Source organism: Vicia villosa, linkage group LG1 (genome assembly GCF_029867415.1).
Source record: "Vicia villosa cultivar HV-30 ecotype Madison, WI linkage group LG1, Vvil1.0, whole genome shotgun sequence".
Lineage (NCBI taxonomy): Eukaryota > Viridiplantae > Streptophyta > Magnoliopsida > Fabales > Fabaceae > Vicia > Vicia villosa.
Genome location: NC_081180.1, coordinates 196513816 through 196585904, shown reverse-complemented (window position 1 = coordinate 196585904; position 72089 = coordinate 196513816). Strand labels below are relative to the sequence as shown.

At 37.9% G+C, this 72089-nt stretch overlaps 4 protein-coding genes and 1 long non-coding RNA gene across 6 annotated transcripts; 1 reads left to right on the top strand and 4 right to left on the bottom strand.

The window, feature by feature from the left end:
• Positions 1-21434: 21434 nt before the first annotated feature.
• Positions 21435-53714, bottom strand: LOC131644774 (uncharacterized). Of its 2 annotated transcripts, XM_058915364.1 has the most exons (13): positions 53384-53714; positions 53233-53267; positions 53069-53147; positions 52916-52991; positions 52706-52786; positions 52470-52612; positions 52181-52231; positions 51310-51469; positions 47718-47904; positions 33226-33333; positions 24419-24544; positions 24256-24307; positions 21435-22010 (listed from the first exon to the last, which is right to left on the bottom strand). In XM_058915364.1, exons 1-13 carry the CDS (start codon positions 53504-53506, stop codon positions 21858-21860), a joined length of 1374 nt encoding a protein of 457 aa, XP_058771347.1. In that variant the 5' UTR covers positions 53507-53714; the 3' UTR covers positions 21435-21857. The 2 variants fall into 2 exon arrangements, with proteins under 2 accessions (XP_058771347.1, XP_058771348.1); XM_058915365.1 differs by lacking the exon at positions 33226-33333.
• On the bottom strand, positions 38984-42381 carry LOC131644773 (uncharacterized). The gene has a single exon (XM_058915363.1). The coding sequence runs from the start codon at positions 42110-42112 to the stop codon at positions 38984-38986; it is 3129 nt and encodes a 1042-aa protein (XP_058771346.1). The 5' UTR covers positions 42113-42381.
• A 1129-nt stretch (positions 53715-54843) lies between the features above and the next one.
• Positions 54844-57991, top strand: LOC131662273 (uncharacterized). Its single transcript, XM_058932017.1, has 9 exons — positions 54844-54972; positions 55069-55336; positions 55426-55516; positions 55665-55792; positions 55902-55995; positions 56098-56236; positions 56694-56828; positions 56937-56996; positions 57941-57991. The coding sequence occupies exons 1-9, from the start codon at positions 54844-54846 to the stop codon at positions 57989-57991; spliced, it is 1095 nt and encodes a 364-aa protein (XP_058788000.1).
• Positions 57992-58409: 418 nt separating this feature from the next.
• LOC131662266 (secreted RxLR effector protein 161-like) lies at positions 58410-58739 on the bottom strand. The gene has a single exon (XM_058932007.1). The coding sequence runs from the start codon at positions 58737-58739 to the stop codon at positions 58410-58412; it is 330 nt and encodes a 109-aa protein (XP_058787990.1).
• A 5427-nt stretch (positions 58740-64166) lies between these two features.
• On the bottom strand, positions 64167-66215 carry LOC131621646 (uncharacterized). The gene is made up of 3 exons (XR_009289643.1): positions 65754-66215; positions 65179-65655; positions 64167-64646 (listed from the first exon to the last, which is right to left on the bottom strand). It is a non-coding gene; the product is annotated as an uncharacterized LOC131621646 (long non-coding RNA).
• Between the last annotated feature and the right edge of the window lie 5874 nt (positions 66216-72089).

Sequence of the window (72089 nt, the reverse complement as noted above, 5' to 3'; positions counted from 1 at the left end):
TAGAATATATCAGATCCAATAGACAATGTATCAGAGCAAATAGACAATGATTTGGATCATATTCTATTATCAGAATTTCTGATCATTCTTCCTTCTTGCTTCTGATTCTGAAGCTTCCTAGCACTCAGCTTGCTTCAAGAATCCAAGAGCTTGATTCATTTTGTTGCTTCTTATGTTGATCTTGAATCTTTGATTCCTGCAACAACACAACTTAAAAACATGGAACTTTGCAAGTTCTGTTAGTAAATGTGGAGCCTTTTTACTCGGTAGCTGATAATATTAATCAGATCATTTATCATATATTTTCTCCCCCTTTTTGTCATAACATCAAAAAGTATAATAGATTCAGATGTAAAGCAAGAGACAAAAGGAAAGAAACATAAATAACTTTTCATTGATTAACCAAGAAGGATTACAAAAGAGGAATGCAGGAAAACAGATGCAACAAGGAAAGAAAACTACAAAGACCAAAGGACTAAGACCCTAGCCTACGCAAAATCCGCGCCAGAACATCATGAATCCCTTCAGTGCTTCTAGCTTGCGTTGTCATGAAAGAGCGAAACTCAGCATTGGCTGCTTCTTGCGCGTCCAAACGAGAAGCCAGCATAGCTTGATTCTGATGAAGAGCTTCCAAGGTCTCCATCAGAGCTGAGGTTTCACCAGAAGAAGAGGCACCAGAATTTCTGCCAAAAGGGACAGCAATCTCAGCAGGGCGATCTTCTGGAAGGTCTTCAGCTTGTGCATCTTCCATCTCCACATCTGAGTCTGACTCAAAAGTAGCCTCAACATATTCTGGTTCAGGCAGCTCAGAAGTTCCAACCTCCAACGCTTGAAGAATAGCTGCTAGGTTTGTTGGAGGAGTAGGACCAGCAACTTCAGCAGGATAAACCACTACTGGAAAGACCATGTGAGGTGCTTTTCCAGAAGGGTTCATTCTGAACCAGTTAAACAGCCACTGAAAATCTCCAGTCAGCACAGGATACCATGGTCTCCACACCACGATGTCTCTGCAGGGATTTTCTTCTTCCAACTCATCTGCAGGTATCCTCTCGTCAAGAACTCTTCTGTTCCTGATGAGATGGTGATAGCTGCTTTCACCAACTTCCAACCTAAGACCACGAACACCAGGTGCTTCAGACATGATCCTTCTCTGAATGTTTGTAGCCCTAACCAGAAAATCCTGACGAAAGGTATCCCAAAGATTGCATGTAGCATACTCATCCAGATGGTTAAGGTGAGCAGCACCCAGAATCTCCAACCAGCCATTTACATCAGAATGTAAAAGCTCCAGAAATGATTGAGTGGTAGGGGTTGGAGGGTTGACAGTGAACCTGGAGTCGGGAAAAACAACACTGTAGGGGTTAGGTGTTCTGGTGGGAAACGGGTGTGAGAGAGATGAAGAAATATCTGAGGGATGGGTTGAAGGAGAAGAGATATCAGATGGTGAGGAAGGTGGTTCCGAAAGGATGAATGAGGAGGAAGAGGTGGTGGAAGTCTGTGAAGAGGGAGGTGATTGAGGGGTACCGTCGAGGGGTTGATACACACGTCTAGAGTAGTTTCCAGACATCATAGCTTCAAAGGGATTATTCACCTTGAGAGGGTCATAGATGATCTTAACTCTTTTTGGTTTGATTTCTGGTTCATCAGTTGCCTTTCTCTTTTGTTTTCGATCAGTTTCTTGATTTCCAGAGCTTGACGATGGATTCATGATGAAGTTGCAGATATTGAAAACTGCTAGGGTTTATGATATGAATGCAAAGAGAGAGAACGAAAAAGAAACTGAATGCAAAGTGAGAGAAATATAAGAGGGAAAAGAAACGTTTGAAGAGTATAAAAAGAAAACTGAAAAAGAGTAAATGATGGATAGCATTTAATGTTACGGGACGTGAGGAGAGATAATAATGACAAAAGAAGTGATTAGCACAGTTACCTAAGTAGACGTCCCCTCAACTGCACGCACGCTTGTCCAGAAATAGTGAACACGTGTTTACCATCTGGATAGCCAGTTACAGCTGTTTTGCTTTTAAAGATATTCTGAATCAACTTAGACAATGAAACGTTAGTAATAACTGAATCACAATTTCCAATTGATTTCAATCAGAACTTCTTATAAAAAAAATATCCAATTTCATTTCAGAAGATACTCATACATAAGATCTTCTCATCTTCTCATTCTGGGCATAAATCCATACTAATATTCTTCAGAATGAACTTAAACCTATCTTCAGCAAGGGGTTTTGTAAAGATATCAGCCCATTGATGGTCTGTATCCACAAAGTTTATAGATATAACACCTTTCTGAACATAGTCCCTTATGAAATGATGTTTAATCTCAATATGTTTAGCTTTTGAATGTAAAATAGGATTCTTAGATAAACATATAGCAGAAGTATTATCACAGAAAATAGGAATGTTACTCTCATATATCTGATAATCTTCCAGCTGACTTCTCATCCAGAGCATTTGTGTACTACAACCAGCAGCAGCAACATATTCTGCTTCTGTTGTTGAGAGGGCAATAGTAGCTTGCTTCTTGCTGTACCATGAGATCAGATGACTTCCAAGAAATTGACAACTTCCAGAAGTGCTCTTTCTTTCTATTCTATCTCCAGCATAGTCAGCATCACAGAATCCTACTAAGTTGTAGTCTTTAGATCTTCTGTAAACTAAACCAACATTAGTAGTACCTTTCAGATACCTTAGAATTCTTTTAACCGCTGTTAAATGAGATTCTCTTGGATCTGATTGGAATCGAGCACACAAACAAACGCTAAAGAGAATGTCAGGTCTAGAAGCAGTTAGATATAGAAGAGATCCAATCATACCTCTGTACAACTTCTGATCTACCTTCTTACTTACCTCATCCTTACCCAGTACACATGTTGGATGCATAGGAGTTTTGGCTTCTTTGCTTTCAGAAAGATTAAACTTCTTCAGAAGTTCTTTCACATACTTCGTTTGATGAACATAGGTTCCATCGGAAGTTTGGTTGATTTGAATCCCAAGGAAATACTTGAGTTCTCCCATCATGCTCATTTCAAATTCAGTCTGCATGGACTCAGCAAACTCCTTTCCAAGTGTAGCATTAGATGTTCCAAAGATAATATCATCAACATATATTTGACAAATTAAAATATCCTTTTTAAATGTTTTACAAAAGAGAGTAGTGTCCACTTTTCCTCTAGTGAAATCATTTTCCAGAAGGAAAGAACTCAAACGTTCATACCAAGCTCTGGGAGCTTGTTTCAATCCGTATAATGATTTCTTTAATTTAAAAACATGATTTGGAGACTTGGAGTCTTCAAAACCAGGAGGTTGGTGAACATAAACTTCTTCATCTATATAACCATTTAAGAAGGCACTCTTGACATCCATCTGATAAAGAGTGATGTTGTGTTGAGTGGCAAAGGAAATTAATAGACGAATAGATTCTAACCTGGCCACTGGTGCAAAGGTTTCTGTATAATCAATCCCTTCTTGCTGACTATAACCCTGAGCAACCAGTCTGGCTTTGTTTCTTACCACTTCACCTTTCTCACTTAGTTTGTTTCTGAAAACCCACTTAGTACCGATGATGTTGAATCCTTTTGGTCTAGGAACCAAGTCCCATACATCATTCCTTGTAAACTGATTTAGTTCTTCTTGCATGGCAATTATCCAGTGTGGATCTTCTAGAGCTTGATCAACAGAAGTTGGCTCGATCAAAGAAACAAGACCTAATTGACATTCTGCATTGTTCTTAAGGAATGCCCTTGTTCTGATGGGATCATCTTTCTTTCCAAGGATCACATCTTCTGAATGAGCTGAAGCAAGTCTAGGTGATCTTCTGATAGTTGGTTCTTCAGAAATCCTAAGATTCTCTAAAGATGCAGCAACTCGATCTTCTGATCCATTGCTTCTGAGACTGCCAGCTTCTGCAGCTTTGGTTCTTGGTTCTACTGCTTCTGATATATCAATATCAAAATCTGCAAAATTCTCAAACTGCTTTGGTTTTTCAAGACCAAGCTTATCATCAAACCTGATATTGATTGATTCTTCTACAATCAATGTTTCAGTATTGTATACTCTGTAGCGTTTAGAGCGTTCAGAATATCCAAGAAGGAAACATTTTTGTGCTTTGGAATCAAACTTACCAAGATGATCTTTAGTATTCAGAATAAAACATACACATCCAAAAGGATGGAAATATGAAATGTTGGGCTTTCTGTTCTTCCACAATTCATAAGGAGTCTTATTTAGAATAGGTTTGATAGAGATTCTATTCTGAATATAACACGCAGTGTTTATTGCTTCTGCCCAGAAATGCTTAGCCATATTGGTTTCATTGATCATGGTTCTGGCCATTTCTTGTAGAGTCCTATTCTTTCGCTCTACAACTCCATTTTGCTGTGGAGTTCTGGGGCAAGAGAAATCATGGGCAATACCATTTTCTTTGAAGAACTCCTCAAAGAATCTGTTCTCAAATTCGCCACCATGATCACTTCTGACCTTTATGATTTTGCACTCCTTCTCATATTGGATCTGAGTGCAGAATTCAAAGAACACTGAATGAGACTCATCCTTGTGTTTCAAGAACTTTACCCATGTCCAGCGGCTATAATCATCAACGATGACTAATCCATATTTCTTCCCTCTGACAGATGCTGTTTTGACTGGGCCAAATAGATCAATGTGCAAGAGTTCTAACGGCCTTGAGGTAGAAACAACATTCTTAGACTTGAATGCAGGTCTGGAGAACTTGCCCTTCTGACATGCTTCACAAAGAGCATCTGATTTGAATTTCAGATTTGGGAGTCCTCTGACCAGATTTAGTTTGTTAATCTGAGAAATCTTTCTCAAACTAGCATGACCTAATCTACTGTGCCAGACCCATTGCTCTTCAGAAACAGACATAAGACAAGTCACCTTCTGCTTCTCAAGATCAGAAAGATCAATCTTATAAATGTTGTTCTTCCTCTTGCCTGTAAATAGGATTGAGCCATCCTTCTGACTTACAGCCTTGCAAGACTTTTGATTGAAGATTATATCATAACCATTGTCACTTAATTGACTTATGGACAATAAGTTATGCTTTAATCCTTCTACAAGAAGTACATTAGTTATGGAAGGAGAGTTACCAAGACTTATGGTTCCAGAGCCAATGATTTTGCCCTTCTGATCTCCTCCAAACTTGACTTCTCCACCTGGTTTAAGCACCAGGTCTTGGAATGTAGACCTTCTTCCCGTCATGTGTCGCGAGCACCCAGAGTCCAGGTACCATGACATTTTGCTTTCTGTCCTCTTTGCCGCCAAGGATATCTGCAACAGAAATTATCTTCTCCTTAGGTACCCACAATTTCTTGGGTCCTTTCTTGTTAGTTCTCCTCAAGTTCTGATTGAACTTGGGTTTAGCAAAATATTTAGCAGGAGGAACAGTATGATACTTCTTATTCTGAATTCCATGATATTTCTTAGGTTGTGTCACATGCTTCTTGGTGTGTGTTATGTGAAAACTTTGTGCATGTGATGTGTGCTTAATATCATGGGAGTGGCCAAATTTAAATTGGTTATACAGAGGCTTGTATGATATTTTCATATCATCCACAGATTCAAGTTTGTATGGGATTTCACCCTCATAACCAATGCCAACTCTCTTGTTCCCAGACACAGCATATATCATAGAAGCTAGCTGACTTCTGCCAATACTTCTAGATAAGAACTTCCTGAAACTTAAATCATATTCTTTCAGAATATGATTCAGACTGGGAGTGGATTTTTCTGAATCAGAAGGAGATCCAACATTATTGGATAATTTTGAAACTTTTTCTTTTAATTCAGAATTTTCCAACTCAAGCTTCTTAGTTTCAAATTCAAATTGCTTTTTCAGCTTTTTGTATTTGATACTAAGATGAGCTTTTAATTCAAGAAGCTCTGTTAGACTGGAAACTAACTCTTCTCTAGATAGTTCAGAAAATACCTCTTCAGAATCTGATTCTGATGTAGATTCTGATCCATCATCTTCTGTCGCCATCAGCGCAAAGTTTGCCTGCTCTCCTTCAGAGTCTGATCCTGATTCTGATTCAGAATCATCCCATGTTGCCATAAGACCTTTCTTCTTATGAAACTTCCTCTTGGGATTCTCCTTCTGAATTTTCGGACACTCATTCTTGTAATGTCCAGGCTCATTGCACTCATAGCAGACAGCCTTCTTCTTGTCAGATCTTCGGTCACCAGAAGATTCTCCTCGTTCAAATTTCTTTGAACTTCTGAAGCCTCTGAACTTCCTTTGCTTGCTCTTCCAGAGTTGGTTTACCCTTCTGGAGATCATGGACAGTTCATCTTCTTCTTCAGATTCTGATTCTTCAGGATCTTCTTCTCTAGCCTGAAAAGCGTTAGTGCATTTTTTAACATTAGATTTTAATGCAATAGACTTACCTTTCTTCTGAGGCTCGTTTGCGTCCATCTCTATTTCATGACTCCTCAGGGCACTGATCAGCTCTTCCAAAGAAACTTCATTCAGATTCTTCGCAATCTTGAATGCAGTCACCATTGGGCCCCATCTTCTGGGCAAACATCTGATGATCTTCTTTACATGATCAGCCTTGGTGTAGCCTTTGTCGAGAACTCTTAATCCAGCAGTCAGAGTTTGAAATCTTGAAAACATCTTCTCAATGCCTTCATCATCCTCCATCTTGAAGGCTTCATACTTCTGGATTAGAGCAAGAGCTTTAGTCTCCTTGACTTGAGCATTTCCCTCATGGGTCATTTTCAATGACTCATATATGTCATGGGCAGTTTCCCTGTTAGATATCTTCTCATACTCAGCATGAGAGATAGCATTCAGCAAAACAGTCCTGCATTTGTGATGATTTTTGAAATCTTTCTTTTGATCATCAGTCATTTCGCTTCTCGTGAGCCTTACACCAGTAGCTTTAACAGGATGTTTGTAACCATCCAACAGAAGATCCCATAGATCAGCATCTAGACCAAGAAAGTAACTTTCCAGTTTATCTTTCCAGTATTCAAAGTTTTCACCATCAAATACTGGTGGTCTAGTATAACCATTGTTACCATTGTATTGCTCAGCAGAGCCAGATGTAGATGCAGCTGGATTTGTTGGAATTTCACCAGCCATCTTTTACTGAAGCGTTTTTCTCTTCCTGAATCTTTTCTAAACACGTTTAAGTGCTTGCACCTTAGAATCGGCGCTCTGATGCCAATTGAAGGATAGAAAAACACTTAGAAAGGGGGGTTTGAATAAGTGTAGTCTTAAAAACTTGAACGATAAAAATAAATTGCACAGTTATTTTTATCCTGGTTCGTTGTAAACTAAACTACTCCAGTCCACCCCCGCGGAGTGATTTACCTCACCTGAGGATTTAATCCACTAATCGCAACAGATTACAATGGTTTTCCACTTAGTCCGTGACTAAGTCTTCTAGAGTATCTTGATCACAACCTGATCACTCCAGGAACAAATGCTTAGACACAAGCTAAGACTTTCTTAGAGTATCTTGACCACCACGTGATCACTCTAATTGCAACTGCTTAGACACGAGCTAAGACTTCCTAGAGTATCCTGATCAACACTTGATCACTCTAGTTACTTACAAATTAATGTAATCAATTCTAAGAGTATTACAATGCTTCTGAAAAGCTATAATCACAACAGTGATATTTCTCTTAACGTTTAAGCTTAATCTCACTAATATATTACAACAGCAATGTAGTGAGCTTTGATGAAGATGAAGTTTCTGAGTTTTGAGTTTGAGCAGCATTTGAGCAAGTTAATTGTTAGCGAAATCGTCAACCTTGCTTCTCATCAGAACTTCATTTAAATAGGCATTTGAGAAGATGACCGTTGGGCGCATTTAATGCTTTGTGTATTCTGTACAGCATTGCATTTAATGTTTCACGCTTTTGTCAACTACCTCGAGCCTTGTTCACGCTGTGTCTACTGACGTTGCCTTTAATAGCTTCCAACGTTCCTTTTGTCAGTAAGCGTAGCCTGCCACTTGTACTTTCTTCTGATCTGATGTTTGTGAATAAAATATTTGAATATCATCAGAGTGAAACAGCTTGGTGCAAAGCATCTTCTTGTCTTCTGACCTTGAAGTGCTTCTGAGCGTAATACCATGAGAACTTCAGTGCTTCTGCTTCTGATCTCAAGTTCTTCTGATGCTTCCATAGACCCATGTTCTGATTCTGCCTTGACCATCTTCTGATGTCTTGCCAGGCCATGTTCTGATCTTGCATGCTGAACCTTCTGAGACAAAGCTTCTGAGCGCTGATTTGTGCATACTCTTTATATATTTCCTGAAAGGGAAATTGCAATGTATTAGAGTACCACATTATCTCACACAAAATTCATATCCTTGTTATCATCAAAACTAAGAATATTGATCAGAACAAATCTTGTTATAACACAGGTTACCGCTCAAACCAGAATGTCCGCCTGTAAAGCAGAAACCACGAAGAACTCGACCTGATATGGCCTTGAAAATCAAGGAGGAAGTTGAAAAACAGTTGAAGGCTGGTTTCTTATCTGTGTGTGAATATCCTCCTTGGATTGCAAACATCGTACCTATTCCTAAGAAGGACGGAAAGGTACGCATGTGTGTCGACTACCGAGATTTGAATAGGGCAAGTCCGAAGGATGATTTTCCTCTGCCTCATATTGATGTGTTAGTCGACAATACTGCTCAGTATTCGGTATTCTCATTCATGGATGGTTTTTCTAGCTATAATCAAATAAATATGGCTCCTGAAGATATGACCAAGACTACTTTTACCACTCCGTGGGGTACGTATTGTTATAAGGTGATGCCTTTTGGTCTTAAGAATGCTGGTGCAACATATCAACATGCGATGGTGACCCTTTTCCATGATATGATCCATAAGGAGATTGAAGTATACGTTGATGATATGATTGCAAAATCCCAAACTGAGGAGGAACACTTGGTATATCTTGAGAAATTGTTTGCTCGTCTGCGAAAATTCAAGTTGAGGCTTAATCCAAACAAGTGCACTTTTGGGGTGCGATCTGGAAAGTTACTTGGATTCATCGTGAGCCAACGAGGGATTGAGGTCGACCTTGATAAAGTGAGAGCAATACAGAATATGCCTGCACCAAAGAATGAAAAAGAAGTTCGAGGGTTCCTTGGGAGATTGAATTACATAGCCAGGTTCATTTCTCATCTCACTGACACTTGTGAACCCATCTTTAAACTGCTACGCAAGAATCAAGATATACGTTGGGATGATCATTGTCAAGAGGCCTTTGAAAGGATCAAGCAATACCTCCAAGAGCCACCAATCCTCATGCCTCCGGTTCCTGGGAGACCGCTTCTTATGTACTTAACTGTGCTTGAAGGATCTATGGGGTGTGTGTTGGGCCAGCATGACGAGTCTGGTCGAAAAGAGTGTGCCATTTATTACCTGAGAAAAAAGTTTACCGATTGTGAATCCCGTTACTCACTACTCGAGAAAACTTGCTGTGCTTTGGTATGGGCCGCTCGCCGACTGAGGCAGTATATGTTGACTCACACCACTCTATTGATCTCCAAAATGGACCCGATAAAGTACATCTTTGAAAAACCGGCCCTTACAGGAAGACTAGCCCGATGGCAAATGCTTTTATCAGAATACGACATCCAGTATGTCACACAGAAGGCCATCAAAGGAAGTGTCCTTGCAGATCATCTTGCTCATCAGCCATTAGAAGAATATCAGTGAATGAAGTTTGACTTTCCTGATGAAGATATCATGAAACTGGATGATAATGAAGGACCCGAACCAGGGGAGCGATGGACTCTCATGTTCGATGGTGCATCAAATGCTATGGGCCATGGTATTGGGAAAGTTTTGACTTCTCCTCGTCAAACTCACATCCCTTTCACAGCTAGAATATGTTTTGATTGCACAAACAATGTCGCAGAGTACGAAGCTTGCATAATGGGCCTCGAAGAAGCCATTGATATGAGGATCAAGATCCTTGAGGTTTATGGGGATTCTGCCTTGGTTATACATCAAGTGAGAGGTGATTGGGAGACAAGACACCCCAACTTAGTTCCTTATAAGGACTATATCTTGGAGTTGCTGCCCGCTTTCGAGGAAGTCACTTTCAATCATATCCCCCGAGAGGAGAATCAATTGGAAGATGCTTTGGCTACTTTGGCAGCTATGTTCAGAGTTATCTCCCCTAAAGAAGTGCCAGACATAAGGATCCTCCGTTACAAAGAGCCTACACATGTATTCCCTGCTCATTGTCTCACTACTAAAGATGTGTATGACGAAAAGCCATGGTATTATGATATCAAAAGGTATGTTGAGAAGCAAGAGTATCCCGAAGATGCTACAATTGGTGATAAGCGAACGCTTCGAAGATTAGCGTCCAAATTCTTCTTATCAGGAGACGTCCTGTACAAAAGAAACTATGATTCAATTTTGCTCAGATGCGTGGATAGACACGAAGCAGAACTGATCATGCGGGAAATTCATGAAGGATCTTTTGGAACTCATTCCAGTGGGCACTCTATGGCCAAAAATATCTTGCGAGCAGGATATTATTGGATGACGATTGAAAGTGATTGTTATGTGTATGTGAAGAAATGTCACAAATGCCAAGTATATGCTGATAGAATTCATGTTCCTCCCACTCCTCTGAATGTTCTAACATCGCCTTGGCCCTTTGCTATGTGGGGCATAGACATGATTGGACGAATTGAGCCACAAGCTTCAAATGGGCATAGATTTATTCTTGTTGCCATCGACTACTTCACCAAATGGGTTGAAGCTGCTTCTTACAAGAACGTAACCAAGCAAGTCGTCACTCGCTTTATCAAGAAAGAAATCATATGTCGATATGGGGTTCCAAACAAGATCATCGCTGATAATGGGTCCAATCTTAATAACAAGATGATGGCAGAGTTGTGCGAAGAGTTCAAGATTGAACATCACAATTCATCACCCTATCAGCCGAAGATGAATGGCGCAGTCGAAGCTGCTAACAAGAACATAAAGAAGATCGTCTAGAAAATGGTTAGAACGTACAAAGACTGGCATGAGATGTTACCGTTTGCTTTGCATGGCTATAGAACTTCAGTTCGTACTTCAACTGGGGCAACTCCCTTCTCTCTTGTCTATGGTATGGAGGCCATACTTCCTGTCGAAGTGGAAATTCCTTCGTTGAGAGTCTTGATGGATGCAAAACTTGATGAAACATAATGGGTTCAGACGAGGCTTGACCATCTCAATCTAATTGAGGAGAAACGCTTATCCGCCATTTGCCGTGGTCAGTTATACCAAAAGAGGATTAAGAAAGCATATGACAAGAAGATTCGGCCTCGAGAATTCCACACAGGTGACCTAGTCGTAAGGAAGATCTTGCCAATTCACACCGATCCAAGGGGCAAATGGACTCCCAACTATAAGGGACCATACATTGTGAAGAAAGCATTTTCAGGTGGTGCTTTGATTCTGACAAAGATGGATGGGGAAGACGTTCCGCTTCCAGTCAATTCAGACTCATTCAAAAAATACTACGCATAAAGGACCCTCTAGGTCGACGTACCTAGGCAAAAATAAGGGCATCCCGGCAAACCAAAAGGGTTTGGGCAAAAATTAGGGATAAAACAAAAGAGAATAACCCGCTAAGTCGAAAACCCGAAAGGGCGACTTAGGAAAAAAGGGGTATCCCGCTGGATTGAAAACCCGAAAGGGCGATCCAGGCAAAAGTTAGTGATCAAAAGCGAGAGGCTGCAGTCTGAATATCCTTCACAAAGACCACTATACGCCCTTGGCAAAACGAACAGATCGATCCAACCATTGCGCTTCTGAAGCAAAGCATTGAGAGGATCAAGGATATGGGAACTGTAGCAATACCAGTTTTAATGGAAATTCGAGCATTTCTCTTTGCCATTTTGCTCTTTGCATTTTATTTTCTTTTTCGCAACTACCTCATTTAGGAGTTGCTTCCTTATACAGAAGCCTATTCATAGGCATTCCATCAATAAAATGATCTTTTGATAAAAAGCTTTCCTTCCTACTTTTCATTTTTTGCATGCGAGGTGTGATTTAATTCGTTATTAAACATTGCATTGAAAGCATGGGGGATAATAATCACAAATCAAAACGAAACATGATGTTACATAAACACAAAAGTGCTCCAAGGGGCACCATTTGCATCCAAACGTTGTTTTTCTGTTCAGGTTGCAGGTTCTAGTCGTCATCTTGGCTTATGACATATCACAAAGGTCGTCATCATCCCGCGTGAAAGTTCAAGCGTATAATTCATCAGTACAGGTAAGCATGGGGCACCTGAAGAGGTCCATGTCCCTCTCCCATATGGCAGACAAAGAATGGTCCCTCAAAACTCATCATTCCCCAAGAAGTATAGGATGTAAGGAAAGTCGGGCGAAGTCACTTCCTCCCCAGCAGAGCTATGTTCTAATCCTCAACACAGTTGCCAATAATCTTTGGTACTGTAAGGTTTCCAACGCCCACTCACAATGGCGTCTCAAGAAAATAAGCAACGGACCCCAATGATCCTGCTCCACTGTCTCATCAATGCCTTTATTTGGCATCCTGCATATAGTGTTCACTGCATATAACATTGCATCCTCAAAAGCGTAGCATATCCGTCAAAGCGGATCATTACGCCATAGAAAAATTCAAACATGCATACAGGGCATAAGCCAGATAATACAAACCAACACTCAATCAAGACAACGATACTCCCCCACATAAAAAAAATTTGATATCTGCTACTACATTACAAATCTCCTCCAGCCGCGGTGCCGATACTTGGTGTCCTCAATCCCTAGAAGAAGTCTCGTTTTTCTCTCCAGTATAGATCGGACACAATGTCTTTCTTCGTCAGAATCGTTGTCTCCGAGGTTAGAGCGTGAATGAGGGTGGGCATTCAACCCATCTCATTTTTCAATCGTTTGAATAACCATACTTGGTGTGTGGCAATTCGAATAATTGTCGCTCCGAAGAGTTACACCCCGCCTTTTGGCCTGAGGGATTAATGTAGTTCTTATGCTTTGTAAGCATCGATATTCTCGTAATCCCCAGTGGTTACTATCATCTTCTTGTCGAGTCTAGTCGTCTCTAGTCTTGTCATGGTTATTTCCCGTATGTTGCGTGCAAATTAGAGTGCGAATGAGGGTGAGCATTCAACCCATCTCATTTTTCAATCGTTTGGATAACCATACTTGGTGTGTGGCAATTCGAACGATTGCCACTCTTACAGGATTATACCCCGCCTTTTGGCCTGAGGGATTAATGTAGTTCTTATACTTCGCAAGCATCGATATCCCGTGATTCTTCAGTATGTACTACTCTTTTGGGTCGAGTCTAGTCGTCACTAGTCTCCGTGGTCCCTTTCCCTCGTACGGGCAAACTTTTAGATCCAACCCCCGTGTTGTGTATCCTTTGCCTTCCGTCCTGGCAAATCATTTCAAGACTAAATCCCAATCCCCAGTAAGTCCATCTACCAAGCTTCTCAAACACTCGTATGTGTCGTTCCTTTGGTACTCGTCTGTATCTTCTTTTGATGCTCGTGTGTGTCGTTCCTTCCGATACTCGTATGTATCTTCTTTCGATGCTCGTATGTGTCGTTCCTTTGGTACTCGTCTGTATCTTCTTGTGATGCTCGTCTGTGTCATTCCTTCGATACTCGTATGTATCTTCTTTCGATGCTCGTATGTGTCGTTCCTTTGGTACTCGTATGTATCTTCTTTCAATGCTCTTATGTGTCATCCCTTCGATACTCGTCTGTATCTTCTTTCAACACTCGTATGTGTCATTCCTTTGGTACTCGTCTGTATCTCCTTCCGATGCTCGTATGTGTCATTCTTTTGGTACTCGTCTGTATCTTCTTTCGATGCTCGTATGTGTCATTCTTTTGGTACTCGTCTGTATCTTCTTTCGATGCTCGTATGGGTCATTCTTTTGGTACTCGTCTGTATCTTCTTCTGATACTCGTATGTGTCGTTCCTCTGGTACTCGTTTGTATTTTCTTTCGGTACTCGTCTGTATCTCTCTTAAAACATTCGTCTATGTTACCTTTCTGTCAATCCTATTTCTCTTCCAATCACTTTCACATTAATCATTTCCATCGGGAACCTTGTATTGGCACTTTGGCTACGTTACACGTTATCACCATTCAGCTGCAATTATTCACTGTATATTTCTCCACCAAAAAACAAAATTTCTCTTTCCCCAGCAGACATCAAAACAAAAATAAGAATAACACTTCTACCATCATTTCAGGACAAATTTCAGGTCTTGATATTTAATCTTCTTCTACCTCGAATGTTCGAAAGGCTAGCGCCTATCTCACCCTCAGGTATAAGACGATTAAATAGGGGCAGCTGTCATACCCCAAATTTGTCCTGCCCGTATTTATCTGGCTTGCAACTCATAAACATACATCCATTTAGGTCATATCATTGCATACATCTGTATCATTGGTCCTTGGTCAGAAGGAGAGACTTGAAGCCTAATGTGGGGTGTCATCATCTTGCCCAAGACCTCTTGAAATCAGGGTTTTCATCCAGTTCATAGCATTGGCAAGAATGTACAAGCCTAGAAGTCATCTGATCCTCTTAATCAGGGTTTCCTTGACCAAAGTCAACCAGTTGACTTTCTGGTCAATATTTAATCAGGAATGGATATTATGAGTGAGAAGCTTTCATATTAAATATGTGGATGTTTTCATGTGACTGGATTTGACTGGAGGAGATTTGATCAAGAATTCCATCAATAATCAGGAAAATCAGAACAGTTGACTGTTGGGTCAAAATCAGAAGAATTATTCAAATATTGACTGTCGGTGGAAAATCAGTCAAAAAAAGGTCAAAGAATGGATAAAATCAGGAGTTTGACAAAAAATTGCCAAAAATAGAAAAATGACAAAAAGGGAAAGTTTTGATACTTAGAAAATATTTTGGCATTTTAAAGCTTGGTAAGCAGTCCACTTCACCATCAAGTTACACGTGGCAAATGACATTTTCTGGAGAAATTTCTAACATCAAAGTTGTTCCTCTCATGGAGGAGAACAACTTTGTAGTTGGACACTTTTTCATTTGAAGCTTGGTTAGAGAGTTATTATGGTTTGAAGTTGCTGAAAAGTCATTTGAGCCAAGTCACAATTCAGGTCATGGACCAGGTCATGACCTGGCATTTTATCAAACATGTGGCATGCCAAGTTTCAAGGTGATCTTAGAGATATACAAATGTGCTACAAATGCAAACTTGGTATGCATCTCTTCTCCTCCATACCCCCTATGCAATGAAATAAGAATTGAGTAAATTGGGTGGATGTTGAATCAATTGTGGATGTTCAAAGTCATGCCCTCACACTGACCAAGTCAAGCATCTGGCTGAACCAAGTTCTAGGCCACGCGCGTGTCATTCTCACAAACACATGGTGTGCCAACTTCAAGTCCATTTTTCTTCCTCCACAAGTCTCTATTTTGAACAAGATTGATGCTAAACCATTCTTTGCCATGTCCTCTATCTAATGAATCCAAGTTCTTTAATTTTGAACATGTGTGGACTAAGATGGAGACATCCAAAGTCATGCCCCGACCAAACCACACTTCTGCCAAGGGCATGAGACAAAACCAAGTTACGCGCGCCAGCCATATGCAGCAACCACACAACAAGTTCAGGTCCATTTTCCTCATACTTCCCAGTCTCATCTCAAGGATATTTAAACACCAAACTTGTTCTATCTTATCTCCTCTATAGGATGAGCTCAAATTTGAATCAAGGGGTAAGCCATGGCCGGAGGTATATTCGTGCAAAGTCAGTATCATGGGGTTTTTTTGTTCTTGACATGAAATAGAAGTATGCTACAAATTGCCATGCAAAAGCCTAAGTACATAAAGAGGAGAAAAGCTTTACTATAAATAAAACAACTTGCTCATTAAGACTGAAATAAAGTCCCACTACAACCATACACACCATGAGCCAAGTGTCCTCACCCTATATAAAGACACGCACACTCACTTTCAATCCTCTCACGCATTCATAGACACTCCATTCTTCAGATTTCTCACTCTCACTCTTCCACTCTCTCAACACTCTCTCATGGCTCTCCCCCTCTCTCTTCCCTTCTGCCTCTAATTGCCATCTTAACTGCCTCCGGTAGATAACTCCGGCCACCGTAACCGTCTCCTCCAAACTACTTCCAGCTTCCGTGGTGTCTTCTTCTTCTCCAGTGATCAAACGCAAGCTCCATTACTTGTTCATACACACTGCATCACTTTCATTGAAGCACCATGGCTTTCATCATCGTGTCATCACCTTCGGTGTTTGCGTCGGCTCACATCCATCTCTGTGCGTCGATTCTCGAGTAGCAGTTTCAAGATCCGGTGCAAAGCTCTCGCTATCAAGCTGCACGTACTCGAAGATACGGTGTGAGCTTCTAACTCCACTGAATCAAGAACTATTCAGGTATGCTTTTAGAGCCTTATGAGCATGCTTAGACGCTTTGTTAAGATCATGTGCATTTACGTGGATATGATATGCTATTGTGTGTTCGAATACTTGAATCGGTTTGGATTTCTTTGTGCATGTTTACCGGTTTAGATTACATGATTAGAGCTTGCGAGGCATAGGTTTTGATATGGCACCATTAGCGTTTGATTCGATGGAATTGAAGTTCTAGATCTGGTTTCGGTTAAGGCATCAGAGTGAATGGTAGAGACAACCGTTACTAGATCTGCGTTCAGGGAAGAAAACCAAGCCGAATGACGCCGGTCTTGTGAATTTCTGGAGAGTTGCAGAGCAGGTCCGCCGTGGAGGTCATCGGAGAAGATGACTGTGAGTCTCTCCGGCGCCGGCATCAGTTATTTCCGTCCTCACTCGTTTGCGAACGTGGCACGTGGTGATTCGCTGCGCATGATGGAATATTCTGTGTTTTGTTCTCTTGCCAATGATTAGTTTGTGACGTGGTGGATTCTGATTGGTTTGTGAGCTTTTTGTCATTTAGTGTTTTAATAAGTCCATGACCAATTAATTTCAATGTTAAGCATGCCTGTCACGTTCCTTATAAAAGAAAACTATACTATATGTATAATAAATAAATGAAAACAGAAATGATAACTAGATGGAGCTGAGTTGTGAGGCGTTGGGCCATAGCGCTATTGGGCCTAGACTCTTTCTGGAACTGTACCCCCTCACTTGCTATTGCACCTTCGCTACAGGATTGGGCCTTTAGTGCGCCCTTGCTATCCCCACCCCCTTGTTTTGAGCCCAGTTTCTGCTTTAATTGACTTCTAGTTCATTTTAAAACTATTTTTGCACCCCCTTGCTGTTTAATAAATAAATAATAAAAACTGATTTTGTTTTAATTCTTTTGCATATCAATTCATTTTTTTTTCTTAAATAAAAATGACAAAAAACATTTTTCACCCAATTAGCTTTTTCTTTTAATTGAATTTTAATTGATTGATTTCTTTGATTTGTGATTGGTTGATTAACCATAAATAAATAAATAGTTTTCTTTGTTAAATCAAAAATAGTTTCTAACATGAATAAAATGCAATTGTTTGTATATATTTTTCGTGAATAGTTTAGATTTTAATTCTTTTCCTCTTGTGAATACTTTCTTATATTGTGAAATACTTAAATAACTTTTTCCCCATTCTATTAGGAACTAGAATTAGAATAACAATTAGGTTTAGAAATTAGGCTAGTCCCCCACTTCTTCATACTTAGGCTAGTTTCTTTTCTTTTCACAACATTAAAACATCTAACAAATATCAAAATAAAAACCCCTTTAAACAATACAAAGAAAATGCTTAAAAAAACATTAATAAAAAGTGAAAATCATTAAAAAGGGAATGGAAGCTTGAATCTCCCTTGCTTTAGGGAATCATTCGAGTGCTTGAATCTCCCTTGCTTTAGGGAACCATTCGGGCGTAAGTTCCCAAATTCTAAAAAAACACAAACCAAAGAGTAACTCGAGTTTCCCTTGCCTTAGGGATTTCCTCGAAACACTCAAACTCTCTCTCTCTTCTCTCATTTCTTAAGGGCATTGTTATCTCCGCTCTATTGCATCCTAGGTTGTCCCCTTATGCAAGAGCGCGAGCGTTAACTCCGCCCAACTAAAAAACACAAAAACAAACAGAAACATGTGAGCCGAGCTACGGTAACTATGATTCCTGAAAAGGATACGTAGGCAGCGGGGTAGGGCCCGTGCGAGTACAATTCTTTCTTTTCCCTACATTTTGCATTCATTCGCATATAGACATAGACATAGTACACACCCTTTAGATAGAAACAAACATAGGTGGATACCATCGAGTATGATGGGCGCGAGGGGTGCTAATACCTTCCCCTTGCGTAACCGACTCCCGTACCTAGATTCTCTGGTCGTAAGACCCTGTTCCTTCCTTTGTTAGGTTTTCTGATATTCCTTTCCCTTATGGGATAAATATATTGGTGGCGACTCTGTTCATTTTTCGCGAGCGTGCGACAGTCGGGAGATACTGAGAGCAACTTGGACAGGATCAGGGGATCGGTCCTCCTCGGGGTTGTTTGTCTCTCGAGTTTCCCGACAGAGAAGCCTCTCCCCTTTTGGTGTACTTTGCGAGCCTTCCTTCTTTGATCAAAGTTTTGATTACATCTTTAAGGTGGATGCAGTCTTCGGTGACATTATTGTGGCTCTTGTGATATTTGCACCATTTAGATCGGTCGGCCCCAAGTCGGGCAGCACTGGGCTTGGGAGCATGTACGCTGAAGTTCTTGAAGTCAATGATATTGCATTCTGTTAGGATGCGCTCGCGAGAAGCGTTCAATGGTGTGTACTCGGTGAAGCGACCAAAGGGTCCTCTTTGATCTTTCGCTTCCCGAGACCCGTCGTCCTTTCTTTTTTCTCCTACCCGGCGAGGAGGAGGGTCATCGTACTTCGAGCCCCGGGGTATATCTTGACTCCTCAGCCCACGTTTGATTGCTGCTTCTTTCTCCTCATAAGCGGTGTAAGCTTGTGCCTTGAGGAGGAGGGCGTCCATAGAGTGGACCTTCTCGATCCCGATAGCCTTTTCGAAGTCGCTGTCGGGATTCAAACCGCGGTCGAGGAGGTATCTCTTCATCTGGTCGGTAGTATGGACTTGGATAGCTTCTCAGTTGAATCTCTCGAGGTATGCTAGAAGGGGTTCATCGGCTCCTTGGACGATGGCCTCTAGGGACGCTTCGGACTTGGGATGTCGTCGGGATGCAGTGAAATGGTTAGAGAATAGGGTTTTCATATCTCCCCACGAGTGTATGGAGTTGGGGGGAAGGTTCTGGTACCATGTCATGATGCCTTTCCTAAGGTTTATAGGAAAAAGGCGACACTTGATGGATCCTCGGACCACATGGTAGTCCATGGCAGCCTCGATGTTGAGGATGTGTTCGTCTGGGTCGGTTGTTCCATCATAGGGATCTAGCAGGGGCGGTTTCTCCATCTTTCTTGGTAGTCGGGCCCTTCTGATCTCTTCTGACAAAGAACTGCGAAAGTCATCCCCGTCACTGCGTACAGGCGAGAGGGGATATCCTCTCCGGGGGTTGTGGTGGCGACGCCAGGGAGGGCTGTGGTGGCCGTTTTTCTCATGAGCTTTTTTCTTCAAGGTTGAAGAGGGGTGCTTCTCCCCGGGGGAGTACGCCCTCGCTTCTTTTCTGGCATTTTTCTCTTCAGCACGGGGCCACGATTACGTGGTCGCGGTGGAGGACTTTCAGAATCTTGTTGTCCTCGTCCTCGTCTTGGAAGGAGTGTCCTTTCGTCGTGGAGATGGCGTATAGGACCTTTATTTATGAGTTCTTCTCCGAGGCGTCGGGGAGCGAGATCGATGACGTCTCTGCGGGGAAGAACGTGATCGGTGCTTCTTTTCCAGGGTGATGATTCTCTGATTCTGCTGGAACAAAAGGCGGTTGGTCCGGTTGATGGCGGCAAGCAGGAGTGCTGTGGCTGGATCACCATTCTCGGGCACAGGGATGTCCACGTGGGTGGAGTGATTGTCATCTTGTTGGTTGACCATCCACATGGAGGCTTGGGTCGAGGACGAAGCAGGTTCTCTGTCCCCTGGGTGAGCCTGATCATCTCTAGGCTGGCTCTGTACGTTAGCAGCAGGATTCTGGAGCAGATGGTCAAGGCCGAAAGGGTCACCATTTAGGTGAGTGTTGTTGTTGTTACTGACCATGATGATCGTATATTGGACTGAGTTGCTTTGATCTTATTGCTCAGAAGAGATGGGGAAGTAAGTTTCCCCCAGACGACGCCACTGATCGTACCTGAGCAGAATGGATCGTCAGGGCCTGCAATTGTGGTCTTCTGTGAACTGGGGGAGTGTATCTGCAAGGTACTCCGATGCTAAAGTAAGAGCAAGTACAGAGAAGGTGTGATAGAATGAATAATGAATACCTGACCCTCTGGTGAAAGAGGGTACTTATAGCCCCCGGCGCTGGGCCAAGATTTCCTAGTTGGGTCGGATCTATTGGAGACCCACATTCTAGGAAACTGCCAGAATCCTACATGGTAGGGTTGAGTCAACGAGTGACTCACATTCTAGGTGAACAGAGCGTAGGGTTCGGAGGGAGTTGCCCGAATCCTACGCTAGTGGGTTGGATCACATGCTCTTCAGTGGGCCCGTAGGCTTAACGCTCGTAACAACTTGTGCGCGTTATTAGGCATGGAGCGTGAATGAGCCTACTCGACCTCACCCCAATGAGTGGGCCTGTTCGGCCTTGGTATAAGTGTTGGGCCTGCTCAATCCAGACCAGAACAGTAATATAGTTAAAATACTAATATATATATATATATATATATATATATATATATATATATATATATATATATATATATATATATATATATATCAGTATTTTCTCAAGTTCCCTTTTATTTTCATTCCGCATCATATATTGCCATGAGAAGTAGGGAGGCATTCATATTGTAGCCTGGAAGTACTCTTTAGGAGGCCATGACTGTGCGTGTTTATATTCTGTGCTTTGCAGCAAAGAGTCACGGTGCAATAAGACCTCTTTATAGGCACATCGTTAAGTCCTCATTGAAGGCATACGAAAAGGGTTCACAATCAACCTCCGCACAGTCTCATCGAGTCTGTTCAGTTAGCGCACGCCACACGTTACTTGCTTTTGAACTAGCCCAAGATCCTGTTATCGAGTATGTCAAGTGAAAGGACCATGCAGTCGGATCCCCACACTATATAACCCAATTCATTAAAATGGGCTAATTTACTAACAGCTAATGAATGGAACAAAGTAGATGCTACAGTATCATGGAAGCAAAACATTTTCTAAAGATGTAAAATTAGGAACCGTGGAAATGCATCTCCAAAATAAATTAAGTCGTAAAATGTGTATGGTTTTGTTCTGGAAATGTATATCCGATTTTCAAGGCATTTTTAGAAATTTGCGTGGTGCGTAAAAGAAACATAGGGTGGGTTAAAAAATTCCTTATATTTCTTAAATAATAAATATGATTCACAGGAAAATCCAAAGATTAACAAAAAGAAAAGAGCATTGAAAATTCTGAAAGGTGCTTTCGTTCCCAATCTTGAGGTCCTCTTGAACTTTCAATTCATGAAAAATCATATGCTTCTCGGTCAGCTCGTGAATTACCAAGCTAAGTGCAAGTTTTATCATCACTTGCCTCAAAAGTTTATAAACACCAGTTATGTGGTACAGAGATATCTTCTGTCCAGTCACGCATCAAAATCGATACTTTCCCCCCAGTATTTCCCAGTAAAACCACAGAATATTATTGCACAACAGCAAAACTGGTTTTCACAACAAAATGCATCCTTAGCTAACTTACAAATAACATGACAAAGGTGAACATGTTTGTGTTGATAAAGATGGTATTAGTCTGCATCACCAAGCCCATCACTCCCATCGCCTCTCTTGGACATGGGAATAAAATTTGAATTTGGTTTCTTTTTCTGGGAGGCAATTTCAGCATTCTTTCGTAAAACAGCTCCGGGTGATGGATATGGTCGTTGTTGAAACAGAGGACCCTGAAATAGATCAAGAGAGCTTATTCATCATGTGGAGCTTTGAGAAAGATCAAACTGAAACCAAAAATATAACCATGAAGGGCATATTTCAGCATGCATTTCTTATGTTTCTGAAAAGCAGCAATAACTTCAAGAAACATCTTCGTTTTCATTTTTTAGGTTGGCGGCTAGATAACTTCTAAAAACATCTACATTTTTCATTTTTTAGGTTGGTGACTAGATAACTTCTAGAAACATCTTCATTTTCATTTTTTAGGTTGGTGGCTAGATAGTCGTCAATCCTAAGTGGGATGGCGTGAACCGGGATGACCGCTTTTTAATAATTTTTTGAACAAATTTACGCGAATAATATTATAAACATAAACATATATTTACTGTAAAATTAAATTCAACCCATAATACATTCCCATATCAAAACACAAGGCTGAATAAAAAAAAAGCTCAAATCCACAAGTCTTAATCAAAACACTCTATCAACATCAAGAATCAACCAGTCTTGATCAAAATGTTACATGAACAAAAAGTTGTAGATGAAAATAAACGGCGCGGTGGAAGGCGGCTAGGTTAAAACAGTTTACAATTGAAAGGAAAGCGAAAAGCCCAAATAACCCTTCAAATGTTGGCAATTTCTTTGTACATTCATAGGATGAAAAACATCCCTGAAAACCACAAAGTATCCTTCGGATATGCATATTCGAAGACACTCTCCTATCACATTTTCAATTATTACGTACTCCCTCCATTCCTGTTTATAAGCAAATTTTAATTTTTTAGATTCATTGAATAATTGATGTATCTAACATATATAGAGTCTAAATACATCATTTGTACAATGAATCAAAAAAGTCAAAATTTACTTATAAATAGGAATGGAGGGAGTATATGCATATCCGAAATCACCTTTCTTTGAACATTTCTCATTTAAACGTTAAATTAAAATGTCTTTTTTCGGATATGCATATCCAAAAAAAACCTTTCCGAAAAAAATTTGGAATATTGGTTAATTCGGATATGCATATCCGACGGATCCCAATATTCCAATTTTTTAATTTTATTTTGAAAAAATATTTATTTATAATATAATTAGACTAAATTATTATTAATAAAGAATAACTTAAATACAAATTGTTATAAATAAGGAATAAAAAAATTAAATAAAGTTTTAATTTTGTAATAATTTATTTGTCACAAATTTTTTTAAAATATAAAAGTAATTATTTTCTAAATGACTACAACATTATGCATTTGGTGTGTTACGATTAAATATTATAATTTTTAATTTATAGTAAAGTAATTATTCTTTAATAAACATTTTTAATTTTTAATTTATATTAACTTTTTTCTTTAATTAATTTTATGAGAAGAATGTGTTGATTTAATTTAAATATTTAATTAATTATATATCTTGATAAAAATGATATATATTTAATTATATATCTAAATTAAAATGGTATATATTTAATTATATATTTTGATTAATACAATTAATTATACTATTAATACAATTGATTCACCTTGATTTTAATTTGTTAACAAATATTGGCATATCTAAAAAAATCCAAGATCAAAAATTGAGTTATTTCGGATGTGCATCTTCAAAGTCATATTTTTTTTAAAAAGTGTCTTCGGAGATGCACATCTAAAATATAGCGGTATTTTAGGAATTTCACCGCAGGTTTGTAAAAAGATATATGGGTGTAAAAAGAAATTGCCAAAATATTTTAACTTTAAGGGATAATTTAGATTTTTCAAGTGAAAAACAGGAAAGCGGCCCATAATTTGCTCCAGGCCACACCCCACTCTCGCGTCCCACAAAAACCCTAGGAGCGGCCGCGACCCTATCCCACGCCTCACCACTTTGGACGGCCTCCGCCACGCACCTCCGCGATAGCGGCGCTCCAGGCTGCTATTGACTACCTAGGTTGGTTTTGGTGGCAGGAATGAAAATTGGTTACGAATTTTTCTTTTTAATTGTGATAGAGATAAGATGAAATGAAAGCTAATTAGAAATAATGCATTTGAAGAAGCAATGAAAACAATATTGACATATTTTTTAATGAACTCTAATATCCACCAATTCAACTCCATAAATTCATTCACACAGTTGGTCGCCAACTTTGTGATTATAACAAGAAAACTATAAAACTCCTTTGAGAATATTGAAAAATCTAGGTATATAAGGTTGGATGAACACTTAGTTGAAAATGCATGAGTTTCTGAAAAGAAAAGGAAAGAAGGTACATACGGTTGCTGTTGTGTCAGCTGCTCTTGGCTGCACACCTTTCAGACCCACCACCCTGAAATAAATCATAAAGGATTTTGGACAGAACACGAGCTATCACTACAATAAGCAATAAACAATTCAGTATCATAAATTAATGTACGTGAGTAGGCAAATATATCCATACCAGCCACCACGAGGAGCATCTGAATAGGAGCTGGGGTCCATAGGATCCAACTCGTCATCCTCTTCAAGAGCGCGCTTCTTGCTCATTTTTTTATTTCCTTTATCAAATGGAGGTTTCCAACTGGACCTGGAAAGACAAATGATAATCAGTATGCTCTCTATGCCTATGCTTTGAAAGAATAATGTTAGGCTTATCATTATTACTTATATCGAGTGGGAAGATAGAACAGAGTAGGACATGCGGAGACTGGAGAGAGGGGGACAATAACTGCTAGAGAGTCTTTTGGCTAAATGGATATGGCTTGGGGCAGAGTGTTAATATAAGATAATTATCAAGCATTAATGTTATCACCTAGTATCTTAGTCTATCATAGTATTTAATTAGGACTAGGAGTCTTGTATCCAAGTCTGATGTTTATGGGATATTAATCCTATTTAAATACAAAATATACATCTAAGCTAATTAATGTACAGCTGGTTTTGACACTCCCCTTCAAGTTGGAGAGTGGATGTTAACCATTCCCAACTTAGCCATGATAGATTGAAATGTAAAATCACTTAAGCCTTTTGTAAGAACATCTGCCAGCTGATTTCCAGTGAATATAAATGGTATACATATTGTCCTATTATCCAAATTTTCTTTGATGAAATGTATGTCTACTTCGACATGCTTAGTTCTATCATGTTGCGCCGGATTATGTGCAATGTTTATTGCTGACTTGATGTCCCAATATAATTTCATAGGTCCATTCTATTCAATCTTTAGGTCATGTAGAATTATTTTCAGCCATAGGTGTTCACAAATTCCTAAAGCCATAGCCCGAAATTCTGCTTCTGCACTTGACCTCACAACAACATTTTGTTTTTTTGCTCCTCCAAGTCATCAAGTTTCCTCCAAGAAAAGTACAATATACGGAGGTGGATCTCCTGTCATCTACAGATCCAGCATAGTCAGCGCGTCTGTATAGGCTTCCAAAGTAATTCCTTGACCTTTTGTAAACATAATTCCTTTTCCAGGAGTGCCCTTCAAGTATTGCAGAATTCGATAAACAGCTCTAAGATGATTTTCTTTGGGATTATGGATGAACTTACTTACCACTCCCACTGCAAAAGTTATGCCTGGCTTAGTGTGAAATAAATAGATTAACTTTCCAACCAACTTTTGATAGGATTCTCTGCCCACAGTTGCATCTTTAACAAATTCGTTAAGTCTCTGATTTTGTTCAATTGGAGTTTCTACTGGTTTGCATCCCAATTTACCAGTTTCAGATAATAAATCCAACACATATTTCTGTTGAGAGATGAAAATACCATGACAAGAGTGTGCCTTGATAGAGACCCGAGAATGAGAGATATAAGAAAAGGGCTATTATTGTAATAAAGAGTGTGGTGAGGTTATATGGTAAATAATGAGTGGGGTAGGCTGCTTAGTTGGCAAGTTTGTTATGCCTCTATAGTAGTATATAGAGTGAGGTGAGGGAGTGTGAAATCATCATGGAAGAATATAGTTTGTTATGAACAGTTGGCTTCATGCCTCTGTAGGAGCTTTGCTTTGTGGGCATTAGGATATTCATCCTCTTGCATTTACCTTTCAGGTTCAGAAATAATACACTATTTTTCATATTTGTGCATTTTAATCCATTTCTTCTATATTCTCTAAGTTGAAAATTTTCGGGTTCACAACAATGGTCCGACCTACCGGATCCGACAGAGAGCCAATGATATCTACGAAGGTGGTTCCTAGATTCGACAGGACAGAAGATGGCTATTGGTGGCTGATCCAATTAGATCGGTATTTTGAGGCTAACACTTGGCTTTGTGAAAAAAGAAAGGTGGGATGGGTGACTGCATTTGGGTTGAGTGGGGATGCTTTAACCTGGTGGCTCTCTTAGAAGAAAGGTAAACAGGATATCACGTGGAAGTCTTTTGAAATGGGTTTCATTATAAAATTCATTCTAGATCTGTGGGAGATGATGGAAGCTGCAGAAGTTGAGAAGGAAGAAAGTCATGGATACGTTATGAATGAAACTCCTGAGAACGATACAAAGTCAAAGGATGGCGAGACTGAATCGGTGCTACAGGTGATGAACAATTCTGGAGAAGTCATGACTAGTAATGAATTACAAAGGTTAACACCTCAGCCAGAAAAGATCGTGGAGATTGTGATGGAGGCGAAAGAAGTGAATGAGATACAAAGAGGAAAGCATCAGGTGTTTGTGTTTGAGCCACCTCCGTCGCCGGAACCACCGGACTTGGATTCACTGATTAAGATTTTACTCGAACCAAAGTCACCTGATATATTCTCTCCGGAATTACGTCCGTTAGAATCGCGGGACTCTGATCAACTCGCGACAACACTTCCACGGCAAGAACCGCCACCCAAGCCACGGGATGATGATTCAACTGTTGTGTTTTTTTCACTACCGCTAAAACCTCTGGAACGACAAAACATTTATTCAGGTGCTGGGGCACCAAATCAAAAATCACTGGGGAAACAAATACAGGAAGAAAGAGTGCAAAAGATTTTGGTACTTCATCGTCGGGAAATAGCTCCACTTTTGTCGGTCAGTGTATCATTAGTGACCATTGATTCTAATCAACATGCAAGGGTGAGTAAAATCACCATTACTATTGTTGGAAGGTTCTGGGAAAAGGTAGGGGTAGATTGGGTAATTGGCACTTTTAATACTTCTTTTAACCTAATGAGCCTTACTTTTCCATTTGAGGCGGTTAAAATTACCATGTGGGCTGGGATATGGCTATTTGACCCGGTTGAGAACATTTGGGTACAAGAAAAATGGGGCCCAGGAATGTTGGTTAAAATGAAAATAGTAGATTTGACCTGTTTCTCCAAGAGCTTCTCTGCACACGACAATACGGCATTTGATAACCAATCTCAAGGCGTACTCTCACAAGATTCAATTCAAGAGAGAGTGGTGATTGATAGCGTGCAGACTGCGTTTACTCACTCATGCACTTTGCTGACGTCTCCAGTATGTGCGCCGCCGCCGCCACCCCAGCTGTCGGCCTCTCATTGTCTCTTGCAATCTTCTATGCATGCTTCCTCTAAAAGCACGTTGTTGCATCTCCATGCCACTATAGAGCATATTGTTGTGACTTTATCATCGGCACCTCTGGTCATTGATTTATTCCCTCCACATTTTGAGGTGTTGGATGTTAATTTAATTGCCAAAATCAGGTGGTCGTTGTTGAAGAAACCACCATTAACACATGATTTTGAAGATTTGATTTGTAATATAACTAGTTGTGATATGAGAAATGAGTTACTATCAGAAGAGCATTTGCCTAAAAGGAATGAAGGGAGGGCTTGGTTATTATTTTTGTTTATGTCAGAGGTAAGTAATTTTGATTACTTAGTTTACCTAGCAGTTCTGCATTCATATATTAACAACACTACAACATCCCCTGAACCAAGTATATTAAAGGTGGTTGGCTTTAACCTCTGTTGCTTGGCTTTAACCTCTGTTGCTTCTTTCTGGCTTTTATGGGAGTATATAATTGTTTATCAAGTGTAATAGAATCCTGGGATGGGCTTTACGCAGCAACATATTTGATAAAGGATTTGGAGGTTTCTTTCTTATATACATCTAAGTTGACAAATGAAGTTATGGTATGTGACAACAAGAGAATGACACTTGCTCTTCAGTTTGAGAATTTTGCAATGGAGGAAATAATAAATGGTGTGATCATGTCCTTAAGAATTGCAGAGAAATCAATAATTGATATATTGGAGGTTTCAAATGAGTTTGCTCTTGTGTCAATTTTCAATATTCAAAATACATGGAAGGAAATGATAGCAGTGGGTAGAAAGAATGGAGACTATGAGTTTTGTTTTGAAATGATGTCGGGAAACCCAACAACTTTGATCATACAAAGGGATCCAAGGAAGTTCAATATTATGAAGGTAGTAATTGTTTGCGAAGGCTATTGGAGGAACTTACTCACTTTCTGCAGCGGGCTTAATTTTGTATATGATAGGGGAAAGATTTGGAATTCCCTCAAGCATTTTTGTTGGTGTATCATTCATAAGCATCTGCAAAGTCTCTTCCACTGAATGCATTTATCCAAAACAAGGATCATCAGATAATGAGAGGATAATGTCGGTGCCGATCCGACAATGGGACCTAGGAGAGCTCAATTTTCCTATGGCAGCTACAAATTGTGACTACTGCTGAAAAGGTTTGCTTAATGTTCATGGATTGCTCAACTTTGTATTTGATAGAGGCAAGTTTGATGGATGCAAATTTCAACCTTGGGGACAAGGTTGTTTTGAAGGGGTGGGTATAGATAGAGACCCGAGTATGAGAGATATAAGAAAAGGGCTATTATTGTAATAAAGAGTGTGGTGAGGTTATATGGTAAATAATGAGTGGGGTAGGCTGCTTAGTTGGCAAGTTTGTTATGCCTCTATAGTAGTATATAGAGTGAGGCGAGGGAGTGTGAAATCATCATGGAAGAATATAGTTTGTTATGAACAGCTGGCTTCATGCCTCTGTAGGAGCTTTGCTCTGTGGGCATTAGGATATTCATCCTCTTGCATTTACCTTTCAGTTTCAGAAATAATACACTATTTTTCATATTTGTGCATTTTAATCCATTTCTTCTATATTCTCTAAGTTGCAGATTTTCGGGTTCGCAACATGCCTCCTCAAGGCCCAAAAAATATTTTTATCTGCCTAATTCTTTTACTTCGAACTCTTTCAGCAAACACACTTTTAGACTGTCTATTACTGCTTCATAATTTCCTGTTACAACTATATCATCAACATAAACAACTAGTGCAGTAACTCCCCCTAAGACTGAATGCTTAGTAAATAAAGTGTGATCTCCTTGACTTTGTTTATACCCCATGCCTGTCATCACAGTAGTAAACCTGCCAAACCAGGCCCCAAGGGACTGTTTCAGTCCATAAAGAGCCTTCCTTAACTTACAAACTTTTCCTTTCTCAAAGTTAAACCCAGGTGGGACCTCCATGTAAATTTCCTCTTCAAGATCGAATTATCGCAAATTCCATTCATAGTTGGCTACCAAAGATAATAAAATTATGATCGTGCTAATTTTTGCAACGGGAGAAAGTCTCATGATAGTCATGCTCATATGTTTGTGTGTACCTCTTGGCTACTAGTCTTGATTTATACCTTTCTAGTATTCCATCAGCCTTGTATTTAAGGGAGGGTGAATACCCATTTACAACCAACAAATTTCTTGTTTTTAGGAAGCTCTACAAACTTCCAAGTTCCATAGCTTCTCTCCACTCTTTAGTATTTAGTGCTTCTATAGCTGTTATTGGGATGATTGTAGTGTTTAAATGAGCAAGAAAACATTCTATGATTGTTAGACATATTATCATAGGATATAAAGTGAGACAATGGATACTTTGATCTTTTTGTACATGCTCTAACATTCATCCTTAATGCAATTGGAAGATCCTCATCATCTGTGATATATTCTACTCCTCTAAAACAGTCCCAACAGCTTCAGTTTCAGTAAGCATATTTTGCTCCTCTAAAATGGTATCATTAGTTACAGTTTCTAGAATTAGGTCAGATTCTAGGACTTGCGCAGGTTGGATAATAGGTGTTGTCCTTCTTGTGTAAACTTGTATTGGATGAGTAGCATTAGGAGTCTGTAAGGACATGGTAATAGGACTTGACTTAGGTGTCTTGGGTATAAAAGAGAGGACTTTGAACAAATCGTCCTTATTTTCAATGCATGGTTTCTCCCCTTGAAGATAAGGTTTGGAAAAAAAGGATTCAGTTTTGACAAAAGTGACATCAATAGACACAATATTTTTGTTGTTGTAGGATGACAACACTTATAACCTTAACATTTTTGGGTAGGGGAGTAGTTAAGAAATCTGCATTTAATAGCTCGAGGATCAAGTTTTCCTTAATGTGGAGAATGAACATGGACAAATGACACGCACCCAAAGATCCTAGTTATTTGAAGTTTTGAAATTTGGATAGAATTTAGAGAGTAGCTGAATAAAGGGTTGTTGTTCAGAAGAATTTGAGAGAGAGTAAGCGATTAATCAAGTAGGCTGCAGTAAGGGCAGCATCCCCCAATATTGTTATGGAACATTTGTAAGGAATAACTCGGATAACGTTGAGAATATGCCCAATTTTTCTTTCAGCCACCCCATTTTGTTGTGGGGTGTGGACACATGATGATTCATGAATAATACCATGTTCATTGAAAAAGGAAGAAAATGTTTGATCTTTGCCATTATCAAAACGAAACCGTTTAATGGTAGTCTCAAATTGGGTTCTAATCATTTGAAAAACAAAGTAAAATTTTGACTGACTTCACTTTTTTTGTTTCAAGAGATATACACCCATGACACTTGAGTACAATCATCAATAAAAATGACAAACCAGCGGGCTCCGGATATATTTGGAATATTGGAAGGGCCCCAAACATCACTATTGACTAAAGAAAAAGGAGTAGACATTCTTTTATTATTATTATGAAAGCTTAACACGTTTGTGTCTAGCAAGTTCACAATCATCACAATGAAAAATTCCTAAGTTTATACCTTGAAACAAGGTGGAAAACATATTTTTGAGAGTGTTGAATAGGGATGACCCAACCAAAAGTGACGCAACATGATTTCTTTATGGAGGAAAGGAATAGATTTCTTTATGGAGGAAAGGAATAGATTTTGACAATAAAGACAATGGAAGTTGATTCTTAATGTTACTTGTCCCATTGTCTTCTCTAGCAAGTCTAATCATCTTCCCCGTTCCCTGATCCTAAAATTTGCACAATGTAGAAGTGAATGTCACTAAGCATTGTAAATATGTTGCAAGTTTGTGAATAGACAACAATTTTGCAGATATTTGGGCACATGCAAGACATCTCTCAAAATTAAGTTATGACTTAGGGGAATATCTTCTTTTCCAACAACAGTAATAAAAGTGCCATTTGCAGCAACAATCATTTTATTACTGGGACAAGGTTTATAAGATATAAACTCAATAGAAGAATGTGTTATGTGATTTGTAGCTCCTGAATCAACAACCCAGGTCCTTTTTGCTGTAGATTGTATTAGCGCTAAAAGCATAGTCGTGACGCGAGAAATACCTGATAATGCCACAGAAGAACTTCATGTATTTATGGGTTTGACTAAAGAGTCTAGTAATTCTCTTAGTTTTGTAATTTCTTCTGAATTGAAGTCTGCAGTTGGTTTGAAATTACTTCCCTCTACAACACTTGACTTGACCAAGTGGGCATGTGTTGGTCCTCCTCGTTGAAAGTCTTTGATGTTCCAATTTCGGTTCTGATTTTATGGTTTTCCATGGAGTTTCTAGCATCTTTCTTGTTGAAGGTACGCCATGGAGAATCCTTGTTATCCCCTCTTTCAATCTCCATCTTAGGGGCTCCTCCGGGTTTTGACCGATCTTCCATTAGTCAATGTTCTTCCCTCGGCTTTGAGTTACTAAGGCAGAACTTTCAGTTGATTGAAGTTCCATCATCACTCCTCTTTGCGCCTCTTCTGCTCGAAAAGTAGCCATGGTTTTATTGAGTGAGGATAACTCTTTTCTGAGTACTTGGATCCTTATAGGATCAAACTCGTTGTTCAGGCCTGTCAAGAACTTATAGATTATGTCCTTCTCCTTATAATTTTTTAGTAAAGTAGCATGATAGGGTCCATAATATTGATGTTGGGCTGGGTCCATGTAGGCCCACTAATTGGGAAGTTTAGTCTAGGAGAAAGGTTAGTGGGGACAAGTAGTTACTTAGGGAGTGCTATATAGATGCACGTGGGTAGGGATATTGAGGGGCGGGAAGTGTTTTATTTCAATTAGGAGTTACTACTCTGGTAGGAGCAGTTTGCTCTGGTGGTTACTATTGTATTTCCTTTTCCATTTCTTCAATTCATTCAAAAACTATCCCCCATTTGCTATATCAATTTCTTGGGTTTCTACCATAGCATCTATTGTGAATTTTGCTTCAAATTGTTCATAGTGATCCAAATCCAGCCATAGATTTTGTAGAGTTTGGGCGTACTCACTAATGGCTCGGTCTCCATGTTTGGTAGTTGCAATCTTCATCTTAATTTTGTAAATTTGTGCAGCATCACCAACCTTGAAATAGTTTTCTTTACAACTGTCCCACACCTCTTTGGCAGTCTTCATGAATATGCTCGCGTCACTGATCTCCGGTACCATGAAATTTCATAGCCATGACATTACAACAGCATCTTCATCCCATGAAGCAAATTTACTGTCTGTAGCTTTTGGGGTATCCTTTCCTGTAAGATGATTCAATTTACCTTCCTTTTTAAAAAGGTTTGGACAAAGTGAGACCATTTGAGGTAGTGTTTGCCATTGAGACGAAGGCTAGGTTGAACATTTTGCAACTCAACAGAACAATTTGGGGCAGGGGTATTAATTGGTTCAGACATTCTAAGTTTTGTTGGGTGCAAAGCTTTTTTAGGGAGAAAACGGCAAATGAAGGCCACAAATTTTAACAGGCTCCTATGAATTTTGGAGCTCTGGTGCCATGTCAGAGATAATTTTTCAAATGTTATTGATCGAAGAGTTTATGCTCTTAAATAGGATCAATGTAATAACAAAAGGAAATTCCTAATAAATTCTAATCATTGCCCATATTCAATTCCATAACTAAGGGTCAATGATTTCTCTAAAGATTAATCATACAGCTAATCAAGTCTCATATGGGATATTAATCCTATTTAAATACAAAATATACAGTTAATTAATGTACAGCTGGTTTGGACATTAACAATTTAACAGCACTGCATATCTTCATATAAAACCATACCTCTGTTTGGTAGTGATTTTATCAGAACTTTCGGTGGGATGTGCAGCACTGCATTGCTGATTTTTCAAATTTGAGGACAAATACTGACATTGTGGAAGACTGAAAACACTGCATATGTTCATTTTTTTGATAAATTAAAAACCAACAAAAATATTAGATATAAATGTTTGGAGCTAACATAGAAGATTGAATCCGGAATGAAGCATCCAATCAACTAAACAAGTCTATACGATATTAAGAGCACTTAACAAAACTTGTATTTAGGAACAAAACTTATGTCAAATGGGTGCTTATATTTAGGGATAGAGTATTAATCAATCAACTAACCCCCAATCATTCTCTATTATTACAAACAATCTAAGAAGGGTACTGTTGGAATTAAGTGAGGATATAAACCCACCTTCCAAGTTACACCTGTCACCTCCTCGTATTTTCATAATAACAAAAATGTGCTTTCTATTATTTACCTAAAAAATAGAAAATACTAAGAAAAAACCATTATGGACATGCAGTAAAAAGTAAATTTCCAGTATCCAATTCGAAATTTTCGATATCCAAATATGAGTCTTGCCGGAAATTGTGTGTAAATTACAAAATTTTTTGAGGCGATTTACCGGAAATTTTGAAAATCCCGGTGTTGCTCAAAAATACCAAAGAAAATACTGGAAATTTTCAAAATTTCCGGTTAATAACAAAATTTCCCAGCAATTTTGTAATTTGCGGTACCGGAAATTTTGTTTATACTTCAAATTTCTGGTAAGTTTGCACAAAAATGTTATACTTGTGTGGGCCAGAACCGACAGCTTCTTCTACGAAATCCTGTACAGATTTTACGGGGTTCTTCACCACTGATGTTGTATGTTTTCTATGTAACGTATGCAATTTTTAAAGATTTTCCTGTTTCTATGATATTGATAGTACACTCTTTTTTAATTAACAGATATTTAAGTCCAGATCTGAAATTTTAGCATGGGCACAGGCTACTGGTAAACGGCATGGTATTATTGTTGTCACCATTCGTTCTGATTCTGTTAATGGAAGGCCTGAGAGGAATGATAAATTGATTACAGGTTGTGAGAGAGGAGGAAATTACAAAAGAAATAATGCGTTTGAAAGCAATAACTCCTCAGAAGGCATTTATAGTACAACGTTAAATGTCATTTTAGGCTGAGATTTGTTCCAAGTGGTATTGGTTTGAAGGTGATTTGTTAGGTGCGGGATGCACAATCATAAACCATCTGAGGATTTGGAAGACCATGACATATTGGGCCGTCTAAAAGATCATGAAAAAAAAAATTGTGAATGACATGAAGAAGTACAATATGGCTCCAAGGTACATAGTTGTTGCTTTGAAAGACAAGGATCCAGAAAACCTCACGAGTGTTACCTAGTTGTATAAAGCTAGAGCTACGTAAAGAAAGAGCAAGAGAGGTCTATTGACAAAAATGCAGATGTTGTTAGTCTTATTCATAGAAAGAAATACATAGTTGGACTAGAAATAGGGACGACTCATATGTTGTCGCTGACAACTTTTGGACACATCCTGATTCAATGAAGTTGTTGAATATGTTTCATTTGATGTTGATTTTTGATTGCACATACAAGACAAATAGGAAGAGAATATTTGATTGCACATCCTGATATCTTTTGTAGATGTTGATTTATCAGTTTGATTATGTGCATCTTGATCGTACAGGTATCGGATACCACTGCTTGGGATTGTTGGTGTTACGTTCGTTGACTTTTTATGTTGGTTTTGCCTATTTGGAACATAAAAGAGAGGAGAATTTCAAATGGGCATTGTAGAAGCTCAAAGAGTTGTTCTTTTCGAAGAAATTGCTACCGAAGGTTGTGGTGACGGACCGGGAACTTGCGTTGATGAATGTCATGCAATTTGTGTTCCCAAATGCAACTCATAAGTTGTGTTCGTTCCATATTTCAAAGAACGTTAGTATGAAATGTAAAGAGTGTGTTAAATCAGAAAGACAAGAACAATGACATGGATCTATGGAACAATATCATGTATTCAAATACAGAAACTGAATTTGTCGAACACTTCAAGCACTTTGAGACTGTTTGTGCTGATATTCCTTTATTTGTTAAATATGTGAATGAAACATGGTTGACATCTTATAAAGAAAGGTTTATTGTTGCTTGAACTAACAAAGTCATTCATTTAAGGAACACAACAACAAACAGGTACACGAAACATGACACTTTGATGTTATTACATAACTTATCATATTTTAACATATATTTCTATTTACGATTTTTAGGGTGAAGTCTGCTCATTGAAGACTAAAAAACATGTTGACTACAAGTCGGGAAGGTTTATGCCGAAGTTGAGATGCTGTGAACACCATGTTGAAATTGCAGCTAGGTTCAATCAGAGTGTCGTTTCAAAAAAGTATTGTCAACATTGAGCATCGGTATAACACTCTATTCTATGTCAGGTTGCACAATTTTGTCTTAAGACAATGTATACAGCTCATTTGAAAAGAACTAGAAATGGTAAAATTTGTTCGTTCAAGGCAAGAAAGATGTGGTTGCTTCATAATAACAGCACACGGGTTACCGTGTGCGTGTCAGCTTGCCGGTTTCTAAATACTAGGCAATCTTGTTCCTTTAGACTCAATTCATGTATTTTGAATGAAATTGCACATTGCAAAGCATGAGGTCAGTCATGATGAGAGTGGTACAAAGTGGAATTTAGAAGTAGCGTGTGAAGAGTTGAAAACATATTTCAGTACTTTGGATATTGTAGGCGCCAGTGAGTGTTGAAGAAAAAGGTTCGGGAACTAACACATTCATCCACAACTTATATGTATCCACCGTCGGTGAGGTACAAGCCAAAGAGGGGAGTTAAGAAGAGTAGAAAGAGTCAAGAGAGTGATGTGCATCGTGATCCTAGCCAGTGGGAGTATGCCGAGGGTTTGCAGGGGAGTCAAACTACGAAGAGATCATGCACAAAACCAACAGCAAGTCAACCATCAAGTATGTCGATTGGTAGTCAACCGTTCACAGAATCTTCAAGACATCTTTACTTGTCACAGTTTCCTGCTTTCTTACATCCATACATCGATGACTGCTAAGATACGAAAGACCAAGAGGCATTTGAATAAACCGTGTGTCTTGTAAAGCACTACGGAGACTTTATTATATATAGAGAGAGATTACAGCTAATTACATAATATAGTCGATGTGGGACTATTCTATATACAAATATTCTTAACACTATATTTACAAATATCAACACTCCCCCTCAAGCTTGAGCATATAAGTCAAATGCACCAAGCTTGCCACATATATAATTAGTTCTGGGACTTCGCAGGGATTTTGTAAACACATCTGCTAATTGATCATTGGAGTTGACAAAACTTGTAACAATTTCGCCTGATTCAATCTTCTCTCTGACAAAGTGACAGTCTATCTCAATATGTTTGGTTCTTTCATGGAAGACTGGATTTGAAGCAATGTGCAATGCAGCTTGATTATCACAAATAAGTGTCATTGATCTTGCTTCTTCAATTTGAAGTTCTTTGAGTAACTGTTTTAACCAAATGAGTTCGCATGTTGCCATTGCCATGGCCCTATACTCTGCCTCGGCACTTGATCTTGCAACTACATTTTGTTTCTTACTTTTCCAGGATATAAGGTTTCCTCCAACAAGTACACAATACCCAGAAATGGATCGTCTATCAATGGGTGACCCTGCCCAATCAGCATCAGAGTATCCAACTATCTGAGTATGTCCTTTATCTTCGTACACGAGACCTTTTCCTGGAGCACACTTGATGTATCTCAGAATCCGGACAACAGCATCCATGTGTTCTTGGCAAGGAGAATTTAAGAACTGGCTTACCACACTAACTGCAAAAGAGATGTCCGGACGAGTGACTGTGAGATAATTCAACATTCCAAACAATCTCCTATACCTTCCTGGATCAGATAGAGGCTCTGATGGGTTATATAACAAAAATGCAGAATAACACAGAAAAAAGAGAAAAGTTGTAGCTGTATTGATGGAAAAAAAGATGACAAATTACAGATAAAACAAAGATAGAATGTATTGATAGTGAAAGCTATCAACCCAAAGCACTAACGGCTTCCCTCACCACTAGGAGATCTCTTTTCTCTCTCCAAATCACAAATTCTCAGATAATTCCTTCTCTCATCCGTGCCCATACTAAATACTAACTAACTTCACGTGTTCCGCGTCACCCTTTTGCCAGCTCAGCATCTTTCATTCCTTCCCACGTTTCCTCTCGTAAACTCTCCAAATCTTGGGCTTATAATTCTCCTCAAGGCCCACTTCATCATTTTTGTTTCTATCAATACCACCCTCCTTAAACACAGCCTTGTCCTCAAGGCTAAAATCTGGAAATTGTCCTCGTATGACAGCATCGTCTTCCCAAGTAACATCATCACTTGACTTATTCTTCCATTGAATAAGGCTCTGCGGAATTGAGACACCCCCCTGTGTGATCAGCCTAGCACCAATAACCTTCTATGGATATATGTCATCAGCAGGGCCAACCTCTAGTTCCCTGGGAAGTTCTCCTAACACAGAATAATTTCCAATGGCTTTTTTTAATAAAGACACATGAAAAACAGGGTGTATCTTAGACTGTTCTGGTAACTGTAACTTATAGGCAACTTCCCCCACCCGAGTTATAATCTTGAAAGGGCCATAAAACCGTGCAGCAAGCTTAGCATTAATCCTTTTTACAACGGATTGTTGCCGGTGAGGTCTTAATTTGAGAAAGACCCATTCACCCACATTGAATTTCACTTCCCTTCTCTTCTTATCGGCGTACTTTTTCATTTGTTGTTGTGCTCTCAACAAATGAGCCTTCAACTGATTTAGAGCCTCGTCTCTTTCACTTAATTCCAATGCCACAGCAGCCACCTTAGTCTCATTGCTTAGGAAACGAATGATACTCGGTGGTTGCCTACCATATACGACCTCAAAAGGTGTCCTCCCTATAGATACATGAAATGTGGTGTTATACCAAAATTCAGCCCATGGAATCCAATACGACCAAGTCTTTGGTTGTTCAGAGGCAAAACAGCGCAGATAGCTCTCTAAACAACGATTAGTAACCTCAGTTTGCCCATCCGTCTCAGGATGATAGGCAGAACTCATGTTTAGCTGAGTTCCTTGTAACTTAAATAACTCCAACCAAAAATGACTCACAAATATAGGATCTCTGTCACTGATAATGGTCATAGGAATCCCATGCAATCGTACAACCTCCCTAACAAACAGTTCAGCGACAGATTTGGCCGTGTAAGGATGCTTCAATAATAAAAAGTGGCTATACTTTGAGAGTCTATCAACCACTACCAAAACAGCTTCAAACCCTCTAGACTTTGGAAGACCAGTTATAAAGTCAATTGAAAGGTCCTCCCAAATGGCATTGGGAATTGGCAAGGGTTGTAACAATCCCCCAGGTGAAGTAGCTGCATATTTCTGTCTTTGACATATATCACATGCCCTCACAAAGTCCCTGACCCTTCTCTGCATTCCTGGCCAATACAAGTTTGCTGCTAACCTTCTATAAGTTCTCAAAAACCCCGAATGACCTCCCATAGGTGTCTCGTGAAACTCTTTCAAAAGTAGAGGAATAGAAGGTGAATTAGGAGACAACACCAAACGGCCTTGATAGAACAAAATACCTTGCTGCACAGTGAAACCAGCCTTCATATCCGGATTCATTAGAAGTTCTTTTACTGTCTTCTGAAGCATTGTGTCCTGTCAGACTTCCTGCAACAGCTTCTCTCCATCCAGCCAAGTAGGATAAGACAACAAAGCAGAAAATTCCATATCACCATGGCATCTTGACAGAGCATCTGCAGCCTTATTCTCTAACCCAGGCTTATATTTAACCTCAAATTGATAGCCCAAAAGCTTGGCCAACCAGCATTGTTGATCAGGTGATGTCAGCCTTTGTTGTAAAAAATGTTTCAAACTTTTATGGTCAGTGTAAACCACAAAGGGCCTGCCCAACAGATAGTGCCTCCAGTGTTGAATGGCTAAGACTAAAGCCATAAGCTCCTTTTCATACACACATTTTGTTAAATTGACCTCAGATAAAGCTTTGCTAAAGAAAGCTATAGGTTGTCTCTGCTGCATCAAGACAGCACCAATTCCTCTCCCTGCCGCATCACATTCGACTTCAAAAGGAATAGAGAAATCAGGTAACACTAGTACTGGAGCTGTAGTCATGATTTGCTTCAGATGATTGAAAGCCTCCAGAGCATCTTTACCCCAAATAAAGTTATTCTTCTTAGTCAATTCAGTCAAGGGTTTAGCAATTTTACCATAATCCTTGATGAATTTTCTGTAATAGCCCGTGAGACCTAAAAACCCACGTACTCCTTTGACATTCTTAGGTTCAGGCCACTCCAAAACACACCTGATCTTCCCTGGATCTACTGCTACACCCTCACCAGAAATTATATGACCCAGGTAATCAATTTGTTTACATCCAAATTTGCACTTTGCCTTGTTAGCAACAAAGCAATGCAATTTTAAAACTGTCAACACTTGCTTCAAGTGCTCTAAGTGTTCAGTTTCATTCCGGCTATAAACAAGGATGTCATCAAAGAATACCAACACAAAACTTCTAAGATAGGGTCTAAAAATATCATTCATTGTTGCTTGGAATGTGGCTGGAGCATTCATTAATCCAAAAGGCATAACAAGGTATTCATAGTGCCCATTATGAGTCCTAAAAGCAGTCTTCTCAACATCGTTTTCATGGACACAAATCTGATGATAACCAGATTTTAGATCTATCTTAGAAAAAATTGTTGCCCCATACAACTCATCTAACAATTCATCAACAATAGGGATGGGGTACTTATCTGGGACAGTAGCTTTGTTCAAGGCTCTATAATCCACACACATACGCCACGACCCATCTTTCTTCTTGACTAAGATTACCGGACTAGAAAAAGCACTCATGCTTGGTCTAATCACTCCCGCAGTCAACAGCTCTGTCACTTGTCTTTCAATTTCTTCCTTTTGGTGATGTGGATATCTATATGGCCTCACATTAATAGGACCATGCTCTGGGATTAACTTGATCTGATGCACCTGTTTTCTTTCAGGAGGCAGTGTTATTTTCTCTTGGAACACATCAAAAAATTTACCCAACAGCTTAGTCACTTCTTCATGCCCAGCTTCTGATGTTGCCTCTACTTCATCATGATTAGTCCACCACCAATCTTCACCACCTCTCCTGTGTTTATCCTCCAAGAAAGATTGTAAACACCCTTGTTTACCTTGTAACCTACCTTGAGCTTGCAAATTAATCATATTTCCCTCATATAAAAACTGCATAGAAAGATCCTTCCAGTCCACTACCACTTTCCCGAGAGTACTCAACCATGATACCCCTAACACCACATCCAACCCTCCCAACTCCAACACTAAAGCATCAATTACAAATATTTGAGAACCCAAACTGATCCTAACTCCCTCACATAATCCTTTAGACAAAACCTTGTGACCATCTCCCAATCTGATCGTTTTAGCTGCCATAGGGGTAATTTGTAACCCTAATGCAGTGGTTATTTTTGGGGATATGAAGTTGTGGCTAGCTCCACTATCAATTAAGACCACCACTTCGATGCCGGCAATTTTTCCACCTATCTTCATCGTGTGAAATTCTCCCATACTTCCCAACACTCCAATAATTTTGCATTCAGCTTCTACATCTTCGTCTTCTTCCTCATTCTCAACAGTTTCAATGGAAACAATCTCACCTTCTTCATTCACCCCTTCACCTTCTCCCAAAATGAGGACACGCATGGAACGTTCAGGACATTTGTGAAGAGTGGGATGGAATTTTCCTCCACATTTGAAACATAATCCCTTAGCTCGACGTTCCGCCATTTCATCGTTTTGAAGACTCCGAACTCCCTTCCACCGTTCTGAAACTAGCGTGCGACGGTCGTTTTCCCCTTTCTTTCCCGTTGAACTCAAAGATGATGTGGAAATAAGGTTTGGCCCAGTTGAACCCGTTTTCTGCCCCGGGTTGCTCCAACCCGAATTTGAGAATCGGGTAGAATCTTTGTGGGCCTGATTTAACCCGCTCCGGAATTTGGACGCCGACCCACTCCATTCATTTCGGCCCAAACGATCTCCCACCGCCTTCTTCCCATAATGTCTTTCACCATCGTCGTCCTCTTCCTTCAGCTCGTCCTCAACATCCTTTGCCATCCTCATCATTTGCATTCGATTTTGAGGATTCAAAGTTCTCACTCTCCTTCGAATTTGGGCTTTCAACCCACTCATAAAGTACCCTAGGTATTGCTGCTCTGGGAGTCGTCCCACCTGCGACGAGAGGAGTTCAAACGCTTCGATAAATTCTTCCACACTCCCTGTTTGTCTCAACGTTGACAATTCTTCAAAAGGATTTTCCAGCGGTCTGCCTCCGTATCGAGCAATTAATGCTTTCTTTAGTTTTTCCCACGATAGATCGTCCTCTGTTTCCAAGAGCAAGTTAAACCAATGAATCGTCGCTCCCTCCATACTCAGGCGACACAACTTCACCTTCATCTCCTCTGAAGTATTTTGAACATCAAAATAAATCTCCGCGCGCGTAATCCACGCTACAGGATCATCACCTTCAAACACGGGTAGTTTCACCTTCTTCCCAGCAAAACGAGACTCACTCTGTGATGAATCCTCCATAGAGTTCTCCCCCTGCATCACTGTCTTCTTTCCAATCTGCTTGCTTAATTCTGTCAGGATAATGCTCTGTTGTTGCATTTGTTGAGCGTGTTGTTGCATTTGCAAAGCAAGCTCTTGCAGCGTCATTGTCACATTCTCAACCTGTGTTTCCAGAGCTTCAATTCTGTCACCCATCCTTGTCATGAACAATCTTCGTCACACTGTGTGTTTTGATCCGGCAGGTCGGACCAATTGATGGGTTATATAACAAAAATGCAGAATAACACAGAAAAAAGAGAAAAGCTGTAGCTGTATTGATGGAAAAAAGATGACAAATTACAGATAAAACAAAGATAGAATGTATTGATAGTGAAAGCTATCAACCCAAAGCACTAACGGCTTCCCTCACCACTAGGAGATCTCTTTTCTCTCTCCAAATCACAAATTCTCAGATAATTCCTTCTCTCATTCGTCCCCATACTAAATACTAACTAACTTCACGTGTTCCGCGTCACCCTTTTGCCAGCTCAGCATCTTTCATTCCCTTCCCATGTTTCCTCTCGTAAACTCTCCAAATCTTGGGCTTATAATTCTCCTCAAGGCCCACTTCATCATTTTTGTTTCTATCAGGCTCCCCCTGATTGGGTAGCAATTTGACACTTGGATACATAGGAGTATCAGCTGGTTTAGCGTTCAACAACCCTGTTTCTTGCAGAATATCCATAGCATATTTCCGCTGGGATATCACCAAGCCATCTTTAGATTGGGCCACCTCAATTCCCAAGAAATAGCAGAGTTTACCAAGATCTTTTGTTTGAAATTGATTCGAGGGATGTTGTTTCAACTGGAGTATTCCTTGATGATCACTGCCAGTTATCACAATATCATCCACATATACAATAAGATAGATACACCCTTGGGCAGAGTGACGATAAAACACAGAGTGATCAGCTTCACTACGGACCATACTAAACTGTTGTACTACAGTGTTGAATCTGCCAAACCAAGCTCTCGGAGACTGTTTAAGACCATAAAGAGACATGTGTAGCCTACAAACCATTTGTGAGGACTCCCCCTGAGCAACAAACCTAGGTGGTTGCTCCATATATACTTCCTCTTCAAGATCACCATGTAAAAAGTCATTTTTGATGTCAAGTTGATGAAGAGGCCAGTGTCGAATGGCTGCAATGGCTAGAAGAAGTCGAACAGATGCCATCTTGGCTACAGGCGAGAAAGTATCACTATAATCCAACCCAAAAATCTGAGTGTATCCTTTGGCTACCAAACGAGCTTTAAAACGATCAATCTTACCATCTGGACCAACCTTCACTGAGTAAAGCCAACGACAACCTACTAACGATTTCCCAGGGGGTAGATGAACCAGTTCCCAAGTATCACTGCTTTGAAGAGCACACATTTCGTCAATCATTGCTTGCCTCCACTCAGGGTGAGATAATGCTTCACCTGGAGTGTTAGGAATAGAAACAGAAGACAAAGAAGACAAGCAAGTACTGCAAAGGAGAAAGACGATGATAACATAAATGAATATAATGTGGAGAAGGATTTCGTGTTTGACGTATACCTTTTCGAAGAGCAATCGGAAGATCGGACTCAGGTTGCGAGATCGGATCCGGTAATGGCGAAGGCGTCGGAGGAGAGTCTGCAATGACCTCAGGGACAGGTACTGCCTCAGGAATAGGTAGGACAGAAGTGGGTTGGCGACGCTGATATGTTTGAAATGGGCGAGTAGTGGGAGGGTCAACCGTAAGGCTAGAATGGTGGGGGATAAGGGGAAATGAGACTTCCGGAAGAGGTGTAGGAGTACTTTCCTGAAGGGGTTCCGGAGTTACTTGGCTGGACTCGAAGTTTGGAATTCACTCGAAGAAGGTAACATCGGCCGATACGAGGTATCGTTGTAGAGTATGTGAGTAGCAACGATATCCCTTTTGGGATCGATGATAACCAAGAAAGATACACTTTAGTGATCGAGCTGATAGTTTATCAAGACCAGGGGAGAGATTGTGTACAAAACACGTAGACCCGAAAACTCGAGGAGGAACTGGGTGAAGAGAAGAGTTTGGAAACAGGATTGAGTGAGGGATTTTATTATTAAGGACAGATGAGGGCATGCGATTAATGAGGTAACATGCCGTGAGCACCGCATCCCCCCAAAACCGGAGAGGAACATTACCATGGAGAAGTAGGGTCCGAGTGGTTTCTACGAGAAGCCGATTTTTACGTTCGGCTACCCCATTTTGTTGAGGTGTATGAGGACAAGATGTTTGGTGCAAAATACCATTGGATGACATAAAAATTTGAAATTGTTGAGATAAATATTCGCGTGCATTGTCACTTCTTAAGGTACGGATAGACAAGCCAAATTGGATTCTTATTTCTTGATAAAAAATTTCAAAAATAGAAAACAATTTTGATTTGTTCTTTCATTAAAAATAGCCACGTGCAACGTGAAAAATCATCAATAAAAGTGACAAAATACCTAGATCCAAAGGTAGACTCAGTACGCGAAGGACCCCAAACATCGGAGTGAACTAAAGCAAAAGGGGACGCAACCCGTTTATTGACTCGATTGGGAAAGTGACTACGAGTATGTTTCCCTAACTGACAAGACTCACAATGTAAACTAGATAATTTAGATAAGCTGGACACCATCTTTTGGAGCTTGGGAAGACCTGGATGACCTAACTGCGCATGTATAATGAGTGGAGAATATGTGGCAGAGCATGTGGTGGATGACGCAGAGAAGTAGTATAGGCCTTGAGACTCACATCCGACGCCAATTGTCTTCCCCGAACTCCGATCCTGCAAAGTAACAGCACTATTAGTAAAGGTGATAGAACAATTAAGGGCACGAGTTAAACGACTGACTGACAGTAAATTAAACGAAAAATTAGGTACATATAAGACAGAAGTAACAGAGAGAGATTGTAGGATTTGAACAGTACCAATCCCTTGGGGTTGGGTTTGAGAATCATTTGCGGCGGTTATACTAGGTAAGAAACCAGAGGTAGAGATGGAAGAGAAAAAACCTTTATTATCGGTAACATGATCAGACGCACCAGAATCGAAGACCCAAGGACCAAAAGGAGATGATTGAGAGAGCAAACAGATGAATTACCAATGTGTGCAACTGAAGCCGTGGAACCAGAGTTCTGATTAGTCTTACACCACCTGAGAAAATCGTTGTAGCTTGGGGTAGGATTTTGAAGTGAAGGTGAAGTCTCCATAGTATCGTGATAATCAATTTGAGCTGCATTTACCTGACGTGGAGGTCTGCCATGCAGCTTCCAGCAACGGTCGATAGTATGCCCAAGCCGATTACAATGGTCACACTTGGGACGAGGTTTGGAGTTGGATGACCCTCCTCGAAGGCGATTTTGATTGTTTCCAAGAGATGCAAGGGCAGCAGTGTCACCTGGTGTTGGAGCAGCAATAGATGGAGAAGAAACCGGACCAAACTCATGAGGTGTAGCCAAGCGCAACAGTTGTTCACTAACTGTATCATAGCTAGGAACAATAGTACCTGATAAAATCTGGTTACGAACGGATTCGAGTTCTGATGGTAGTCCTTTAAGTGCCATGACCATGAAATATTTACTCTGCTGTTCGGCATGAGCTGTTGCATCTTTTGCGTAAGGCATGAGGGTTTCATAACTTGCTTTCAAGGCATCAAGCTTACTCAGATAAGCTTGCACATCAATATTTTCCAACGTCAGTGTGTTGAGTTTGTGGATGACACTGTATAGAGAGTGAACGTCGTTGGAAAAGACTTTCTTGGCCTTTTACCATACCTCATAACAAGTGGAGTAGGCTTGGTACTGAGCTTGGAGGTTAGGTGCTATGGAAAACCACAACACAGTACACAGAGAGGCATCAGTTTTCTTCCATTTAGCGAGTTTGTCAGTTGCAACGGCAGACAATTTTGTGGTTAGGTGCTCTTCAAATCCCTGACGGTGAAACCACATATCGACAGCACGAGCCCATATGTTATAGTTTGCTGATCCGGTTAGTTTTTCACATGGGATTAGCTTTAGTAAACGAGTCTCCCATAGCTTCAAGTTAACAAGAACAGGGCTGTCTGAACTGGAGGGTAGATTTTTGCGAGCCGGAAGAATAAACCGAGAGCGGATCTGCGATCAGAGGAAAAAACTGAGCCAAAAAAAAAAATTTTTTTTTTGATGAACAGTACCGCGTCGGTGAACAGTGACGGTTGGTGAACAGTCCCGCGTCAATGAACAGTACGATGCGACGAATAGTACGCGCGATGAACAGTACCAATATAGTCGCCGAAAAAAAGGCAAACCGGAGTGATGACACGGTTTGCAGAAGAAAATTTCTCACCGGAAGACAGTTGGTCAACCGGGTAAAACACGGCGAAGAATTTCCTCTTAGTAGGTTCTAGATACCATGTTAAGATACGAAAGACTAAGAGGCATTTGAATAAACCGTGTGTCTTGTAAAGCACTACGGAGACTTTATTATATATAGAGAGATTACAGCTAATTACATAATATAGTCGATGTGGAACTATTCTATATACAAATATTCTTAACACTATATTTACAAATATCAACAATGACATTATCGATGTTGGTGATGATGGAAATTGTGGTTTCCATTCTATTGCAGCTATACTTGGATGGGGCAAAGAGTCATGGTCTTTGATATGAACGCAGTTAGATGCGCAATTTCATCAACACTCCCAATTGTTTTTCAAGTTGTTCTATGACACGGTCTCTACACTTAGGAATGTGTTACGAGTCGACCACTTGGGTGTGCAGGGTATGGATGAGCGGATGATGATCCTTGATATGGGTTACCCTATTGCTTCTAAATTCAGTGTCGTATTTGTCTCCCTTTCCATGAGACTTAACATCACATTTTTGCCTTTTGCCTTAACTCCACCTATGTATACGAGCGGGCATAAAATCATTGTTGTCAGTTTTGTCAACAATCATTGGGTTCGAGTAAAGTTGAAACCTAATTGCCCATTACCTCCCGTCACTGACCGTTGGAGACAGAACTGTACTGATGATGCAAAATCATGGGAATCAGCATATGCGGGTCGTTTTAGTCATTGGGAAGGCGAAGTTAGGAAGTCAGCCTAATTTGTTTTGTATTTTTATATGTATGACATTTATTATATGTATAGATTTAGTCGGATAGCATTTTTATCGACTCAGTTATTCGAGAAAAGTAACGGAAAAAAGTTACTGATGCCCGGAAATTTCAAATTTCCAAAAATTTTTTGCATCAACCGGAAATTTCATATTTCCGGTATTTTATGTATTTAGTCCAGAAATATTAAATTTCCGATACGGGAAATTTGAAAATTCCGGTGATCTACCATCTGTCATGGTAAAAAAAACGTAACTTTATGCAAATTTTCGATATTCTCTCGAAATTTCCGGTAATCACTTGTACTTTTCAAAATTTCCGGTACATACATGAGGGTATTAATGTAAAAGCACTAGAAAAGGGAGGGTGCCGGGTACAACTTGAGGGTGACAAGTTAAATCCTCGAATTAGCCACATGCTTTGTGTAATTAGTCACGTGTAAAATATGTCATGTAGTTAGCTGCTAATGCTGTCACATTAACTTGTATTTTTTGTAAAAAAAACATTGTAAATACAACCTTGTGTAGTCTGACTAGACATACAGAATATTTCAGATACCAATCAATGTACGATCAAAGTAACTTCAATACAAACATGCAGGCAAGCAGAAACAGTGTAAGAAGAGGAATTATCATAAACTAGTCGTATGTAAGCAAGAGTTACGACTCTCTACCTCGTGCAGTGATTGCAGTAACCCCATGCTTGCACAAGGCCTACACCCCAACCACCACAGCCCATGCACCTCTGTAAATTAGATGATTGGCCGCCATCCACGTGACCAACTGACACAATTTCCTGAGCAGAATTTGGATGCTTCCATTGTGATACATGAGTTTTTGTATTGTAGTAATACTTGTGACCTTCAGCAACAAAAAAAAAGAAAATAAGATAACTTACAAAGTTCATAAACTGGGGGCAAAAGGAGATAAGAGATATGTAATGTATTGTGCTTCTAATATTTATTAAATTAAAATCAAGCCATGGGTAACCTGACCCAACCACTCCATAGATGAAAAGATCATTGTCACGTGTGTTCAAATATTTTAGTTTTTCTTAGGTACAAACTAGAAAATATACTGAACCTGATTGCAAACAAACTAGAAAATATACTGAACCTGATTGCAAACAAACTAGAATATATACTGAACCTGATTGCAAATAATAGATGGTCGTTAGGAAAATTGTAATGTTTTCACAAACTGAATTTGCACGAGGAAAAAAAGTATATTTACTAATTGCATAATCCAAGCATATGCAAAGAGGTCAAATGAATAAAAGGTCAAACACCGGAAAATTTAAGATTGCTCAGTCTGTTATTCATTCCCAAATAGGAGCGGAATTGTACAATGTGTTTTTTCTTCAATCTTGATTAATGATTGCTTTCTTATGTTGTTTATAAGAGGTTGCATTATCCAAATTCTGTGATTTTCTACTTTCAATCAACTGTTTCAAAAAAAAGAAAGAACTAGAACAAGCATTAAAATTTCAAGTACCAAGCCACTAAATGTTTCCATTACCAAGGTTAGATTTCTTTCAAGCGTAACAATATCCAACTATAGATGTGGGTGTACTTGTGTTTGTGTAAATTCCTTTTCTTTCTAGGACTAAGATCACCAGATGATGATAGCTTTATTTGTGTAGCAGGAATTGCTGAAAAGTCTGAGAAGAAACAACTGATACATACTACAATTGAAAGAGGGGAAAAAAAGCAGCAACAGCAACAAGATCCATGATACATTAGAAATTGCAAAATTGCTTATACTTGATAAAAGTAAAACCCATAACTGTAACAACTCTAGAAATTGCAAAATTGCTTATACTTGATAAAAGTAAAACCCATAACTGTAACAACTCTCAGGCTAGAATTCCTACTAAACCCACAACAACAACAAACGGTCACGAGAGGACTGCCATTAGCAAGCAAATTTGATTCTGGGGGAAATTTTCCTATTTCATGTACAACTCAATCTTTCAGTTTCAAGTTATGGGATCCTGGAGGATACATATTATATTTTACCTTGAGGACAAGGTGAATGTTTAGGGGTGGAGTATTGTTAGACTTCTCATATGACACAACAATTATGTTTTTAAATAGCAATTTTTATATTATTAAGAGTTGTTAGTGGAGAAATATTATATTATTAGGAGTAGTTATGTTTTATTAATTATGTAAGTTTATAATAGGACCCATTAAGAGAAAGAGGCCCAAATGGAAAGGGAAGTTGGTTAGAGAGAGTGGAGAAGTTACACGTGAGTTGTTAGAGATAGTGGAAAAGTTACACGTGAGTTGGTTAAAGAGAGTGGGGAAGTTACATGTGAAGGGAGTATATGAGGTTTGTGAGAGGAAAATAGTGGATTATGCAGTGTCATTTGTAATAGAACCTTAGGGTTTGGCAAGGGGGATTTCTTCTTCATTTGAGTAGCTTGCTCTGGGATTATAGGGAATTTATTCTATGTAATAGTTTCTTTTTATTATTAATATTACTTTTCTCTTATCTCTTGAATTGGTACCTAACAATGGTTCGATCTACCGGATCTATCGAGGAAGAGCCAGTGATGTCAGAGAAATTGCTTCCCATTTTTCATGGAACTAAAGATGGTTACTAGTGGTTGATCCAATTGGATCGATACTTTGAAGTCAACAAGCGGATTCACGAGAAGATGAAAGAAGACTAGGCAATTGAGTTTGCTTTGAGAGGAGAAGCTTCCTTATGGTGGTCTTCTTGGAAGCAAGACAACCATAATGCAACTTGGAAGAATTTTGAAAGGGGCTTTATTAAGAAATTTATCCCAAACTTGTGGGATATGCTTGAAGTTGCAGAAAGTGAGGAACAAGAAAGCGAAGCGAGGATCACAGTGATCCTCCTTAATGAGATAACAAAAAACAATAAGGAGTCAAAGGATGATTGTGATAGACCGGTAATAGAGGAAGCTGATACGTTAGTCGACATAAGGAATGAAGAAAAGGAGATCATGGCACCTACTGATGATAGCAGGAGAGAAACTGGCCATCAAAGAACTAGCACCTGAAATTAAGATGCAGCCGCAGGAACCATCACAATCAATGGTGAAATCTCCCTATACGAGTATCACAGGAAGCAAGTCTTTGAAAGAATTCAAAGCGTGGGTCGAATCGGGAAAGTCGGAGAATATAAGAATGCCAACCTCAATCGTGGAAAGACAATGTGCACATAGATCAGACAAGCGACCATCATTGAAACCTCCGTACGTCGGTCGACCCGTGACGGTACTACCACTGCGAGTACTACAACTCACACCGATCAAAACAAGTCCAAGATGACAACACACTCTTCAATGACCAAACCGCCAAAGCCACCGGATGTTGAACGAAATGTGAAAGTTCCAATACAATAAGAACTATGGGATAGTGAGTTTTTAGTTTCATCCACAACAAAGATGACACGGCAGAAAAACCAATCTCAGGTAAGTGGGTGGATTACACGGTTGTTATACTTGGGAATATTTGGTCCTCTAGCATTTGGGTGTTACTTAATTTGGTATACGATAGAGGGAAGTTTTGGTCCTCAAGATATTGGTTGCAATTGATGTCCAATCTCACTATTTTCAATGGCTTGATTCTCATTTGTTTCTCATGCAGACTGAATGGTCTCCTAGCAACAAGAAGAGTCACTTCCAACCTTGAGGACGAGGTTGTTTATAAGAGGGTGGCATTAATAGGACCCATTAAGAGAAAGAGGCCCAAAATAGATAGGAAAGTTGGTTAGAGATAGTGGGGAAGTTACACGTGAGTTGGTTAGAGATAACGGGGAAGTTACACGTGAGTTGGTTAAAAAGAGTGGTAAAGTTACGTGTGAAGGGAGTATATAAGGTTTGTGGGAGGAAAATAGTGGATTAGACAGTATCACTAGCAATAGAAACTTAGGGTTTGGCAAGGGGAGGATTCCTTCTTTCTTTGAGGAGCTTTGCTCTGGGTTTATTGGGAATTAATTATTTGTAATAGTTTCTTTTTATCATTAATAATATTTTTCTCTTCTCTCTTGAATTGGTTCCTAACAGTTTATGTTTCGAATAAATAGAGGAAGATAAGGTAGAGTTTATCATCATGGAATTTGATAGGAAAAGAGGCCATTTTGGCATTGGGAAGTGCAGACCCTCGAAGATCAGCGCTTTACGTTATAATTCAAAGGGATTTTCCCTATTTTCTTTTATATATTAGTTGGCTTCTATCATAGAACTTTATATAAAATGACAAAATGTAACAGCAGGATATTTATGTGATGAACCTGATGTTTCGTCCAATGCTTCCACCCAATTTTCCGTAAGATTCAAAAACGTTGTTGATTGCTCAGTTAAGGATGCTTCGCAAGGTTTTACCCATTGACTCTTCCCGGTACTTTCATTATAATAGTAAAATGCACCACTTCCCGGATCTTTTGCTTCCACCTGCATGACAAACTTGTAATTAATATGATAGTAAACAGTAGGGTACAAATAAAATTAAAAAAATCATAAAGAAGAGGAAGTGATAATTCTTGTAATTTGAGCTCATAGTGGGAGATGAATAGGCCGCAACTCTATACCTTTAGACCTAATTATGAATTTCAAATCTAATCTAAGATGGGATATACTCTTCTAAATCTATCTAAATACCAAAACCTAATAGTCAAATAAAAATGTATACCTTTAGGGTCTTTCAAACAGTTCTATACAAGATTGCAGGGATTACTAAACATGGGACTGCGGTAATTAGGTTTAGGATAGCTGTTTACAAGACATGTTGTAAAAACCAGAATATAAAATTAAGCATTTAATGGATAGAACAGTGAATAAAGGAAAATAATTGGAAATGTATCAGTATTATTCATGGAAATGGAAAATACTATCAGTAGAATATCATTCACACTTCCCCCAGCTATGTTTATAGAGAGAAGAATACACTCTGCTTCAACTAACTCATCAATGATTTCCAAGATACCCTCTCACTCCCTCTGTCTCGATAAAACAGGATTCACCATACAACTAAATTTCCCGCACTATAAGCTTGGACAGCTGATATGGTATCAGCCCATTTGAGCCCACATTCACATTCAGGATCCCAACACATGCAAAGAAATTTTACATTGTAGGAAAATGTTTAAAACAAGTGATACATACCCATCCTGTAGGCAACTTTTCATTTCCCCTAAGTTCAGCTGAAGCACCTTTCTGAAATTCAAGAATGAGTAATTTGTAAGTTAAATTATCAGGTTGAAAACAATACAGTTTAAAATGTCTAAGAAACATGAGAACTGAAAATCAAATTCTAAAGCACAATATTTTTGAAAGTTCGAACATCACCACAGCTTCCAAAGATGGAAAAAATTAAATAAAATAAATAAAAACCAAAATCTTGTGGAGGGAAAGAATAACAATAACAAAGGTTAGCTAAAACCAATATTCTTACAATATGTTGGGTATGTATATCATGTTTAAGAATACCCCGAGCTCTTAACTTGTGCTTGAGGAACTCAGGCAATTCTTTACCTGCAGATGTCTGCTCTAAACATCTATCAAGTTTAGATTCGGGCCGACTGAATGCACTGTTATCTGCTCCACAGTTTTGGAAGCAATGAAGCTGAGTTATTGCAATATCAAAAGGATGCAGCAGCATGAGTAAAATAATTTTGGAATTATATTTACCAGAATCAGTGTTAAGCTTGTGAATATCATTATAGGCACCTCCACCAGGTACACCATATCCATTGCCTATTTCTGTGTTGACTGATAGAGAAATAAAGGCATAAATATGAGTTGGATAATTTGTGTGGAATACAAAGTGTATTTAATGTAAAATGTATTGTGATAGATAGAGATGTAGAGAAGTATAAAATAAGAAATCCAGGTAAAAACCTTGTGGAAGTGCAGCTTTTCCACGCTTAACGGCTATTTCAGACCTATGCTCAGTGGCCATATTCAAGAGATGTTCCTGATAGATAAATAAATAAGAGGAATTGCATGCATGTATGTTTATAAGGAAATAGTAGAAGGTGATATATGACAAACCTTCAAAGCATTGGGGTGATGACGGGCAGAGAATATGTCTAAATTATGGTTGGAAGATGATGTGATAGTTGCCACCTCTCTAAATTAGATTTGCACAATAAGAAAACCTAAGTTGGCATGTGAAATCGCAAAAACATAACATGTAAAAAATAAAGCAATCATACCTCTGGGTCCTTATGATATTTTGGGTAGCAAGTTCCTAAAGAAAATGGAAACAATGAGAATGATTAATGTATAGAAAAGTAAATGGAAAACAATTAGAATGATTTGTGTGTAGAAAAGTAAATGTAAAAGACAGAAGAGATAGAGACCTACTTGTTCATGCAAAACAGCATCCTGAGCGCCAGCATCAATGTTAAATTGTAGCAGAGACTGAGAGCATTGAGTAGCATTATGATTTCCAGTTATAAGGGTTTGAGGATCTTGGGAATTCTCCATAATTTAATCACATCAATCAAAATCGACTGTAGAAACGAGGATTTAGGATTCTGCTGGTAGTAGGAGAAGTAATCGCGAGAATTGCACAGCTTGTGTGTCTGTGTCAGAGATACAAACCACTGCGTTTATGCCCGGCAGGGGGGAAAGGGGCGGATGAACTGAGTACTGCTGTTTCAGAAAGAAGGAACAATTTCACTTGCCCACACTTAAATTAAATTAACGTGGCTATTAATATTTTTTTTATTAATCTAACGGTTCATATTTACTCATCTCATCTCTTATTATATGCTCTATATATGCCCTTCTAATTTATATGCTCCATATATCTATTATAAATTATCTATCTATTATTTATTATACATCTATAAAAATATTAGTACCTAAAAAAAAATCAAATTTAACCTCACTTAAGCAAGACTACTTTGACAGATTTCAATGGCAGCTTTGTCTTTTTTTAACCAATGCTCTCACCACATTGTTTTGACAATTAATGATGCTGATTTGTCATCACCACAAAATTTGTGAGATATTTTATTTATTTTATTTAATATTTAATTGTTCTATTTATTTTTAGGCTATGTTTGGGAGTTTGGAGGGGAAGGGAGGGAGGGGGCTTTGAAAAATAGGAAGAATTAGGTGGAAAGGTTAAAAAGATTTTGGGTAGGAGGGTTTTGGAGGGTTTGAGTTTATTCATAACACCAAAAACCTCATAAAATGGGGAAACTCAAAAATTGTATTGAACGAGGGTTTTGGAGGGCTTTGAATGGCTTACATAAATTTTCCAAATATCTTTTAGGTTGTTATAGTATTCTGAAAATTAAAAATTTAGTAATGATAATGACTCTTTTATCATTCTAAACAAAATTATTTTTTCAAAAAATGTAAAATATTTTTCTATATTTTTTTAAAATTTCATTTTCGGAAGTCTTCCCCTTCTCTCCCCTCCAAACTCCCAAACATAGCCTTAGATGTTCCACTAAACACTTCCACTAACTCATAATGAATTGTTCGACCCTAAACCCTAAATATTTACTACACGTTCATGAATGGTTCAAGAAGATTCACGAATGGTTCAAGAATTCCAAAAGATATTTTTCAAATTCACACAACTTCCTATCTCCATTAAATTCGACCAATTTTCCTTAAACCCTAATACCCACAACATTATTAATATTATGACTAAAGATTTTCTTCACACAACAAAATTATTCCAACATCACCACCGATATTGTGGAATCCGGAAAAGGGTCATTGCCTATACGAAACTATTTTTTTCTCTCATTGTTTGTATGCGTTCTAACTGGATTTTGTTGTTTTTATTAGAAACAAATCGAACTATGGCGAGACCTATTGAAGCTGTCAAAGATATCAATGACTCAAAGGATTCATGGAAGATAGTTGTTAGTTGTAAACATTTATGGAGTCTTATCAATGCTTCAACCAAAGAACAGTTGGAGATGATTTTGGTTGATTCGAAGGAAACCTTTTTGTTCATCACCGTACTATATTGTTGTAAGATGTTTAGTGAAATCTAATTAGTTTTTTGTTTGTCTTTTTTGTAGCTCGATATGATTCAAGGGATTGTGCCTCCTTTTTTGGTTCAAAAATTGAAGATGCAACTTCAAGTTGGATGTTCTTACATCATGCAAAATTTTAAGGTTTCAAACAATGATTTTTCTTTTAGGTCTACCAAGCATAGTTTCAAATTGGTTTTATGTGGTTCAACTTCGGTTAAAAAGACAGAACTGGTTGATATTCCTGTAAACTACCTTAACATTCATGGGTTGGATTTAATAACTGAGGGAAGATTTAAGTATAATGTGTTGGTTGGTGAGTTAAACATGTATTCTAACTTACGTTAGATTATAGTTTGTTTATCAGAAAGGTTATTTGATTGTATTCTTTAACATTTTTTATAGATATTGTTGGAGGAGTAACTGAGATCTCTCAGTCCCAAATAATTGTTGATAACAATAAGAGCAATGTTGTTTTCACAATGACTGGCATGAGGTATTTTCCATAGCATTTTTTTATCTTCATAATTTTGTTTAATAAGGATAATATCTACTATAAATATATATATATATATATATATATATATATATATATATATATATTGGAATAACCACTAACTGTTTTAAAATGTTTTTGGATGTAGCAAAGAAGTTGTTCAATGTACTATGTGGGGTAAACTTGTTGTGCAACTTTACGAATATTACATGAATCATAAGGAAGATGGCAATATCGTTGTTCTACTAATTAATGCAAGGGTTAAGAAGCCTCAAGGTATAACTGTTTGATGTCTCTAAGTTTGCATTTTATGTTTGCCCTTTACAAGTGTTCTTTATTAATCAATTCATTATATCTTACAATGAATTTTTTTTTATTATTGCAGGAGATTATCCGTTGAGTATTTCGAATGCATGGAACGACACAAAATTGGTGATTAATGATGTTAGCATTGAGGAGATTAACAAGCTTAAAGAAAGGTACAATCTATATTTTATATACATTGTTTTTTCATTTTGAATGTTGTTCTCAACTAATTGTCAATCAATAATGCATAACTTAAGTGTTTTCATGCCTAGCAGCCTTAAAAATGATTTACCATTGTTGTCGTCTTCGAGTCTGCAAGTGGACGCAACACAAAACTCCCAATTTTCTGAGTTTGATAAGTTTGTGTGGAAAGCCGAAATTTTGAGCCTTTCGGATATTGCAATTTTGCAACATGTAAGCCATCTATAATTTCCCATAATACTAGTGATGTTATGTATTTGTGTCAATTCTGTTTATTCTATAACAATCGTAATTTTGTTAGGAGACCACATGGCATTATGTTGGATATGTTGAATGCACAAGGAGTGTGTCTTTAAAGGATGGAAACTTATGTATTATGTCAAACACATATCTGTAGAGCCAGTCCCGAGGTATTTTGTGTATATAATCCTTATCTTACCAATTTATTTTGCCACAAGGCTAATTTTGTCATGAATGTTGTAGGCTTAAGCAGTTTTGGCGTCTAACGGTAAATTCAATTCCAAGTTTATCTTTTGGGATGTTGATTGTGGGAAGTTAGTTGAAAGTCAGCTCTTCAGCTGAAAAAGTCTTTGATTGAAGTATAAATTTTTTTTTTACATTTATGTCTATTAGAGCACATTATTCATCAAGGTTTTTTTTATTTATTTAGTCCGATGAAGATGATCCTCTTGAATTCCCCTATGAACTTGGTGCAATTCTCAAAAAGGAGTTGGCTATAAGAGTTTTTTTCAGCATAATAAGGCCCGACTATCTGTCATTGGCTACAAAGTACACGAGGATACCCGTAAAAAAATAAGGAATAGTTTCAAATCTGAAGAGGTAATGGAAGTGTATTTCTGCATTGCATAACATTCTTTACTAAACTGGACTAATATATTTTGGGTCTTAACAGCATACATCAAAGCTTAAAACATCGGATCATTTGGAGCAGGATCAACTAATAAGTGTTTATGTAAGTTGTTATTGTATGAAAAATCGCCTAAGCATGTTCTTTACAATGATTATAACATATAAACACTTTAGTGCGGAATCTATAAAATACATATATGAACACGAACATAAATATAGGATCATTTATCATATTGATCTATTAAAGATTAATGAAAAGTAAGGAATCAAAGAATACATGGATCCATTGTAGAATTACCCGTTGGTTATAGCTCTTCCTCAACTAGTACTCCTCACGCCTCAGTACTCTTCAGACGGGGGGAGAGTGAAAATGCTTTTCGTACTGATATATTGGGGATCATAGCCCATTATATAGGTGATGGCCCATTAGGGTTCCCATTATCCCGAAATGGGCCATCAGACATCCACCCAATTTGGCCCATATCAATTAATTAATAATTAATTATATAAATAGAAAACTAATTAGCCTTATTACATAATTTTGACCACTAAATCAATTAAAGCTTCATATTGATAAATAGCTAATATAATCAATTTAAATATATATGCCCACATAATATTATTGAAATATTTTATTTAATAAAATATTCTAACAATCTCCCACTTGGGAAATATATCTTAATGATTATATCATTATTCTTTAGGCGCGCATCCGAATGCTATTTATCCTTAGATTTCTCCTTTACAATCTAGTTCACCTCATACATCAATAAGGGACCACCGCGGCTATCGTCACTAACTTAAGACGTGAAGGAACCCCGATGACCACCACATCAATGCATTTGATAAAATAGATCGATATGGATGAGTGGTATGGAAATTTCATGCAATGTGATCTCTTTATCATGTCTATTTCCAACTGGTCCAACTAAAGTCTTTAGTGAGATCAAAACTAAAGTTCCTTAAGTGCAATTTAAAACAAAATATTTGCACATAACCAAAAAATAATGTTATAACAATAAAGATTAATAAACTTTATTTCTGCAGAATTTCAAATATAATATAGATTGTTCCGAAAAAACTGAAACCAAAGTATAGAACATATAACAAAAAAGAAGTAAGACTCCCACTAGTCCAAGGCAATATCAAAACCAAGACCCATGTGAGTAACAGGCCCATGAAAAGACTTAGGCGTTAAGCCTTTGGTTAGTGGGTCAGCTAGCATTAAATTTGTCCCTATATGTTCTATCAAAATCTGTTTCTCATGGACTCTTTTTTTCACAACAAGATACTTGATATCAATACATTTTGATTTTGTAGCACTCATGTTGTTGTTTGAGTAGAGTACAGCTGCACTATTGTCACAATAAATCTTCAAAGGCCTCTGGATGATCCCAATGACGCGTAGGCTCGTGACAAAGTTTTGCAACCATGTTGCATGATTTAATGCCTCAAAGCAAGCCAGAAACTCCGCTGCCATGGTGGAAGGAGCCATTAAAGTCTGTTTTGTAGACTTCTATGAGACGGCTCCTCCAGCCAAGAGGAAGATATAACCAGACGTGGACCGTTTGTTGTCTAGGAATCCTGCAAAATCAGAGTCAGAATATCCAATGATCTCCAAGTTATCCGACTTCTGATAAGTGAGCACAAAATCTCTAGTTCTCTTCGAGTAGCATAAAACACGCTTTATTGCCGTCCATTGCTGCATACCAGGGTTGCTCAAATATCTGCCAAGAACTCCTACAATGAAAGCCAAGTCGGGACGAGTGCAAACTTGAGCATACATGAGACTCCCTACAACTGAAGCGTAAGGAATCTTATCCATCTCTTTCTTTTCGAGATTCATAATAGGGCACTATTTGAGACTGAATTTGTCTCCTCTAGCAACGGGTGTGTCTCCTGGTTTACTATCTTTCATGGAGAATCTATCCAGAACTGTATCAATATAGCTCCTTTGCGATAATCCTAAGATACCTTGAGAGCGGTCTCTAATTATTTAGATTCCTAAGACAAAGGAGGCGTCTCCAAGATCTTTCATCTCAAAATTTGTTGTGAGGAATCTCTTGGTTTCATGCAATAAGCATATATTGTTTCTTACCAAAAGGATATCATCTACATATAATACCAAGAAAATAAATTTACTCCCACTAAACTTATGGTATACACAGTCATCAACTGGATTAGCCTCAAAACCACAAGAGGATATTACTTGATGAAATTGGAAATACCATTGACGAGAAGCCTGTTAAAGGCCATAGATGGATTTGTTAAGTTTGCAAACCATAGACTTTGGATCTCCCGTCACAAAATTTTCTGGTTGCACCATATATATCGTTTCTTCAATGTTTCCATTTAGAAACGCAGTTTTAACATCCATCTGATGCAGCTCCAAATCAAAATGAGCCACTAACGTCATTATGGTTCTAAAAGAGTCTTTCGATGAAACTGGAGAGAAAGTCTCTTTGTAATTAATGCCTTCCTTTTGAGTAAAACCTTTAGCGACAAGACAAGCTTTATATCTCTCAACATTAACCTTTGAATCCCTTTTGGCTTTAAATATTCATTTACAACAAATGGGTTTCTTTCCTTCAGGTAATTCAACAAGATCCCAAACATCATTGTCACCCAACGATTTCATCTCATCCTTCATGGCACCAATCCACTTGAGAGAATTAGGAATCTGCATAGCTTGACGAAAGTTAATAAGATCTTCTTCAGTCAAGCCAATGCCATCCCCATGTTCCTGAAGAAATACAACATAATCATCTGGAATTTCACTTCTCCTCTCTCTAATGGATCTTCTTAATAATGGTTGCTCTTGAGGTTGTTGAGTTTGAACTATAGGTGGTGCTTGAGGAAGAAACTCAGTGTTGTCTTGTTCTTGAGGGATGTTAGGAATAACATCTTGATTTGTTTCTGGATCCATTACTGGTAGAATGACAGGTACAGAAACTTGTTCATGCTCAGTAACAGTTTCTTCATCAAAAACAACACTCCTTATGCTTCATTCCCCTCCAAACTCTACATCCTCAAGGAATCTTGCATTTCCCGTTTCAAAAATTGTTCTAGTGATGGGGTTGTAAAATTTGTACCTGCGAGAGTATTCGGCGTACCCAACAAAGTAACAACTAACAGTAATTGCATCCAACTTACCTTCATGAGGCCTATAAGGTCTCGCTTCAGCTGGACATCCCCAAATGTGTAAGTGCCTAATGCTGGGCTTTTTCCCAGTCCATAACTCACAAGGGGTTTTAGCTACTACTTTACTAGGTACTCTATTAAGAATATAAACTGCGGTTTTTAATGCCTCTCCCCAGAGTGACTCTGGTAGGGAAGAATGACTAATCATACTACTCACCATATCCTTAAGAGTTCGATTTCGTCGTTCTGCAACTTCATTCATGTTGGGTTTCCCCAGCATTGTATACTGTGGAACGATTCCACACTCCTTGAGGAAAAGCGCGAAGGGCCCAGGACGTTGTTCCCCTGATCCATCATATCGACCATAGTATTCACCACCACGATCTGATTTGACGGCCTTAATTTTCTTTCCAAGCTTAAGTTCAACTTCAACTTTGAAAGACTTGAACATGTCTAAGGACTGAGATTTCTCATGAATTAAGTATAAATAGCCATATCTAGAGTAGTCGTCTATGAACGTAATAAAATACTTTTGTCCATTCCATGAACCCGTAGGGAAAGGACCATATATATTCGTATGAATTAGTTCTAAGACATCTTTAGCTCTATCAGCATCAAAATTTCTTTTGTTTGTTTGTTTACCCTTAATGCATTGTATACAAACTTGAAAGTTTGTCAAATCTAAGGGTCCAATAATACCCTCTAACACAAGCCTTTGAATTCTCTGTTTAGAGATATGTCTTAATCGCTTATGCCATAAAGTGGCAGAACTTTCATTTAATTTTCGTTTTGTACCATGTGACTCTATTTGCATTATTTTGTTACAAGGACGTTAAATTTCAAGCATATAAAGATTATCGTTTAAAGACCCGCAACCAATAACACTTGAATCAAACGAGAGACTAAATTTATTATTTCTAAATGAACAAGCATAACCAGATTTGTCCAAAACAGAAATAGAAATTAAATTCCTCCTAATAGACGGTGCAACATAAGTCTCAACCAAATCCAAATGAAAACTAATCTTTAACAATAATCTAAAAGTCCCTATAGCCTCTACTGCAACTTTATTGCCATCGCCCACATAGATGAATCTTTTGGCATCACTTGGCGGACGGCTCCACATGCAACCCTGCATGGACATACTAATGTGAGTAGTAGCACCAGAATCTACCCACCAAGTATCCTTAGGTACAGAAACTAAATTAATTTTAGAACAAATAAAAGTGAGAAAATTACTCTTCTTTACACGCCATGTGGCGTACTTGGAACAATCCTTCTTCATGTGTCCAGCTTTCTTGCAAAAGAAGCAAGTGGACTCCTTAGGTTGTTCCTTTGCCTTCTTGTTTTGAAAAGAATTCCATGCAGTTCTTTTCCTTTTGAATTGAGAGTTAGTAGCCAAATGCACACTTTCAGTCTTATCTTTCTTCAGCCTCTCTTCCTCTTGTACACAATGAGATATCAGCTCATTGAGGGACCATTTGTCCTTCTGAGTGTTGTAGCTCACTTTGAATTGCCCAAAGTGTGCAGGAAGAGAGATCAAAACTAAGTGCACAATTAAGTCCCCAGGAAGTTCTAACTTCAATGCCTTAAGTTTTGAAGCAAGATGAGACATTTCCATGATATACTCTCATACGTTCCCTTTACCTTTGTAACTCATCGTAATTAGTTTTGACAAAGTAGTGCTTGTCTCAACCTTATCATTTTAAGCAAAAAATTGTTCAATGGTTTCAAGGAACTTCTTAGCACTCTCACTTTCAACAATCGAGCCCCTAATAACTTCAGGTATGGATCTTTTGATCATCATGAGGCACATTCGGTTGGAGCGGTCCCACTTTTCAATTTTTGCTTCATTTAGATTCTCATCAGTGGCGATCGGGCGTTCTTCCCTCAAGGATAAATCCAAGTCCATGCATCCAAGAACAATCTCAACGAATTCTTTCCAAGACTTGAAGTTCATCCCATTCAGCATAGGAATGGAGTTAATTTGAGCAACAAAGTTGGGAGCGGTAGCAGCAACAACTAAATGAGAGAACAATAAACATACAATAACATTAGTAGGCATGTCAAAATAACCGTAGAGACATGCACAATAATCTTTATATGAAAATTAAACAAGACCTTAGCAAGATACCAAACGCACCATTAATTTTCAATCTTCGAATTGTAAAAAATTAATTGCAAACGGTACTCTAAACGTAATGATCAAATATTGACAATAAGTCCGGTCAAATAATGGTCACCTTATGGCAGCCCATTATCCACATGGAAAATAACTTTGTAATTATCACATATTTACCATCACAAGTATAAAATTACACAGCCAAGTTGTGCCATGCTTCGGACCGGGTACAACTCGCATGAGTAATTACACACTGCATCTTTTGTAAACTCAATTGAATTAATATTATGCAATAGAGGTTACTTCGACAACATATTTTTTAAACTAATTCAATAAAATTTACTAGATAAATTAATAAATTAAATGGGAAGGTCTTAAAATTTACATGAGCATCACCTGCAAAATGCAATGTCAATTGTATTTTTATATTATATTATTACCTAACGATTGTGTTTATGTTATGTACACACCGATATAACAAACAGATATTATTAAATAAAATAAACACTTTTATTGTGTTTAAGAATACACAATTATTATATATAAAGAAATTCATATATATATATATATATATATATATATATATATATATATATATATATATATATATATATATATATATATATATATATATATATATATATATATATATATATATATATATATATGGGAAATGCTAACGAGTGCCCCAGGGGCACTAGTTAAGAGTTTAAAAAGGAATGTTATGTTATTAATACTTGTATTTAATACATTAAAAATAGAAATAATTGACTTCTTTTAAGTAACAAAATGTATGTTTTATTGGAAATATTTGTATTGAATGATTTGAAAACTGAAATAATTTATTTATTTAGACAATATATTCTTTATTTGGAAACCTTAAAGAGTGCCCCCGGGGCACTCGTTAGCATGACCCTATATATATATATATATATATATATATATATATATATATATATATATATATATATATATATATATATATATATATATATATATATATATATATATATATATATATATATATATATATATATATATATATATATATATATATATATATATATATATATATATATATATATATATATCAATTGAATGGATACTTTACAATTAAAAGAAACATACTGAATTAATATAATGAATCCAATTTAAAATATAATAATAACATAATTAAATTAGTGAGAAATCCTTATGAAGTCATGATGTGAATAATAATGGATCCATACGTTACTTTAAATTTATTGAATCCATTCATATTATTAAAGAGATCCATTTTCTTATTAATACTCATGGTGTGTATATTAATAAGAATGAATACAACCATTTAATACTGATTGATGAGAATAACGGGAAAAAAATTTCATTCCAATCTTAATAAGGTATGACTTATGTGTTGCACCCCAAAATTTGCCCTCCTAATTTAACTTCTAATTGACTTAAGCTTCACGTTTGATTTGCATATTTCCATTAGGGCATTAACATAACTCACGCATCATTAATCAATAAATTTGGCATTTTGATCAAGGATCTTGAGAGTTTGGGGTTCTGTTTGTATGCTTGAGGATGTTTCAATTGACATTGACTTGTATTAGTGTTGGGATTCTCCTCAACTGGATTGGGAGTCAGATTGTATCATCATTTGGTTATGTTTATGAAGTGGTACAAGTTCGAGTAAAAGGGGCATTGATCAATTTCTTTGGCCAAAGTCAACTTCGGAAGTTGACTTTTGCTAACCAAAGTCACATAACACCTATTAATTCATGACTTTGGATCACGCATGAGAAGAATAAACAAGGGTTAGGTAATACGGAAAATTGAGGCATGGAATTAAGAGGTCCAAACACGTTCAAGTATTATTCAAGTTATAGATAAATGTCACAAAAATTCATTCCTGTTCATATCAAGTTACATTAAAAAAGGTCCTAAAGAAGATTCATTGTTTTCATTCATCAAGTTTAGAAAGGTGCAAAAGAAAGTCAACTTTTGGAGGAGTAATGTTACACCAAGTAGTACAAGCCATCATTTCCTTATAGAATATAAATCTTGTACGGTTGGGTTTGAATTTGAATTGGCACAGTACAAAATTGTTACAAATTTCCAAATTATAAAATGCATCAAAATGCTACAAGGTTACAAGATCCTATATTGTTTATTACAACAAGATGCAAATACATCAGGCTATTACGAAAAGAACTATACAAAAAAATGTTTCGAGTCATCTTCAAATGCACCATGTTGTCTTCAAAACTTCACTTACACCAGTTCAGATCAGACTTGCATCAAAATAGAAAATCCAACATAAATTCAACCTGCAACTTCGAAGCAAAAACGCTCATGCGGTGTTCAAAAGACAGTCCAAATTACTTGCCACCAACCTGTAGCATTCATGCCAAACTATTAACCCGCATAATCAAAGGCTTCAAGACATCATCTCTCTTCATGATTAAGCAAACTCTAAAACCGTGACTTCGTTACCATGTTGCTGACCTACAAGACAGTTCAAGCCAAGTAACACAGGACATGCACAATACAAGGCAATTAAGTGGAACAGTCTCGCTCTATATTTAAAGCCCGAGTCGAAGATGAATCTAGATTAGACATCATTTCAAAAACGAAATAATATTCTGCAGCAAGCATTTCTAACTATTGACCCGCACTCAATCCAAAAAACTGACTCTCAAAGCAATAAGCAAAAGCTGGTTTGACGGACCGAATAAAACAACCAAAAACCAGCATACATACATGTCATACATTTTACTAACAGAAAGTAACTAACAGTTTTACTGAAGGTTTTCCAACTAACAGCTTTGTAACTGAATTCTAACATTTCTAATCTATTTCGTAACAGATTTCCCAACTTCCATAACTAACAACTAGCTTTAACCGTTTTCATAACAAACTTTCCTAACAACCTAACTGACTTATAATCGATTGGTAATCAATTGCAACTAAACTATCAGTAACAGAAAAATAACAAATTTCTAACCTCTAACAGAACTTTTAACCACTTGTAACTAACCTTTTAACCGATTAATCTTCACCTTTCATCTTGTAACCAACAATATGATCCAATAGCCCTGACTCCATCCCCTTCTAACTGCTTCCTCTCCTTCATCATCTATATAACCTCCGCTCCCTCCATAATTCAGGGGCTTCCACTCTCCACCATTTTCCAGATTTAGACTTCACCATAATCACCTAAAATTTTAGAGCTCTCTCTCATTATCAGAGAGAAGCTCCATTGAATCATCATCATCGATTCCACACTCTCTCATCTTCATCACCATATGAACCCGACTTTCTCCATTTCACCATCTCTGCATCACTCTTAGCAACTCCTCTCCAATCAACCATCAACTCCAATAATAATATTCTCCACATTGAAGCTTCAAGCCATGATTCACGATCATCATTTGTAATCTTCACGGAGTCGTCACTATCCTTCAATTTTCGTCCTCATCGTGACCTCAACAACTTCATCATTACCATCACTAGTCTACCAATAATCAGCAACTATCGTGTCAAAAGAATCGAAAAGAAGAAGTAAGACGAAGTAGAAGTAATTGAAAGGGCAAGATTCGCGAAGAGGTTTACCTGAATCATTGACTTCTTCATCTGTTGCGCATTCGGAGCTCTTATTATCTCCCCTCTAGTTTTCTTCAATAGTCATCTTCAACTCACACCTCAGGTAAGCTCTATGAGTTTGCGTTCTTCATTTTTTCGCTTGTTCTTGTTGTTATTATGTAGTGCAAGACTCCGTGAGCATTTCCCCTAAGGTCTCACGCCCCGATTTAGTGTATGCACCATTCAATTCTACTTTTAGAAGTCAGGGATTTCAATTGGGATGGAAGAGAGACGCGGGATGAGAACGAATCAGAAATATGTGGAAGAGGAAACAAGAGCGTATTGCTTGCGGTGGCCGGAAGGTTCGATTTGGTCGGAGAAGATGGAGTCTCCGCCACCGCCGTTTCGTTCGTTTAGAGTGGGAGTGAGGGAGTCACGAGAGTGAAGATGAATCAGCACACAACATAACCCTAATTTTCCCTCTTTCTATTATTTTTGTTTTTTTTAAATGTTTTTATTTTATTTTTTGAAGGAAAAATTAAAATCTGAATTGAAGATGGATCAAGACAATAGACTCCTGGGCCACGATTTGTTTTCACACCCCACTTTAAGCCCACGCACCATCTCCATTTTTGGCATGCTGTAACAAAAATTTATTTTGGGCCAACCATTGGGCCCTGCGCCCCTATTTGCTGCATGCACCATATTTTAATTAGTACATCCCCTGACTCATTTAACAAATTAATAGAATTTAGGCTTAGATTTTTCCCATTTCTATTTTATACTTTAGTACAATTTTTGACATAGAAAAATATACAATAAAATACTAGTTTTTTAGGCTCATCAATTTAGGTCTTTTGCTTGAATTTGAACTCATCTTCTTCCATAAAAAGATCACAAAATAATAGTCCTTTTTAATCAATTTTGTACTATATTTTGATTTGTTTTACTCCATGCTTTTGTGCTAATTTTGTATGCTTGAGTTTACATTGATTTTTGCTTTTGATTGTGATCTTCCAATTTGCATGTTTCCTTAGACTTTAGGACTTGTAGAAATTGAGAATACATTAGGCTAGTCATTTCTCTTAGTAAAATCCCTAACTTTAGGTAGAATCCTTAACATAACCATTAGACTAGATTCCATTTCTTTTTCTTTTCAACTTTAAAACACTTAACAAATAGTTGATTTAAATTCCCTTTAAAAAATACAAAGAAAACACCTTAAAAAACACTTAATAAAGGTTGGAAATAATAAAAAAGGAATGGAAGCTCTCGTATCTCTTGTTTAAGGGAATCACTTGAGTGGAATTTCCCAACCATAAGAAACACCACCAAGAGTATTTTAAACCTCGCTTGTTTAAGGGAGGTACTTGAAACACCAGACAAAAAAATTCTCTCTTCTCTCTCGCTTTCAGGGCATTCTTTCTCATAATCGGACACGTTACTTCCTTTCGATCGCAGACAGGTAACGCATAAGACTCCACTTCAACGAGCTGCTATCCTAATGCTAGAATGCGAACGTAACCTCGTCCACTAAAAAACACAAACAAACAAAAACATGTGAGTCGAACTACGACGCTCTGATTCCTCATAAGGGGATACGTAGGCATTAGGTCGCGGGGCCTAAGCGAGCACAACTATTTATAAACCTTATTTTCCCCTGTATTTCCTTTTCTTTCTTTTGCATGCATCCGCATTAGGCTTAGATTTTAGACACACCCTTTAGATAACAACAAACATAGGTGGATACCATCGAGTATGATGGGCGTGAGGGGTGCTAGCAGCTTCCCCTTGCGTAACCAACTTCCGTACCCTACCTTTGGTCGTAAGACCCTGTTCTCATTCGTTTTAGGTTTGCTAGCGTTCCTTTCCTTGTAGGATAGATATGTTAGTGGCGACTCTGCTGTTCTTTTTTTGCGAGCGTGTGACATTATGCACAGAGACAATATTAAAAAAAAGAAAATTTTACATTCCTTAATTTAATAGCAGATGTATGATAATATCCGGTTTAAATAAAAAGTCATAAATTTTATCGGTCCAATTAGTAATAACAGCATATAAATAATTAATAATGAATTAATATCACAATCAATTTACCCAAAAAAATATTCCTAATTACCTAGGAATGGGAAGCTCATGCTCTGTACCGATTATAATTTCATTAAAAAAAACAAATAAAAGCTAACTAATAGGATAATCAAAAACTCAGACAATTCACAAATATTATCAATTTTGGATCCAAAGAAAAACATATACATTTGTGTAAGTATCTAAGTTTACATCATAAATATCAAAATGAAGAAGCGAAAAAAAACAGAATTAACCCAATCTCCATAATAGGGTTAATAGTCATTTACCCCCCTGCAATAGTAGCGAGATTCGGTTTACCCCCCTTTTAAAAAAAAATTGGATTACCCCCTTGTAATATTTGGGTACCCCCCTAAACGTGTAAAAACCAGGGGGAAAAATCAAAAAAATATATTTTACAGGGGGGTAATTTTCCCTCTTAGGGGGCAAAAGACTTACAATTTTAATATTATATGGGGGTAATGCAAATTTTTTTTAAAAGGGGGGTAAACCGAATCTCGCTACTATTGTAGGGGGGTAAATGACTATTAACCCTCCATAATATAATTAATCCCAATAAATCAATCATGAAAATGGCTCTGATACCAAATGTATGAAAAATCACCTAAGCATGTTCTTTACAATAATTATAACATATAAACACTTTAGTGCGGAAGCTATAAAATACATATATGAACACGAACAAGAATATAGGATCATTTATCATATTGATCTATTAAAGATTAATGAAAAGTAAGGAATCAAGGAATACCTGGATCCATTGTAGAATTACTCGTTGGCTATAGCTCTTCCTCAACCAATACTCCTCACGCCTAAATACTCTTCAGACGGGGGGAAGAGTGAAAATGCTTTTCATACTGATATATTGGGGACCATAGCCCATTATATAGGTGATGGCCCATTAGGGTTCCCATTATCCCGAAATGGGCCATCAGACATCCACCCAATTTTGCCCATATCAATTAATTAATTAATAAATAATTATATAAATAGAAAACTAATTAGCCTTATTACATAATTTTGACCACTAAATCAATTAAGGCTTCATATTGATAAATAGCTAATATAATCAATTTAAATATATATGCCCACATAATATTATTGAAATATTTTATTTAATAAAATATTCTAACAGTTATTTCATATATAAGCACATCATATACTACATTTCTCTTCCTATTTCATTATACTAGAAATTGTTTACTCATGATCATCACAGGAAACGGTATCTGCATCTCCAGATTATGATCCTGCATGAGGAAATTCAAGTCTAACTCCATCAAAGAGGCCTTTAACTGATGCAGCAGAAGAGATTGAGAGTGCTCAACTTTCCCCAACCAAATTAACTAATGAAATTAAGAAGGAGAATTAATTGGCTGCACCTGTTTTACATCCTTAGATGTCTTATATTTTTTAATCCAAAGACAATTTTATTGTTAAAGTTTTTTGTTGCTTTTGTTACTTTTAATCTGTCTGGATTCAATGGATGAATTTAAATGTATAAATTATGTTTTGACTTATTTAGGCGCAACTACTATAATGTTTAAATGATAGAAATTTTCTTCATAGTATAGATTTGCCTTATTTTACTGTCATATTTTGCAAAGTCTAATACTGACTTTGTTACTTGAAAAACATTAGAATCCATCAATAATTTTTTATCAATCTCAATAGTTTTTCATTTTTTTGCTATACTGATTTGAATGCTTCAACCCTTATCTCTGCTCACATAATAAAAATAACATATGCAACCATACATGATTTTAATAATCATATAATATAGCCTTATGTTTTTTACTTTATATATTAGAACTTATTTGTTATAGTTAATCAGTACCCATAACTCGATGATTCAATTTTTTAAACACTAATCAATTAGCAACCCTGTTATAACAAACCTAATACCAGTTTAATTTCCTAATTTATCTGGGATTTGTTCTTTGCATATTGACATATCATTTATCAGTAGTGAATGCAGTTCATCACTATTGTAACCATGATGTTAAAATGTGTTGTAATGTTGCAATCGTATCATAAATAATTTTTTTAACACTATCTGTTTTTTACAAGGTGTAACACCCCTTTTCTAAACCCCAAATATACATATATATTCACATAGTAAAATAAAATGCATACAATAAAGGATCCCACATGTCGTTTCCGATACAATTGAAAACCAAACATAAACATACAATTAACATGCACATGATCAAATTATAACACATATCGAACTTCATGTTTTCTCAGGTATGCATATCGCAATGGAATTATAACTTCTCAAAATAATTCAATGATTATATCCTATACTATAATCACCTACCAACATAATGACATTATTATATCTTAAATGTGCCATATGAATTCAAACATAGACACCAAGGCCACTTAACATAATATATCCAATACAATGTTATAATAAGATAGATAGAACAATATCTCAAACATCTAAACATGAGTTCAAATACCCCCCATGTTACATGATCAGAGCATTGACTCAATACCTAACAAAACAAAAAATAATTGATACACTCCTCGGCTAAATCCTCGTGCAAGCACACTACTCGCCGAAACCTACGTGATGTCACATTGAACATCACTCAAACAGAAGGGTGAGAATTTACATCATAATAGATACATATAATATCAACAATGGAAATAATACCCAACAATCCAACAATTCATCACACTTCATAATTAAATGAGCTCCACAAACATTTCACATAACACCAATTTCCAATTATCACATCAGCACACGTTATTCCAAACATCACATAGTAAATCAATGTGACTCCAAAGGCAATTAATGCGACTCGTGGATATGGTACCATGTGAACATCAAGCTCATCGCTCCCGATTCTATAATTAAGAACCAGAGCCACACTTATGATCCGGACAAGACCAAAGCCCTCAAATATGAACATTTAGTCCACCGCTTCATCCACAGAGGAATAAAGCCACGCCTCTATTTCCACACTAGAATCAAAGTCAACTCGGAGTATCATCTTCCCATGAATGCATGTGCAACAATTCACAATATATGCAATTAAGATTATCACACAACGTTAATTATTCAAGCATATTACAATAATTCACACTATTTAAATTATCCACCAAACCTTACACAACATACATTTATCATCAATAAAGCATACACATAGCATTTATTGATTACACATAACATATAGCACACAAGCCAATTCATGTTATTCACACCTTTCACCAAATACATCATATGCACATACCAAATTCAAGTATCATGTACATATTTAATTTCGATTCAAAACCTATCCAAACATCATTGAATAAATTAAAAAAATGCATCGAAATCCATCTTAAATTATAAGCATACATGATCCCAATTCAAAGAATAAAAAATCACAAAATTACATAGCAGGCCGCGCTACGTGCCTACTTGTCAGGTTAAGAATGATGTTGGAAAGCGGTAAAGTGCGGAAATAGGTAAAAGGGACCAGGAGATAATACCGAACAGATATAATCCGTAAATAAATAACAAAAGCAATAAGAAAACCAGAGGTACGTGCGCAAGCTAGCAACAAGCAACAAGAAGCGTCAGATATCCAGTAGGCGGCCTAGCCTCAAAGAGTGCAATAATGACAACGTGAAAATAAATCGTGCGTCGAAGTCGGAGTGCATGTCGCACGCCAGAGCAAAGCACCTGTAAAAGAAGTCGTCATACAGACAAGCAATAACCGGTATGCATATCGTGTCTCAGTGTGAGAGACGAGCGAATGTCAAAAAGTAAGGGAGTAGAGAAAGTATTGTCGTGTCCCGCAAGTAAAGAGGAACACTGAGCAACGCACGTCCATCGGAAATCATCCTCAATTGGATTATGAAACAAAATAGAAGTGAAATCTAACTGAATCCTAAAGATAAAATCTAACAAGCTTAATTGTTTTTCATGGCATTTTCATCTAAAAACTAACACAAAAATTATTCTTATTACATGCTCTTATCACCTAAAACGAATAGGAAAAAATCTAAGTGAAAACCTAGTTCTAACATGAAAATAAGATGGATCCAGTGGGTTAATTGTGTGAAAATATGGTGCAGTCATAGAAAATGGCGCAGGCCCAGGAATATGGCCCAAACAGAGTGTTTTTGTTATAGTTTTGAGCCAAAAAGATGCAACATGGGCCAGGGGGCGTGAACAGTGAATTTCGTATGGCCCAAGGGATTTTGATCCAATCATTCATATTTTATTCAAAATTACTCCATTAGATTCAAACCTAACTCAATTAGCACCAATTAAATCTGATC

What these genes read in the sequence shown, in the direction of transcription:
- LOC131644773 (XM_058915363.1), bottom strand. Translation starts at nt 42,112, where the DNA reads ATGACAAGGATGGGTGACAGAATTGAAGCTCTGGAAACACAGGTTGAG.
- LOC131644774 (XM_058915364.1), bottom strand. Translation starts at nt 53,506, where the DNA reads ATGGAGAATTCCCAAGATCCTCAAACCCTTATAACTGGAAATCATAAT. An exon ending in AGCATTGGACGAAACATCAG is followed by an intron (nt 47,905 to 51,309) that starts GTTCATCACATA and finishes TTGTTGCTGAAG; the next exon opens with GTCACAAGTATTACTACAAT. An exon ending in TACTGCAATCACTGCACGAG is followed by an intron (nt 33,334 to 47,717) that starts GTAGAGAGTCGT and finishes GAACATATGCAG; the next exon opens with TGTTTTCAGTCTTCCACAAT.
- LOC131662273 (XM_058932017.1), top strand. Translation starts at nt 54,844, where the DNA reads ATGGCGAGACCTATTGAAGCTGTCAAAGATATCAATGACTCAAAGGAT. An exon ending in TTCACAATGACTGGCATGAG is followed by an intron (nt 55,517 to 55,664) that starts GTATTTTCCATA and finishes TTTTGGATGTAG; the next exon opens with CAAAGAAGTTGTTCAATGTA. An exon ending in ATTAACAAGCTTAAAGAAAG is followed by an intron (nt 55,996 to 56,097) that starts GTACAATCTATA and finishes CATGCCTAGCAG; the next exon opens with CCTTAAAAATGATTTACCAT.
- LOC131662266 (XM_058932007.1), bottom strand. Translation starts at nt 58,739, where the DNA reads ATGAATCTCGAAAAGAAAGAGATGGATAAGATTCCTTACGCTTCAGTT.